The 72,089-nt window shown below is 40.4% G+C and overlaps 1 protein-coding gene across 1 annotated transcript; it reads left to right on the forward strand.

Moving 5' to 3' along the window:
- Positions 1–2,224: 2,224 nt before the first annotated feature.
- On the forward strand, positions 2,225–53,228 carry BASP1 (brain abundant membrane attached signal protein 1). The gene is made up of 2 exons (XM_063082951.1): positions 2,225–2,282; positions 52,542–53,228. The coding sequence occupies exon 2, from the start codon at positions 52,551–52,553 to the stop codon at positions 53,226–53,228; it is 678 nt and encodes a 225-aa protein (XP_062939021.1). The 5' UTR covers positions 2,225–2,282; positions 52,542–52,550.
- Positions 53,229–72,089: the final 18,861 nt, after the last annotated feature.

A 72,089-nucleotide genomic window follows, 5' to 3' on the forward strand; every position in this document is an offset into this window, starting at 1 on the left:
AGGCCAACAATGATACTAAACATCCTGCAATGCACAGGACAGTCCCCCCACAGCAAAGAATTATCCCGCTCTGAATAGAAGGTTGAATACTCATACGTGGTATTGGAGTGAGGGAAATAAATGTTCAAATGAATGAAATGCTTTGGAGGAAACATTATTTGTAATTTACTTCCCTGTTCTTGTACTATACTTCTTATTTCATTTAAATGCCAAAAAGAGAAAAAGAAACGAAGAAAACAAAAAATCCCCACTTTTTTCTTAGTACTCCTTTGGTTAAAATGTGAACATTTCCAGCTTGCATGTGTTGATCTAATTTGGTGTGGCTTGGTATCAACTGTAAATACATGTTCAGCAGGATAGTTAAGTGTTTCCACTGCAAAATCGCTAGTGTACTATTGGGTTGTCATTGTCACCCCGTTTAATTGAAATATGGTTAAGTTCTGATAAATTTATTTCCTTGTTAAGAGAAAATGCACTTACCTTCCGCCCGTTGAATACGATGCACTTGCCTTAGGCGTCTGCCCCCCTAGATATGCTTACATTTTGTCACTCCGATTCTGGAGGGCAACCCAGCCCCTGAATCCACAGCCAGGTCATGAGGGTCATTGTACTCATCCCGGAGAGGAACCTGCAACTCCATTTTTTCTTTGCTGGGATATAGGCAAGCATGAAAGCAATCCAAACACAGCCAGAGGGCGCCAAAATGCCGCAAATAAAAGTTCCAAAGGCTCCGGTGGGTTTTGCGGGAAGGTAAAATTGGCTTTTGTCTAATAAAAGAGCTATCGTTGTAAACGATGCCACGTTATGTCATTTTTTGCATTTCCCTCTTGCCAACAGGTAAGCAAAGGTGAACATATCTCCCAACCCTGGTGGCTATTTTGTGTCCCGATTTTACACAGAGTGGCCGCCCCCCAGAGCACCCGGACACGCCGCGGCTAACCACAGCTTTGACTCGGGGCTTGCGAGCAGCACCGCGCGGGCTGCCCCGGCTAGCTCTGTCCTCTGAGGACCGGTGGCTTCTGTTAAGGGACAGACGTCAAAACATCGACGGCCCCTTTCCTCGGGCTCTCCTCTTCCCACTGTCCTCTCCCGAGTCCCGAGAGCATCCTAGGAGGGGCGACGCCGCCCGCCCAGCCAGCTGGACTTGGGCGGTCGCGCTTCCCCGGAGCTGCAGCCTCGCGGGTGCCGGAGCCGCAGAGGCGCCGCCCGGACGTGCCCGCCGCTGGGGGCCACCCTCCCCGCCGACATCGGTGCTGATGGGCTGACGGGAGCCGGCGGGTCATCTCCAACCTCACCGCCTGCTGGGGTTGGCGGGATCTCAGCCGGACGTCGGGAGCTGCGGGGATTGGGGTGCTGAGAAGGGCAGCTGGTGCCAGGGGGGTGTCATGCATCCCCTCGAGGCAGCCCCTGAAGTCTGAGCAAGAGTCCGAGCACTTCCCATCCTAACGTTCCAAATAAATGACAGAGAGACACAGAGAGAGCGCGCGCGCCCACGAACAGCCCCGGCGCGGCGGGGCGGGATCCCCGAAAGGAGGGGAGTGAAGAGGAGGGGTGGGGGGTGGGAAACCTAGATAGACGGCAGTTGACGAGAGGCGGGCGGGGCACAGGGTTGGGGGGGAGGGGAAGGGAGGGACAGCGTGGAGGGAAGAGGAGGGATGGGGGTGACTTGCAGGAGGAAAAGGGAGGTGGGGGCCACGTGGATGGCGGGGAGTAGGGGGAGGCGGGCGGGGCCCGGGGCGCAGGGGTGAGTTGGGGAGCGAGGGGCTGCTCCGGAGGTGAGGGGGGGCGGGGCCCGGGGCGCAGAGGAGGGGAGGGGAGCGAGGGGCAGCTCCGGAGGGGAGGGGAGGGGAGGGGAGGGGAGGGGAGGGGAGGGGAGGGGAGGGGAGGGGGCAGGCCCGGGGCGCAGGGGTGAGTTGGGGAGCGAGGGGCTGCTCCGGAGGTGAGGGGAGGGGGCGGGGCCCGGGGTGCAGGGGAGGGGAGGGAGCGGGCGAGCGCGCGGGAGGAGCGAGGCTGGGCGGGCGGACGCGCCGGGGGAGGGCGCTGGGCAGGAAGGGGAGGGGGAGCCAGAGCGAGAAATGCAGAGGCTGCAGCGGCGGCGGCAGTAGCGGCAGCGGCGACGGCGGCGGCGGCAGCGCTCCAACTCGCTCTTCGCTCCGGGCTCCGCCGTCGAGCCGGGAGAGAGCCTCCGCCAGCGGCCAGGCACCCGGCCGGACGACGCCAGCGACCCCGGTCCCCCCGGCTGCATCGCGCTCACCCAAGGGCGGCACAGGCACCCAGAGCCGGTAAGGAGGTGCGCCCGGGCGGCCCCGCCGCCACCGCGGACCTGGGGCCTCAGGCCCCCCACCGCATCCCGCCCCACCCTGAAGCCCCTTCATTCTCCGCGCAGCAGGCAGCCGGGGGTGCGGGGCTGGGGTGGGTGGCGGCGGGCGTGGGGTCCCTCTTTGAAGGCTCTTTCGCACTTCGGGAATCCCGGGTGATAGGGGGCCCCGAGGTGGGCGGCTTGGGCCACTGGCGTGGTGGAGAGAATGTGGGGGGGGTGGGGCGAAGCTGATCCACGGAGTTGGGGGGAGGGGGCGAGCAGGGAGGGCAGCTGCTGATGCAGGGGGAAATTACCGCATGCAAAACCCTTTAAGCGCGCCGAGTCCCGAAGAGACGGTTTTGTGGCCTGAAGGGCGCGTTTCTGTCATCCGAGCCCTTCCACAGCCGGGAAGAAAGCGCTCGGTGCGGGGGGCGCAGCAGCCGGAGATGGGGGTGGGGGTGGGGTGGGGCGGGAGTACGGGGAGAAAGAAGACCCGGCATCTGGATAGATCAGGAGGCGGCGGTTTGGGGTTTTGGCAAATGGGTTTCCTCGACCCTGGCGACTCTTGAATCTTGGTTTGGGGTGGCCCAGGAGTACGAGGTGCACTCGACAGCGTGCACCCAGAAGCGCATTCCGAGCACATCCAAGCCCCAGCCTCGTACGTGTAAGCACCGCGTTCCCACTGACCTGGGAGCTACCTGGGAGCTTTTCTTTTTCCCGAATCTCTGATTCGGAGAATGCGCCGGGCGTCTCCACCCACTGCCCCGACCCGGGGGTGTGTGAGCTTGAACCTGCCGGCGCGCTGCCCTCCCTGGGGCTCAGCTACGCCGTCAGCGAGGGTTTGGGGTTCAGCAGTTTCTGCCTGAAGCGCTAGTGGTGCAGTCCGACGCCCGGCTCCAGCTCCCCCTCTTCTGCCCGTCCCCCGCCCCCAGAAGAATAAAAATTGCGGAATCCCTGGATCCGATCACACCACACACAATGCGCGGCTGCAAACCGCATTCTTTTCATGAATATTCATCGAACTCTTGGTGGCTGGGCTCCTTATCTGCGTCCCCAGAGACATTTCCGCCTTGACACGGACTCCGTGGACAGCCTTTGCCCGTGCAATTTTCACTGCTGAAATTAACACAGCGCACATGGGTGCGTTTTCAGTACCTCGTACAAGGTTGACACACCTCTCTGTCCCCGAGGCCACTAGCACGGTGTGGACCAACCCCTGGGGGATGACAGCCTGGCCAACAGGCCCCCAGTACTGCAGGCGGAATGAATGAATCGGGACTGTAATTACCTATTCCTTTGTCTTGGCCTCGCGCATGCGCCGGCGAGCAGGGTGTGGAGGGCCGCGCAGCCCTGTCTGATCTCTAGAACGTCCACCCACCGGGTCCCCTCCGCGGCTGGGAACAAAGGCGTTTGCCCTAAATGTTGCGTGAAGCTCTTGGACACAAATGATAGTTTTCTCCCCGTGTGCATGTTTCTTCTTTTCAGGGCTTTCTCTCATCTTTTTGCTTTCCTACTGATTTCAGTTGGCTAAAAATAAGATTCGCCTTTATAATAAGGGCAAATTGTGGATTAAATATTTTTTAAAACCGCACGCTGCCTTCTCCCTTTCTAGGACCGTCCATTATTTTCCTTTAACATATCTCTCTGCAGTGATGGTGGCGTTCTTAATTTGCACCAATTAACCGTTTGTTTGACAGATCTTTGTTGCTGGTCTTTTGATTAAGGGACATTGGTTTCAAAACTGACAGTGGGTGTTGCCCCTAGTGACACTACTTGGGAAAAATGAAGACATCTCGGCGTTTCTACGAACAAGATGGCCTACAGAAACCAGTGCGAGAAAATGGTTACCTTGTCAGTGTCCTAACCCTTTTTGTTTTCTCTTGGTTCCTACCTCATTGTTTCATGAAGAATTCCAAAAGGCGGATCCCATAGAGATGGAAATCTCCTGATGGGGAGAGAGAAGGCAGGTGGGGCTGCTGGGGTGAAGATGGTTGATTAAGTTCATAATGCTTCCTTTTTACTTTTTTTGCAATATCCAATAGAAGCCATGATATACCTTTGATGGCTGATTTTCTTTCAAGTGATGTATTTTCCAGGTTATGGCTCATTAGATTTCTTTTTGGGCTAGTTCGTTTTTACCATTCAAAATGGGACTTATTGTGTGTATCAAATAGGAGCAAAATATTATATTTCTGCAGTGGTAGGTTTTGTTTAAAAGGATTTTATGGCTAAGTATTCTTAGTACATCCTGGTGGAATAACAGTGGCAGCACATGGGACTCATCTCTTTTGTCCTTTTTAGTAAGAACTTGATGTTAACCACGTTTAATATATCAGAGCCTATACTTGCTAGTGTGGCTGCCTGGCTGTCTTCTAGGTGGCGTGGATTACACACCCTCCCTACTGTACTGTGAGAGGTTTATTGTGGTTTGGAGGGTAATATATGCAGCTTTTTCCTCTTTTCCTTTAGGTTGTGTTTTTTGGGGGAGGGCTGTGTTGGAATATAGACCAAATTCAATAGCACATATATGCCCATATACCCCAAATTCATTGTCTTAAGTTTTTGAGCAAGATAATTTTTAAATTTAATTTAAAAAATTATCAGTTATTTCTTTTTGCAAAGCCTTGGCAGGTGGAGAAAGGCAGCTAGGTGAGCCTTTTGATAAAATGCACCAACAGTGATTATATGACAGTTGTGTTTCTGTTCTTTAACTGGTGCTCAGGCTGTCGTTGTGGCTTGTAGAAGACAACCTTTGCTCCTCCCACATCATCCTAACTTAAAAGTCCAATGGAAGAGCCTTAAGCATTCAGGCTCCCTGTCCTTGGAGGCCTCTTCATAATCCTCCTGCGTTTACCAGAACACACCGTATTATGGTCTAAGATGTGATATGTTCTCTCTCGTTAATTTTTGTTGTTGTTTTTAAATTTCACGTTAAGAACAATTTTAAGCCATTTTCTTTCCATAGTCAAAATAAGTGGAGTATGATACCATAGGAAAACTTAGGTTTGGGGAAGATTTGGTCACTGTAAAATGGATGTCTGTGTTATTTTGCTAGTTCTGTTAAAAAAAATTGCAAAATTCAAAATCATTTTTAAAGGTAATTAGGGTGCCATGTATATACACACACACATATGTGCACATAAATATGTATATGTACATATGTGTATATATACACATTATAAAACCTTAATTGACACAAAACTAATCTAGTTGGTATAGAATATTATTTTATACTGCTTTCATAATGGTCTTTGGAAAATAATCAATTTCAGTCTTATAAATATGTGTTTAAAAGGGAAAGCCTAGGTAGGCCTTTATCTTTCTTAGGTAGTTTTTAACCCTAAAATAAATGGGTTGCATCGAGCATCTGAAGCTACGATGTTCATTTACAAGCTTAAAAACTTACATTAAGCACTACTGAACTTTAAAAACCTTCAAGAAGCAATGCTTACTAAGATTTATAAAGATTTATAAAATAGTTCTGTCTTATAGTTGTGATCTTGTAAAATTTTGTTTTCAAAAATGTCCAAAAAAGACCTGTGAACTATTATTTGTCAAAACAATTGTCTTTTGTGTCTGATTCTGTTAAAAGCAATGCTTTGCTTTGCTTAGGCCTTTATCTTATGTAGTTTTTACCTACTCTTTTCACACCTTTACCTTCTTAATGGTTGTCTTAGCTGGTAAACTGGAAACCAGATAACTGCTGAGAAAAACCCTGAGTTTATAGACAAATGGAATGTTCTTGGAAAACAGTGCTGACACCTTGTCATTTTATCGTTTTCTCAATCAACTAGTCCTTTCCCTTTATTCTGACTCTTAAAAAACCTTCATGTGTTTGTGGGACGTTTCCCAGGGCATAGTGGAAAGAAGCTTTAAGTTTTAAGAACCTCTAGGCACTGGCTAGTCCACTTTGGGCAAATTACTTCAAACCTCACCAAATTTCGCTTTATCTGTTGTAAAATTGGGATACTAATTTCTAGTTTCAGGTTATAAAAAGACCACACATAATGTCTAAAGATGAGTAAGTACAATGGTAGGCTCTTAAGGGCTCCTCAGCCTCTGAGGGTGTGTTTTCAACACATGCAGTGTAATTGACATCACTGATTTCTGTGTATTGAGCTGTACGAGGGTACTTCAAAAAATCTGTGGAAAAATAGAATTGAAAGATAATATCAATCTTTCCATGAACTTTTTGAAGTACCTTTACGTTTTTGTTTCAGGCTGATTAATGAAGACCTAAGGACTTCAGGGGTATTCAGTCAGAAATAGGATGTCTCAATCTCAAAAGTGCCCAAATATCATAAATCCTACCTTTGTCCTTGTGTGTAGGCATATTTCAAATTATGGGAGGTATTCTATGGGAATTTGCCCAAAAGTGGATTGTAGATGGCCACCCTCCTTGAATTTCCCAGGGCTGCTTATGTAACTCAAGAGGTGGCATTTAAGTTCTTTTGAGAAAATATAGGGGTAGTCTTAAAACCACAGCATTTCCCAGCCTGCCAGAGAGGCTTTTGTTAAATGCTGTTCCCTCCCTGCTGTTGAGACAGACATCTAGGTAAGCATCACATGAGAAAAATTGTCTGGTGAACCTTCACAAGAAGACAATCTATCCAGTCAGATTCTCACCAGGATACAGTTAAATTGTAATTTTCAAGAGGCACAGCCTAAGAAGCAGTGTGATTAAAACAGCATTCTCTTTATCCCTCCAGAAGTCAGAAATGGCCTGAAAGGGGAGGCAGAGGGAGTCAAATAGCATTTTTTCCTTCTTCTGCACCCTAAGGATTTATTTATTTGTTTGTTTGTTTATTTATTTAGGTTTTTTCCTACCCCTTCCATCCTAAGGATTTAAATAGCTTGAAAATCAGACTTTCCACAGCCGGTAGGTTCTTGAACAAAAACAAGGAAAGCAGAGATTTTTTTTGACTAGCCAAGGCCATCAGTACAGAGAAGTTGCTATTAAGCTGGCTTCGAAGTCTAGGAATACATTCCTGAAAGCTTTAGAGATTTAGAAATAGAAACCATCTGCAACCACAACAGGGGGCCCAGGGCATAAGGAAACACTTCAAGATGATATAGGAAAATGGTGTTCAGTGGGGAAGGCAGGCATTCACAGTGCTTTCTCCTTGTCAGTTAAACATTTTGTAAACTTGTTTAATCTATCTATCTATCTATCTATCTATCTGTCTGTCTGTCTGTCTGTCTGTCTGTCTGTCTGTCTGTCTATCTATCTATCTATCTATCTATCTGTTTATCTATCTACATATTTTTCCTTTTTGGATAAAGAAGAAAGGATTGGGCTTCATTGGTTTGTTTTCTGAAGTTCTCTTTGAAATATGTTTCAGCAATTGTTTGTGCATTGTGTAGGGAGTATGATATTTAGAAAGCACGATCTGGAGGGTTAAGTGTGGTGGGATTGGACTCTGGAGCCAGATTCACCAGGTGAGAATCCTGTCTTAGCCATTTACTGGTTGTGTGAACTTTGCAAAATTGCTTAGCTTCTCTGTGCCTCAAATCCCCATCTATAAAATAATAATATAAGGTTATTGTAAGGATTAAGTGAAAGTGCCAAGCATTTAGGACAAAACCTCATACATGTTTAGAGCATCTTTTTAGTCCACACTCACCATAAAGGGGTGAGAATACCAGTTTTTGTTACTTCATCCTCTTTGTATATAGCTATTCATATGCTTGTTTCAAAGAAATCATTATTGCAAGAGAGGCCAGTGGTGGTGCCTCGGACAGTAGTTGGTAGAACACAGAAGTCTGTGATTTAGAAAAACTTTTCAAGTGTAGCTGAATATGTTGACAGGACAGTTGTAGTAGTTTCAGAAGTCCACAGTGGGTAGAAGGTTAATACAACCGAAGCCTCCACACTGAATTGATATTTTTTTAATATGGGAAAAAAAAAATAGTGAAAGTCCTTGGAAACTTCAGAGACCTTCAGAGAAAGGGTCACTGTTTTGATACGCTGAGACTTGGACTCAACTTGATTAGCTGTGTGACCTTGGGTATAGATATAATTTATTCCAATTCCTGAAAATACTCAGCTTTGTTGTGTCCTGAATCAAGAAGATGCATTCACTGGCATTTGAAAGAAGTGTCTTAGTCATTGGTACTAAGATTGATAAACCTACTTAGATATTTAAAATTCTATATTAGGTGTTATCTACTGACATTCCAATTTAATCCTCACAGACCCCCGCCCCACACAGGGTGTACCCTTTCCATGTCCCCATATCCCTACCATCTCCATAACCAGGGGGTAAAACTGAAGCTTGTATTATGCAGGAATGTAAAGGTGTTGTCACCTGTTGACAAATCTTTGGAAGCAGTTATCCCCCTGGTCACACCTCAGTCATCCAGTCAAACAAAAAGAAGTTCTCTGGAATTTCAGGTATCTGGAGTGGATCAATCCTGGAATTGGTCTTAACATTTCAGGCATTTAATTCAGGGATATACATGAGATTTTTTTTTTGTCCTTTTGGATACTTGTTTTTGCTGTTAAGCAAAGGCAAAGTCATTCTCAATTTGGGCAAATTATTTTTTTAATAGTTTCTTTAAATATACTTTTGAATCTTATGAATTCTGGAGGAAAGTTATATTTTATTTGTTGGTCAGGTGTTCACTGTAAGGAAAAAGGTTTTAGATATGGTGGTTGTATGTTTTAAAAAGGTTTCTTGATCAAAAGTTGTTTTTTTTTTTTTAATTTGGGGAAATTAAGGGAGGAGAATGGTACTTGTCATATGCTTTCATTGAATCTTATCACCTCAAACCAACTGTAAGTTGCATTTTCCTTGTGAATATGAGGGTTCTTCAAAAAGTTTATGGAAAATGGAAGTAAAAGATAATACAAATCTTTCCATGAACTTTTTGAAGGCCCCTCATAAATGGAAAATAGAGGTTTAAATAATGTACCTAAGATCCCAGAGCTAATGGAAAGGGGTAGGATTTGAATCCATGTCCGATGGCTTTCAACCCTATTCCATTCACCAACACTATGCTGTACACCCCACAAGCCTTGGCCATTTTATCTTCTAATATGGGCCCTTGAAGATAAAATAGGTGACCTTTTAACATATTAACATCGTCAATGTTCATTTAGAGAGAGGGGTTCTAAATTCTTCAGTGAAAAATTATTTATCACAGAAGAGATCCAGTGTTCAATTCAAATATTTAATCAGTAAGTGAATTAAGTTACCTGTGGATCAGAGGAGCTTTTTGTCATAGTGGACATGGGCTAATATCCTTAGGTCATACTTTCTCAAGTGTGATGATGGTGATGGTTGCTACTATTAAGGACGATAAATGAATGTGGATTTGGTTGGCCTCCTCATGGGCCTCCGTATACTTCACAGGTGGAGGTAATAGCTCAAATGCCTTCCCTATATATAATTCTGCTTTTGAGATACTATAATCAGTGCTAGTAGACCCTCTTCCAGCTGTGTAGTCAGCGTTGCCTGATTAGAAATAAACCAAAGTACTAAATTTTTTAACACGTCTTCATTCAGCCTCCATTCGGGGTATATTTATAGATAGTGGCTGCTTTTAACCACTATCCTAACCTCAGTTCTTTGTAAATACTTGTGTCATTGGAGCAGAAGGTTTGAAGGCTCATGACTGAAACACTTATTTTGGAACTCAAAAAGGATCTTAGAAAAGTTAGTGGCTTGCTCAAGGTCCCGTGAGCTGGTTGTGGCTGAGTGGGAAGCCCGGGTTATTTCCCAATCAAGTCTCACTCCTGCCGCCCCTCCCTTCTGAGAGAGGTGGGGGTGGGCAGACAGAAGCACGCATGTCTAATTGAGTCAGACCCTTACTCATTATATGCAACTTTTAAGAAATTCCTACCTTTTGTTTACCGTGTCCGTATTTTGAAAATGCAGCTCTGATCCTGTATCTCACCATCTCCTTCAGAGGGAATCTTTTCTGCCTTTTAATGCACCACACATGCCCTCGTGGGGGACTCTGCAGTTACCACCTGTTACTACTTTTATCTGTCTGTCACCTTTTCCCCACAAAACTTAGCTCTCTGCTAATTACACTATATGCATGCGGTTTCCTTCATATGCCAAAGAATATATGGCATGCATTCAAATAACTTTTCTCATAAAAATAAATTTTAGTGCCGTATCTTTGTTTCCCCCCTAAAATGAACAGTGGTGCGAGGTTGGGCAGCTGTGATGAGGGAGTACATGTTTTAAAGACCTATCTGGGGCTATCTGTGAGTGGAACAGTCTAATACTCTGCTCTAGAAATGCTCAGGAAGCCCCTGGAAGATCCCTGGTGTGCACATTGTTGCAGACAGGTGATGGATGGAGAGCAGTTATCAGTGTTATCTGGCTGATTGGTTTGAGAGCTGCATAAAACTGGAGGTTTAATCTTTTTTCTTTAGAATTACTGTTTATAGTATTTAGGCTGATTTAGAGGATTTAAAAGAACTGTAAAGTTCTGAAGAAGTCCTTAAAATATGGAACTTAAGTACTTAAGTTGCTAAAACACTTTATAAAGCTTAATGTTGGAGTGCTTGAAACTGATATTAACATTGGAAACTGTACATTTATACTTGGATAAGCTGATAAATTTAGTTTTAAATGAGACAATTTTAATTTTACATTTAAAATGATGTATTTAAGTTTCTAAAGCAGAGCTTTGAATTCATTTTTTTCATATTGCTTTTAATACAGTTATGCAGATTCAGAAATGGGTCTATTTCTAAAGTAAACCCAAATTAAAACTTATTTTTTAAGTTGATGAAGAAATAGATATTAGAGAAAAGCTTTTCCTGGTTGAGCTTTCTAAATTACAAATTTCCTGGATTCCCTGGCAATGTGATTTTGAAAAGACCCACATCATTTTCCCATTGACAGTCCATTCAAGACATCATTAAGAAATAGACTAATACAGTAGCCAAGTTAAATTGTAACAGGATCTAATTGGGGAAGTAGAGTATCAGAAGGGAAAACAACAGTAACCATCTACTAACAGTGAGAACGGCCCTATTTGTTAAAGATGAACAGAACAAAGTTCTCAGAATTGTTGGGTCTTCAAGTCCTATTCTAGGCTTCTCTGAGCTTGCCTTGGAAACTGTAGTGGTGGTAGGAGTATTTGCTGTCTTTGACCTTTACAAATGTTCTCAGTTTGAATAGAGGATGACATTGTCTGTATTTGCCTTAGGCATATTTAGGATGATTGGAGAAAAGGAAAATCTAGAGAAATCAGTGATTTACAGGTGGGGAGGTCTGAGATGACATCCACCCTCCTTGAGTATTTACTAAAGATATTAATATGATTAGATAAAGTGTCCTGGCATCTTCTCAGAAGGACTTATTTTTCTAAGGACAAGGAAAGAATCTTAATTAACAATTGGTGGTGACAATGGCTCCTGGGCATCTCATGATCACTTCACCTCAGGTGAATAGGTTGGATACCACCCTATTGACAGAGGCTTATTGTGGCACTAGAGTTTCCTCCGTAGCCCTTGTGATCTTTTGTTGAGATCTCAAGCTGTGATTTCCCAGGGCTCACCCAGCTGGACTTTAGAAACCCAGTTCCAGAATTTTCAGTGTTTGATTTTCAGACAAATAGTAACAAGTGTTTGTACCATTGATTTCTAGAAGGTTAAGACAAGATTGATAATGGTTTCCCAGGTATATGGTTTTTCTGACGCACAGCTGAATGTTACTATTTTCCCCCATCCAACCCAGTGATTGACTCTGGAAAAGTCTTATCGAAGGTTTGGCTATTCTTTCACAGGTGGAAGAGACAAAAACAGAAAAACAGAACATTAGTAGCTCGCTGCGTTCATTTCTACGTTTCTGTTCTCACTGGTTTTATTTCTGCCATCCAGAGAGCTTGGCTTTGACTTCTGTACTAGAGTCTCCCGGGTGGGTGGGTTTGGGGGACATCACAGGAGAACTCAACTAACCACGCTGATGGTAGTGAATGATTTCACTTAGGTGAGAGGTGTAGTTTTAAATAGAATGAACTCTTAATGGGAAAGGAGTTCTAATGTTTCTAAGATCTTTTGTTTAATTTACTACTAACCTTTAATGTGGAAAATTTAACAGAAAGTGAATTTAACAAAAAAGTGAACAAAAATCAATAAGCTTCACATCTCCTCACCTCACCCCAAGACCATGTTAATTAGCCCTTCTTGATTAAAAAAAAAATCACTTTGTTAGAGGCCAGCCCATGGCCCACTTCGAAGAGTGTGGTGCCGATAACACCAAGGCCACGGGTTTGAATCCCTGTATAGGGATGGCCGGTTAGCTCACTTGGGAGAGCGTGGTGCTGACAACACCAAGTCAAGGATCAAGATCCCTTTACCGGTCATCTTTAAAAAAACAAAACAAAACAAAACACTTTGTTGAACTTTAAACTTTACTCCTGTCAATAGCAACACATTCTTTGACCATATCCTTGTTCTCAGCAAGAAATACTACCACGATAAATGGGGAAGGAAGTGTGGTAGATAGATGGGGCAGTGGCAGATTAGGACAGACGTACTCATGCTACCCCTTTAATGTGCCTTCTTTAGGTCTGCAGCTACTGCTTGCAGGTGTCACTCCTGTATTGATCCTCATTGGCTAGGCATACTGCCACAGGAGGGGCCTCTGACATTTCTATACTGACCAAGCCTTGAGCCTCAGATAAAGGGCTGAGAAGCCCAGAATGGTGTAATACTGCAAAAGTTGTTACTGCTGTTTATATGGGGAAACTGGCTAGTTTCAAATTGGGTGCGATTACTGTTGGAAGAGGGTGAGAACTGGGGGAAGTAGGTCGTTAAAAAAATATACCCTTAGGGTATTAAGATAGTTGTTAATATTAGCAGCACCCAGCAAACCAGCAGGCCCTGACATGTTAGCAATTGTTTGCATAGTTTACCTGGTAGGGAAAATATCCAACACATAGAACAAATGCTGTAGAACATTAATATGTGCCTGGTTAGTGTGAGGTTTAATTGTCTGGGGACTCACTTCCATTTAAATCTGATTCCTATAACACATTTAACTACCTCCCTAGCTAATCACACAGTTCCAATCTTGAGAGAGGAAGAGGCATTGGTGAACAGTAACATTTCTTGTTGGATATGGAAGTTTTTAAAGCCTTTCTGAAAAGGAGGAAATGGCTGTCTTTGAGGGAAGTTTAAGTGTGGTAATTTTGCCGCCTTGTCCCTGGATGGGGAGAGGGGAAAGTCCCTCCTTTCTGCTCCTGGCAGTGTCTGGATTCCCCTTATGTGGGCAGGACTTCTGGTAAGTACAATACAGAAAGCAGTTACACTGTTCTAGGTCAGTGGTCAATGACCCCTTGCTTCCCGAGCCCCACCATTCCCTCCCCGTAGAGTTTGCAGGGGAGAAAAGGAGCACAGAGCATTGGAGGAGGAGGGGATGGGGAGGAAAGAAGAGGCATGTGCATTGCTAGAGGTGGCGGAGGCACCGATGCCTCATTCCTGTCCTGGTCCGCTTGGGCTGCCATAATCCAACACCACAGACTGGGTGGCTTAAACGACAGAGATATATTTTCTCGTTGTTCTGAAGGCTGGAAGTTCACGATCAAGGTGTCAGCAAGGACTGGTTTCTTCTGAGGCTTCTCTGTCTTGCAGAAGAGTGCCACCTTCTAGCTGTGTCCTCCTGTGGTCTCTCCTCTGTGCAACGCATCCCTGGCGTCTCTCTCTATCCTAATCTCTTCCTGTTGCAAGGACACCACTCAGATTGGATTAGGGCCCACCCTAAGAGCCTTATTTTAATTTAATTACCTCTTTATAGGCCCTACATCCAATGTTTTCACATATAAATTTTGGGGAGACACAATTCAGCCCATGACAATCCCTGTTTCCTGTTAGGAAAGAGGATCTCCAGTGATGAATGTTTGAAGCTCCTGCGCAAAATGCTGCTTCTCTAGTCCTTGCCCTCAGGAAAGAGTTGGGGTCACTAGTCCTTGCCCTCAGGAAAGAGTTGGGGTGCGGGGGGGGGAGAAAGGACGACCTTTGAGCCCCTGATTTAATTAATCCTCACGAATCAATGTGAGGCAAGCACAAGGGTCCCCATTTGGTACACGAGAAGTGTAGAAGTTAATTACCCCAAGATTCACATCACTAGCAAAAGTAGAGCCTGGTATGGGGTTCAAAGTCAGGTTTCTGTGTGTGCATTGTTCTGAGGATAGCAGAGGGTGTGTGCAGGTCCCACTCTCCCTCTCTTGTACTCATGATGGGCATGGGTACGTGGAAGAAGCCTCAGAATCCTTCTTAACACAGTGCTCTGGGCAGCCACCACCCATCAGCTGCTATTAACATATGGTGAAACCTATTTTTCATTCTGGCACTATATTATAATGCTTTCCCTCTGCCTGAAGACTTTTCCTGTTGAGTATCCGTATACACAGTTATTATGAGAGAGTGAATAAGGAGAGGGAGATTTGCTTAGCACATGTAGTGTAAAGAAGTAGCCAGTCTCAAGTTTTCTAAATTAGAGTGGAATTATTCTGGGAAACCCATTTTAAAATCTCTTCCAACAGTGGCAATGGTTGAGAGCATTTCTTGTTCTGGATGGAAGAGTTGGTCAGATGTGTGAGCCAGTTCAAAATCTTGTTCTAGCATCTGGGCTTATTGGTAGGGGTTCATCAGACTCTTATGACTGGGACAGGTTTTATTGGTAGAGATTTGGGGTTGAAGACATTGTAAGACAGGCTCTGCAACCACAATGAGCGTGGGAAGAATGGTTGGGTTTTGACAGAAGCTTATGACATAGTGGGACTATAAGCAGGGAAAAGTAAGACTGTCAGGAATCACATGAAATCCTTGATGACTTCAAAAATCAAGGCTAATGAATTTTTGGGCCTTTCCAAGCAATAAAACGAGTAGTGATACTGAAAGGGATTCTTTTGAGGGGCTTTCTCAACAAATGTGGATGTGGGTGTGTCTATACCTAATGCTTTTGAAAGGTTCTTTTCAAAAAGCAGTTTACACCTTTTGGGGGTGTCCTCTCAGCTAGCTCAGTCATTACTTCTCTGATTTGAATTTTGGGTCATGTCATGTTGTGTTAATTATGGCCGTACAAATATTACCTCAATAATTCACAGTGAAATGGATGTAATGATATAATTTTACTACACCAGATAAACAAGCCACTGGCTTTAAATAATTGAAAGGTGATGCTGTTTAATACCTTTTATAGAAATGTTCACTGGTGAGTTCCGCATAAAACATGTGATATATGAGCTATTATAGAATTTTAAAATTCTAACTGTGTAATGTATTCAATGCCTATGTTCAACCCCATGTTGGAGGTCTTCTTTTAGGGCTCCCTTTCTTGGTCAGTAGTTCCTTCTTTCTTCCATTCATGCCAGAAAACTGGGCATGTCCCCTGCAATTTTCTCTCCCAGACCTTCCTCTGGTGTCCCCCATATAAGTCCATGAAGCCGAAGAGGCAACCCTGCAGGTCTCCCAGTGCTCCAAGCTCATTCCTACTGTTTCTATTGCCTGGAATATTCTTTTTGTTGCTGTTGAAGTTACTTCTAGTTCAAATGCCACTTTGGCAAAGATGCCTGAATGCCTCCTAGCAATGGGCATTTTTCTCCCAGCACTTACCCAAACTGATGTGATTATTTCATGTCTCTGCTCCTTTAGATTTAAACACCCAGGAGGCAGGGTCATGTCGGTTTTGTTGACCACACAGTGCCCTGTACAAATGTCTGATACATCCCAAGCGCTTCATGTTTGTTCAGAGTCAAAAGTTGTCTACAGTACGTTATATTCACAGAGGGCACATGTCTTTTGAAAGTCGCCTCTGGCAGCTGAGATGACTTCTATACTGAATTTTGACATACTGAGTGGACACTGAATTTCAGCTTATCAGTTTTGTTTGCTGTGGAGATCAATAGCTGATGAACTGCAATTAGTGTAATTATTCTGTTTCCATGCAGTAACCTCAGTAGTAGTAATTGTTCTAAAGCCCTGAGACATTACAAGTAATTAGTGCTGATTCCTCATGCATCTGCGTTTCCTCCCTAGGTAGAGTCTCACACATTGTATATTATTTGTGGAAAACAAATGGTACTACATATGGGAACTTTTCAGAAATGCAACGCAGTGACTGAAAGCTGGGGCTGATTGTGGTAACGTTCCTCATCCATTCTTCCAAGTCACCGAATGTCATTGGTCTGCTTTCCAGCAACCATTACTGAGCTCCTTACCCAGTGCATTTTTGTAACAACAGCCTTTGGGAAGTCATGAAAATTAGGCCCCCAGTTGAGCATGTGGTTTGAAATCTTTACATATGAATCAATTATAAACCTAATCACATAAACATGAATTTATCTCTGATTCTGCATAGTGACCACTTACTCTAAATTATGACTTTGGCAAGGTGAGGACTTTGCTTCATTCATCTTTGGATGTCAGTTTTTAGCACTGAAACTGGGGTCCAGTAAAAGGACTGATTGCATGGAAAGGCATGTCTTGTGACCATGTGACATCGTGCTGTACAAATCAGGCATATTTCAGAACGTTATCCTCTGCTTTTCTTTCCCATCCAGGAACCATCTTGTGATGAACCTTTAGCAAACATCACTGTGTGTTTTTTTGGACAGGAGAGGCACAGTTAAGACAAAATATGTGATTTAGTCTCATTCCTGAATGTCATTGGCCTGAGTTTTAACTAAGATTATTTAGAGATAAATATTTTTGTGTCCATTCGGAGATCTCTCGGGTCAGTGTCTAGTTTTCTTAAGCCGATTCTTATTGCTGAAATTCTTACTAAATAAAAAGTGTTTGTCGTTTTTTACAGTGATATGAAACTGATTTCTAAAGTAATTTATAGTTAAGAAATAATAATGCAGGGATTTAGTAAACATGTCTGGTTCTAGCCATACGATTTACTCATTCTAAAACGTTTCTAGATATTGATACTTATTTGCAAAATTTTAATTTTAATAGGCTTCTTTTCCATTTACATGATTTATATCATAAACACTTGCTACTTTCACTACTAAATCAGTGCTTGTCCTAAAATTTTTGCGACTTTGAATGAATTCAGTTCGTGAATTAGCCAGTGTCGTCCCTTCAGCTGAGACTTCTTTTATCTCCTCCTCACCCCCAATACCCCTCCCTCTAATGTACAAAGGGCACCATCAGGAAGAGGCAGCGTACAGCTATGGATCTTCTAGTCCACAGCATTTGGATTTAAATTGGGTAGTAGAACAGAAAGAGCAGTGCTAGCTCTTTGCAATTAATTTTGTATCTTACGTACTGTTTAGAGTCCCTAATTCACCATACTGCCTCTTGATTTCTTACATACCTAACTTCATGTTTTGTTTGGAAGTCTTGGCTCATGTTGTAGATTATGTACTTGGGATATGTAATTAGCTAGAATGCCATGGTAACAATGGTTGAGTAACAATTTATGAACAGATGAGTAACTGGGTGACTGTCTTTTGGGGTGTAATATCTAAGCAGATGATATTTTCATTACTTTTTTTTGATGATATTTTCATTACTTTTTTTTTTTTTTGACTCTCTGATGTGACTTGCTGGTGATGGTGATGGTGTCATTTTGGTTTTGAAGTTGGGGGATACAAACAGAAAAACTACTGTGGCTGCAAAAAAGAAACCCAAGATATGATTGGTGTAGATATTTAGATTTCATGTCTCCCAATTCCAGGAAAAAATTCTGCAAACATTCTGCATGGGCCTCAGTCTTCTGCTATTGGAAGGTACATACTTTACCTTCCTTCAATTGTATGAAAATTGTTCTATTTCTGCTCTATAAATATGTTATTGGGTTGGATGCACATAATGTACGCTTACACATCTGAAGCCATATAAGTACCAAAAAACATTCTATATAGTTAAAAGGGACAAGGATTGCTTTTATGATAAATTCATTCTTTATTGAAAGATCAGTGCAATTGTAAGCATATTTCTGAGGCTAAGCTTTTTAAAAGCTGTTCAAATGGCTCCAAAATGCTCTCTAAAAGTATATTGAAAACTTGTTTTTCCGGCAAATGAACGAGCAACTGACATGAGGTGTTTCGACCCTACTAAATGCAACATGGGAAAATACAAACCACGTTAAAATATTGCAGAATTAAGGTTTGTTTATTGATGGAGCTGGGAGATGCAAGGACCTTTTATCTTCCTTTAAGAGCTTAGTCAGTGAAGGTACACAAGTAGACCAGTAATTACGGTGAGACAAGTGTTGGTCTGCAGATTAAATTAACTACTCAGATCAATCATTACTTCTGCCCTTCCCCCTTTCTACTGTCTGTCTTCTTTCACCTGACTGAGCCTTGTGAGGTACCTCAAGTTCAGTCTGCTATTATGTAAGGACTTTTAAGGAAATGTTACTTTAGAGAATATAGGAGAATTCAGCAACGGTTACATTTAGTTCAAAGGTATTAATCATTAGACAGAAAAGATATTTACATATTTTAAGTTTCCGCCAAAAACCATGTACTTTGGGATTAGAAATTGAAGAAAAGACGTCCAAGAATAGTTAGCCCTTAAAACACAGTAAGAATTAGATCTTGGGCAATGTCCTTACAGTAACTGGAGAAATGTCCCCAGAGGCACTTTACAGTAATTGTGGGACCTCCTGGGGAAATGTCCCCAGCAGGCATCTCCCTCCTGACCATCTAACCAGGGTAAGATAGGCTACTCAGCTTGAGAAACAGGAAGAATTGCTGTTGCTATCATCTTCAAGATTTTGAGAAAAGCTCAAACTAGTTTGCAAGATTCTTCAAATCTTTATTCTGGGGAAGTTATTCCTTGAATCCATGGAATGAATGGTGTTTGTCCTCTGTTTTAGAGGAAGCTGTAATCTCTAGGGAGACAAGCTGGAAGTGCGTGGAGTTGAGTCTGAAATTGCATGTGATGGACAATGAAAGGGTGTCTCTATACAGAGAAAACATTTTATTTTGCTAAAGTCTTTGGAAATGTTAATATCCAGAGTGTCTTCGTGGGCTGGGTGGGTTTGCAATGCTAACGTTGATAACAGTTTGCTTTTTCACTCATGTTTTTCATAGGAATTTTATTTCTTTATATATCTAGTCAGTTGTGGATATCACTTTTGCCCTAAAATGCTGGATTTTTTGACTCGTTAATTGCAAATAGCTTATGAATGTAGCTGGGACTCTGGACCATCATCATGTTGGATTTTTTTTTTTTTTTTAATCTCAGCAAATTTAGAACAAACATGGTAACCAATCTCTTATCATTTCTCTAACTTCACCTTCTAGTCTGATTTTTTACTACGTCATCTGTAATGGATGATTGTTTCTTGATCTTTTAGGGAAAGTCCGTGGATGTAGGAACACTGTCTGCCTGATTTTTGTTTTCCTAGAACTTCAGGCAGTACTTGGCACAGAGTAATTAATTGCTCAAGGCATTAGTCTTCCAGACTATTCAACCTTAGGGGAGAAAAGCAAAAATGGTTGTTACATGTATTTAGACCAGTGTTTACATTTGTGGGGATCTCAGGCAAATCATCCAGAGAGCTAGTTTTCTGGCTGATAAATGGGAATTAATGTGCTCACTCTGTTGATGTTGTCTCTTATATAGTTAAATGGCTCCTGCATGTGTCCTGGGAGCATGTCCTAAGAGTTTAGTTTTTATGTCATTGCTGAAAAAAAAAAACAAAGCCAGAAATATTAGGAATTAATGATTTATAGCAATACTCTGATATCTGAAAGCTGAGTCATTCAAATATGGCAAATAATGCATTCTTTTAATTAGACCCATATCTTTATAATTTTTTTAATAGGCAGTCTTGGTGTAAATAAATCACAATTCTGCATATCAAAAAAGCTGCTGTGCTACTGTGTAATTCCCCTGGAATCTTCAAAAGCTGGGTTTTTTCTGTAGACTTTGAAAGCTTACTAATGGAATCTTCCAGTCCACCCCTGCAGTAAACAACCAGGAATTCTTCCTGGAGTGTTGTAAGGAAAACTGATAAGGCCATCAGGTTAGGGGCCTAAAGAACTCTCCTTGAGCTCATCTGGAATGCTTTTCTGAATTTAAATATAGACTTAAACTAAGGGTCTGTGCTTAACATTAGCAACTTGGATATTTTTCATTTTGAAGAAGGAAGACTTCCTAAATCTGTATGGTTGGACTTGCAGACATTGCAGGTGAGGCCTCTGAAATTAGGTACTCACACGGATTCTATAAATTGGCCTTTGTGAGGTGGGTGTCCTTTGACATTGCTTTCTGAAGTCAAAGTACTCATAGTTCTCAGTGTCACCAAACCAGTAAGAAACAACGTGTGTGTTAAGAGGCTGTTTAATTACATACATGCTTATTGGGGGATTCTTATCTTGCTGTTGTCAGTCACTGTCTCTCCTTTGGATGGATCTAAACAGCTTGACACTCCTATTGACACTTTTTGGTTTGACTTGAAGTATTTCTGTGAATGATACTCATTCTATTGCCTAGGTGAGGTGCCTCTATTTTATTTTTTTCTCTATTTAAACTGCTCTCCTTTTTCAGTACAGCACTGGACATTCTCCTGAAATTTTTTCCCTATTAGTTTGATTCTCCCCACATCTCAGTCTTCTGTAGGGAAGGTGGTCACTATTTTCAATCTGTGTAGCTGGCTATCTGAGTTCTCATTGAAACCAAAACAAAACTTCAAAGAAATGGAAGAAGCTTGAGCCTCTCTCCTCTGCATTGAAACTAACACCTAATGATGTTTGTCTTAGAAATAATTTGATGTTTATTTGATGAAACATGTAGTTAAGTGTTAATGGAGACTAATGTCAAGCTTCAGAACAGTATGGAGGAACCTTTAATGTTCTGTTGAGCATTTGGTACAAGTGCTCTGTGGAACCCATAAAAGCTAGGATAAAAATACTTGCGTGGCCTCCAAATAGTCTCAGCTGAAGGTACTAAAGAGTAGCCCCAGCTGGTTCAGATCCGACCTTGACCCACTATATTTTTTTATCTCCACTGTCTCTTTCTCCTAGTTTGTCTTTTCCAGCACCCATGAACTGTTCATAATTTCTGATAAATATCTGATGTGTGGCATAAATTGTATGACTATTTATTTTTATATTTATTTATTTATTGGCGGCTGGCCGGTACAGGGATCCGAACCCTTGATCTCGGTGTTAATGTGTGACTGTTTATACATGACTCATTATGAATTATATTTCAATATTGATACAACTTCATGAGTTTTCAAAGAATATGTGGAAATTCCTTTTCTGAGTGTCAGCTATTCATCACCTATTTTCTATTCACCAATGGTTATTTTTGGTAAACTTTTGATATGTTTCCACTCCAATGAAGACTGCCCGGCTCTCTTATAAACAGGTAGGAAAGGAGGATCGGTTTAGTGCTCACTCCTTTTAGCCATATAAGAAGTCAGTTTAGCTTGGTTCTTCCAATAGATGGTATATATAAATGAGCAGGGGAGTAAAGCCACATACCTCCTTGGTATGAGTTTGGTGAGTCACCAAACTCAGGGTCCAAATAACATAGGTCAGTGGTAGTACATGTAACAGAAGGCCGTGTATTTGTTGACCCTGGGGTCTAAGTGTCATTGTCCCAAGGATGTGGACATTCTTGGTTAGATAGCCTAGGCCATCAGTCTTTCTTCCAGAACTTTGCAAAGTAGAGCTGATCCTAGTTAGGACCCAGTTAGGAATTCGGATATGTGTGGCATGTTTGCATCTGATAATGTCCTTTAGTAAAACTCTCCTAGTCTGGATTCCCCCCAAAATCTGTGAATTTGTACTAATTCAAAGCCCTCCTTACTGGTACCCGCCATAGTGGAGCCTTTGGAAATGTCATCCCCGTGATGGTTTTGGAAATGTCAAACCCAGTTGGTGGTTTTGCTTTTTCTCTTCATTTGTCTGTAGTTCTGTAGTCTGAACTGTTTATAGAGATGTAATTAAAAAATGACCCTGTGTTATGGTGTGGAATGTAAGTGTCCCTCAAATTCATATGTTGGAACACAATACTGAATGTTGTTAAGAGATGGGCTTTCGAGCCCTGTAGTGGCCAGCCAAAAAAAAAGGGAGGTGGGCCTTTTGGGAAGTGGTTAAGTCATGAGTGCTCTGCTCTCATGAATGGGGTTAGTTCCCATATTAAAGAGGTTGAAAGGAATGTCTTAGTCCCCTTTAGACCTTGATCTTGGACCTGCCAGACTCCAGAACTATGAGAAATAAATTTCTATTATTTCTAAATTACCCAGTCTAAGGTATTTTGCCATAGCAGCAGGAATGAACTAAGACATCCTACTAAAAAAAAAAAAGTCTGGATTGTTGTGCTTTTAATTCTAAGTTGATAACATAAAACCGTCATTACAGAGAAGATGAAACTGGACAAAGATTTATTTTATAATCTCTTTTGACTGTAATATTGCAAAAGAAAACCTATTAGTCTATTGAACAGAGGCTCACATAGTGCTTACCATGTGCCAAGCAGGCAGTGTTCAAGCTTTACAAAGACTGGCATTTTAAAACACACCACATGGGGCTGGCTGGTTCACTCAGTTGTTAACAGCACGGTGCTGATAACAGCAAGGTCCAAGGTTTGATTCCTGTGCTGGCCAGCCTCTGGGAAACAAACAGAAAAAACACTTTAAAATACACCAAATGGATGAGGTAGGTACCATTGTCATCCCATTGTACAAATGGGGAAACTGGGGCACAGAGAAATAAATAACAGGTCACACAGTCTGTGTGACTCAGGCCATCTTGGTCCATCATGTTCTATGCTTTTAATTTGCTGAAAGCATTCCAATCAATAAAAAATATAATTTGTTGCTTCCAGTCTGAGTAACTTTTCTTTGACTTCTTTAAATAAGTGCTTTACATTAGCTGCATTTGTTGGAAATGAAGGAGGCCCTGAAGCGTTCATAGTTCTTTGCAGGAACTGGAGTGGAGTCAACAGGCACCACCACGGCTGTCCCACGATATCCTCTCCTCCAGTCCCCTTGACTGCCCTGGGCGGGGGTCAGTCTATGGGACAGTTCACAAAGGCAAAACACAGAGACTCCAAAGGAGAGCTGCAGGATTTGAGGACAAGGGAGCCAGTGCACAAACTTGGAGTTTTCTGAGACTCAAAATTAAGCTTTTTTAAAAAAAAGATTAAATCAGGGGCTCTTAACTGAGATATTGCCACACTGTGTCTCTGCAAAATGCAAAGGGTATCCCATTTTAAGGGTAAGTGGATATCCCTAAAACACCCCTCATTCACTCCCATCCTGTATGTTTTCTTGATTGATGGAGAAAGGAGTAAAATCATGCTGTATTGTTCTGCTGTGCCTTAGCCTAAGGTGGATGCACGGTTAATGGATTTAGCGATCAATGTCAACTACAGTGAGTGTGTAGTCCCTTTTTCTTTTAAATATTATTAATGACTGAGTTATTAATAAAAGGCAAGGAATGGTAGAAGTTTTTGTGTGTGTGAGTAGTAGTGAGAATGAGCCTGTGGTTTTCTCTCTCTCTTTCTCTTTAATATACTTTATTTTTTAGAACAGTTTTAAGCTCACTACAAAATTGAGCACAAAGTACAGAATTCCCATATGCCCCCTGCGCCCCCACAAATGCATAGCCTCCCCCATTATCAACATCCCCCACCAGAGTGGTACATTTGTTACAGCTGATGAACCTGCATGGGCACATCGTGATCAGCCAAAGTCCATAGTTTACATTAGGGTTCACTCTTGGTTACATTCTCTGGGTTTGCACAAAGTAATAATAACGTGTATCTACCTTAGCGTCATAGCTTTGTCTCTTAATAAATGCCCAAGTCAGGATTTCTCATTTAATTTAAGGGAGGTTAAATGATTGTCAAGTATATTTGTTGTACCATTATACGTATTAATAATCTGTTTAAAGAATGTATAATGCTGTGCATTATAACTTTCAACAACAAAAAATGGCTATTGTTACTGGTAATAGTACATACTCAGTTTGCTTTGTCAAGTGGAAGTCAAAAAATCAAGTCAGTTAAAAAAAAACGCATTTTTTCTTTTCTGAAGGATTTTTTTGTGTGGGGAGACATATCTTTAAGTGAACATGTGCTTGTAAAACGATGTTTTTATAAGCCCTCCCATCCCATAAGTCTTTGCCTCTCCTAGAATGTGGGTATGAGAGCAGATCATGTGTATAAAGGGAGAGAACATTCTGGAACACCTGTAGTATACTGTCTCCAGCAGGTCCACGTGGTGGGTGATGAAAGCACATGATGATAACCCCACTTAGACTTAAATCCTTGTTTCATCCTTTATTTATATATATTCCTTGGCCTCGGCTAGTTCCTCTAACCCTCCTCAGTTACCTTGTATTGACCTTGACACTAGAGATGTCTACCTCATGCTATTGTAAGGAATTGTCAGGAACGTAGTAACCCCTCAGTAAGGGGTCGTTGAACCTGCCATCCCCTCCTTGCTCTAATCTAGATATTTGTTTCCTTTATGGCATTTACAACACATCGTTATTACTGTGTTTGTGGGTTTCTCTTATTTGTGGACTATGTCTTCTCATATCCTATTGTTGGTGAACCTGTCTTATTTATGTGTGACTCTAACCATTTCCCTTACTAGTCTGTAATATGAAGTCTATGCTACCAGGACCCAGGCTGTCTCATGCATGGCTGTATCTCCAACACCCTGCACCGTGGTCCTCAGTGAATATCTGTCCACTGCCAGCAGAGAACAAAGCACTGTAGCTCTTGCCAAACGTTCATCAGGGTCAATTTTTCAAGTGCAATATGTTCTGGGTACTATGTGAAATTGGGCAAAGTTAATTCTTTGCATATATATCCTCACATTGTAAACTATAAAACAGGGTTGAATTTTTCTAATTAATATTTTAGTTTCTCAAATATTGGGAGATAACTTTAAATTCAGTGAGAATTTATACATTAAAATATAAGTATTTCCAATATACACACTCTTGAGTAGAAGATATGCATTATACATTTCCCTAAGACTGGAGGACAGAATAATTAAGTGAAAGGTTTGTCCAACATTGTGTGTGTGTGTGTGTTTTTTAAGCAAGAAATTTAGCCCGTGCTGCTATGACAGTATTTATGATTATGACTGATCAATCTACTTTAACTTCGGACTGGATTTTGTGTAGTGTCACTTTTTTGTTTGATTTGTGTGTACAGAAAAAAATTGTATTGAACCTGAAACATGAATAAAACATAACAGCGTTGTCCAGTATCAGGAAAATACATATTTTAATCTAAATGGGACTTGATAGAAGTGTAGGCATTGAATATGTATATTTTAAAAAGGTACTTAAAAGTTTATGTTGCACTAGGGCTTTTTTAATTTTCTGTAGTGGCTGTCAAATAAATTATATTAAGAATTATTTTTGCTCTCTCCCATTTTGAAGATGGAGTTTATGTTATTATTGCAGTATTTTTTTTTACTAGAGCTAATCTGTTTGAGTCATTACTATATACTAGTGGTTAACAGACATTTTATAAATGCTAAATCTAAGCGCCAAATATATGATATATTTGTATTCAGGAGACCAAACCTATAAATACCACTTTGTTTCCGTGATTAATTCCATTTTAAAATAAACATTCTCACCATGGCAATTTATTGTATGAGATTCTAAGGTTAATGATAATTTTTTATAATTTTATACGCCTTTAAAAATTATTAGGCTCAGCATAGAAAATTACTTTTTTTTCCTCTAGGCAGAGTCTCCTTGTTCTTTACTGTTTGTCTCACTTTAAAAAAAAAAAAATACAGAGAGAAATTGCTGGAGTGGAAGAAGAAAAAAACAGAGAAATATAAGGGAGAGAAGAAGAAAACAAGAGAGATGGGAGAAGAAATTGAGGTCAGAGTGAATAAATACATGGTCAGGATAACTCAGGTGTTAAACAGATGCACCAGGATTCAAAACCATGTCTGTGTAATGCCTGAGCTTGTTAACACCCAAGCTTTTATGGAGGCAAAATGTAAAACAGGAGACAGTAATGAATTACTAATAAGTTGAATAATGTCAATGCAATGTATGGACAGAGATAAATATCAAGAAGTCTATTTTCTAGGGTTACTGGAGAAGCCTTCATGGTGTAGGTAGAGCCCCATCCTACTCCATGGTGTTGTGGGGATGGGTTTGGCCTCTTAGGAGGACAGCTGTGGCAAGAACAGAACACTCCCTGTAAAGTTCTAACCGGAACAGAATGCTCCCTGTAAAGTACCTTTGGAAAGGTAGAGATTCTAGATCCCAGGAGCCGTGACAGTCATGAAAACCAGGTTGAAAACTGAACCCGCATGATGGCATTGGGAAGCCAGGAGGTATTTCATCAAAGCATGAATACCAACTGAGAGAGCAGAGCCTAGGTGCCCAGAACTTTCCAGTGCATATCACTTTTGCGTGGAAGGGGAAGAAAGAAACTCAGGGACCAGCAACCAACCAGTGTGCAAGCTGGTAAACTTGAGAAGGGGAGTTTTAGATTTAAAATGGGACCCTAGTTGTTATTTCAGTTATTGCTATCTAATTCAAACGTTTAAAATGCAACTTATTTTTAGAAAAATAGTGCTATACTTTTGGTCAGCTCACATCTTTGTGACTCAATACAAGCTTATTTATAAGGGTATTTGTAACTTGGAGAAATCTGGAGGGGCCTCTTTTGTCCATTTTCCCAACTTGCTTTACAAATGCTTTTGTAAAATGTCTTTCAGGGGCCGATCCCATGGCGCACTCGGGAGAGTGCGGTGCTCCCGCCGCGGGTTCGGATCCTATATAGGGATGGCCGGTGCGGGCACTGGCTGAGCGAGGTGCGGCCAGTCACAAAAAAAAAAAAAAAAAAAAAAAAAATGTCTTTCAGAAGGTTGCATTTTTGCTCTCCCTTAGCCTCTGTGGATCTGGATTCTTTGACCATTAAGAATCCGTCTGTCTTCTGTCAGTTATCTTGTACGACTGTGTAAAAGTCGTTTGGATTTCTGAATGTTGGATTCTCACTTAGATTAAAGTTCTGAACATACAAAGTACTGGCCACTGGATCTCAGGGCTTTTTGACCCAGGTTCCCAAAAAGTGAGAAAGTGCTGCAAAAGTTCTATACAGGATATGGATACCAACTTCATACGTGTCCACACTGTTATTGTGATGTTTTCATTTGGTTTGGAGGATTGAAAACCATAAATGTTATCAGACCTTCGTTCAGCTATGGAAGAAATCGATTGAATACCAAACTGCCCAATGGACATATTTTCGGTATACTTGCTGGCTTTGAGACTGATCCAAAGTTGTAACTCTCAACACAAATGCTGGTTCTTTAAAAGGTGCCAGTGGTTGGAAATTAACATTGATGTGGCCTATAAAGTTCCTGGGCTGCACTTAAACCTGCCTTTTGTGGCATGACCTCTCAGTTGGACTTAAGAAATTGTACTTCTTTCAGTATGAGACAGTGGCAGGAATGAAATATGCCATTATCAGTGCTCTGGCATTTTATATGTAAATTCTTGTCCCACATCTAACTTAAAAAATCAGTCGACATCATGTTACGACAATCAGGGAATAAATGTATTGTAGAGGATTTGGAAAATATTTAGCATATTTGTGGTCTCTTTAGCAGTGCCCCCCTCTTTCCTGGAACAGGCATTGGTGATCAGAGAAATTGTGAATCTCTTTGTATTCCAGACCACCATGAAGTTGTCATAGGCCTGGGCTGGCCAATAGCCTCAGGGTTATCAGGCTTCCTCTGTCTTATTCTCAGTTGCTTATGATTATTTCAATTTAAACATTTGAATATTCCAGATCTGGGATAGTAGACAGATGATTTCCTGCTAGTCAGTATTCTAGTAAATATATTTTAGGTGGCTGCCTGTAGTCATATTGTCAGAATTCACACTCCAGCTATAAATGCAAAAATCTCTTTGTCACCCTTAAACTTAGCCCAGTGGTTGTAAACTGTTGCCATTCAAGGACTTAGTTCACGTCCAGTGTCCATTATCTGTAGCAGATTCTGTCATGAGCTCAATCTGTTCATTTGATTTGAAAACAATTATGTCATACTTTAAAATATAGATTTTCTTTTTGTTTTTTTGTATCATATGCTATTTCAGTGTGTGCTGGATGAGACTATTGTGATTAATTTTTTCCCTCAAATGTTGGTATATATGTGGCATTAATTCTAGAGTGGTCTATGCCATGTTAATTCAAATGGAGTGGCCACTGCAGCTGAACCATTGAAAAATGTTTCAACTCAAATTGGACATTACTCAGGGGTATAATGGTATTAATAATCATCACCATAAGACAGTTCATTGCATAAACTTGAGGATTAATTAAACCAAGTTGATACACCACAGTGTTTTTTCAGACTCGGGGATGAGAGGCAATGTCTTCTGCTGTAGACTGTGAATGACTTCCAGCCTGCAATGTAGCACCGTGTCCTAAAACAAGCATGTTTTATGGGTGCCCACATTAAACATGATGGCACAGAATGACTCAACACTGTAATCTCTTGAAAAAAATACGTCACATTGCAATTATGCTTTTTTATAGCCTGTAAAGCATTTTTATATGCTAGTGCACCTGTTTTAGGGCCCCTTGACTTCCTTTTCCCTTCATACACCATCGTTTCCTGGGCTGCAGCATCTCTTAATTATGGAGGCCTTGCTCCACGTCATAGTACACATTAACACACACTTGCATCTCAAAATAAATTTGCATAATTATAATTTGCATAATTATAAATGTGTTGAGTTGTAGAAGCTAATTGGCATAACTATTACTGTAGACAAACATTTTTTAAAATCTGGAGGTCTTCTTTTTTGTATTGTGGAGGCACTATTTTATTTTTGGGGATCTCTAACTTGCACTTTCCAGGACCCTTGTCAGCTGAGACACCTTTACCTTGTGCCTGCATGACCCGATGCAGGGACCACGCCTGGCCTTGCGTTGATTCGCCTTTTGGCGGGTCTGACTTATGTGGGGTGCTGTAAATGTCAGTCTTCCTGCAGCCTGCTTGCTTTTACCCAGAAGAAGATTCAAAGGTGAGAAGCCATCTGCTCTTCTCTTGTGCATGCCTATAGCACTGAATCAGGGTTTTTATCTCCTTGGATTGTAGTGTTCAGGGCCTTCTGCATGGCGGTTCCCTCCTGAGCTTTGGGGCCAGCAAAAAGTCTAGATGGATGTGATTAACTGATAAGGAATTTGAAAAGCCAAATGCAGTTACCACTTCCACAAGACCTTTTGAGTCATATTCAGTCAATGCTAAGGCAGTTTCCCAGCATACATTTTTTTTAACCCTAATTAAAAACATTTGCTACACACAACCCCTTCACCTTTTTTAAACTTCAATTTAGACTCTGTTATGTTTTCTATAAATGGTTTTCCCCCCTATACTAACATTTCTATATCTTTGCTTGCTTTGCACTTTCCTACTTTGTTAATTTTTCTTCAACTGTCACCTTGATCGAAATCTTTTCTTGCTCATCCCCAAGGCTTCTCATTCTAATGTTTTCAGGATTCCCTTTTATTTTTACTTATTGCAGAGACTCACTCTTGCTGGTGCTGTTTTGTCCACCTATACTAAAATACATGTTCTGTTTTAACTTGATGTGTGTTCCACTTGACTATAAAAAGTCACTTTGTTCTTTATAAAAACTTTGCACTTTATTTTTTGATAGGACTCCTCCAAAAACTTTGCATTTTAAAGGTTCTTTAACTATTTTCTGAAATTGTCTGCATTGACTTTACAGTGACTATTAAAAATCAACCTAATTTTTTTTGTTACTATTTATTTTTTACAGCATCAGTACATATTTTATGTGGAGAATTCGTTGGTATTTTCATGTGATATACTCTGAACACTAACAATTGAGAGATATTGTGGGGTGATATCATGATTTATTATTGCCAAATGTAGAGAGATATTTTAACCTGAATTTTTGGTGTCTGAAGATTGATTTTGAGAAATCTACTCTGTTAGAATTAGGTTTGACTGTATAGAACAGAAAATCAAAAATTATAATGGCTTAAGGGACAGAGAAGTTTAATTCTCTCTTATATACAATTCCAGAGATGTGCTCCATGGCTGATTGGCAGTTCAGTGGTGTGATCAAGGTTCTAGACTCTCAGCCCTTCCATCCTCTGATTTCTGTCCTTGTGGTCCAAAATAGCTGCTGGAGCTCCAGCCGTCTTTGCCTAGCAGCAAGAAGCAGGGAAGAACAAAAGCTTTCTTGGAAGTACATACAAGACACAGATTAGCTCATATTTTGTTCTCCAGCACTTAGCAGTGGAGTTATAAACACATTTCAAGTGGAACAAGGATATAAGCAGTTGTATGTGAGAGTAGCAGTGTGGTGGTGCAGGTTGGTTCAGAAAGACCCCTGCATATCTGGCTGGGCAATGGGATGGATGGTGGTTCAAGTCTCTTGGATGGGAACATGGGAAAAGGAGTGGGTGCAGGTAGGTGAGAAAGATAGTGATAAGCTCACTTAAGGAAATCTTGAGTTTGAAGTGCCGGAGGGACCTCCATGTTGGGTTAGTGGTATTCCATTGTGTGCATGAATCTGAAGCTCAGGAAAGAACAGTCAGTCGGCTGGAGAACATCAGCGAAAGAATCCTCAGCATCCAAGAAGATTGTTGAAACTGTGCAAGTGGATGGGTCTCTCAGAAAGAGCAAGAAGCCTGAATTGAGCATCCCCACGAATCTTTGGAGGAAGTCATGGGCAGAGGAGCTTAGGTGGGGCCTGAAGATGAGAGAGACAGGTCTGAGGAGAATTACAGGGAAGCTCTGTCTGGACGGTAAGCTAATGATAAGAAATGGCGGTGTTTTCTTTAGCTTCACTTTTACCACTGAGTTATTGTTGATATTCTGGGAATATCACAAAGATAAGTATTTTAACTTCAGGAAAGGCCGGGCATGATATTATCAGAAGGGTGCCACAAGACCACATCACTTGCTCAAGAGGAGCATTGAAGTCTTTATAGTCTTATTTAATTTTCATAAATCCTCTCTCACAAAAAGGTGTTATGCCCATTTTGTGCTTGGGAAAAAAACAGACCCACAGAAGTGACTCACTGTGCCATGCAGCTGAGAAGGATGGGACTCTTGCTGGGAACCTAAGCAGGGTTTTTGGTGCTGGTCTTTGTGATTTTGTGCTGTAGCACCATGCCTCCTGGGGAGGTTGTTAAATGACTTGTCCAGAGTTTTTGATCTTATAAGTTTTGTGTTTCTACTATGACCTAAGAAGTCTCTTTGCTCTCAGGCAGTCAGATAAAGGTTTTGAGAGAGAGAGAAAAGACTTATCTTGTTTCTCACTCTTAAAACATCCCTAAACATTCCTATGTGACATTCTTTTTCACTGATGATATTGTTGCAAACCAAAAAAGTACCTGATTAGTCTTCAAAGCATCCTTTAGACTTGAATCACACCCTCATCTGATCATAAGAACTGAGTCACTGGTTTAAGTGTGTTCATCTGAGTCTCTAGACAGGGGTCAGCAAGCTTTTACTTAAAGGACCAGAGAGTAAATATTTTAGATTTTGCCAGCAGCACAGTTTGTGTTGCAACTACTCAACCCTGCTCTTGCAGTGTGAAAGCACTTATAGACAGTATTCAGTGAATGGCCATAATCGTGTTCCAATAAAATTTTTTTTTTTTTTAAACAAGCAGGCAGCCCAATTTACCAACCCCTTCTCTAGAAGAAAAGGCCATATTAAATTTCCCACTTTGTTCTTTATTTTCTCCTGATAGTCTTGATGGAATTCTGTGTAAACAAGCCCCTTCCCAATCTCTCAAAATAATCCATATCTCTCAGAACTACCCTCTAAATCATGTGGAGACCCTTGAATACCAAACTGAGAAGTCTAAGTTGCTTTGATCACCATCTGTGGGCACCCCAACACCTGTGGGATTACAAACTGAAGTCTGGTCAAGGGAAAGTTCAAATACTTTCATTATTAGTGTATTTACATGCATTTTATTCACCAGTCATGAAAAGACCACTAACACGTTTGGGAGTTCTATAGAACAGAAAAATTCTTCAACACTAATTACTTTATCTGGTGTTTTTTATTTGTGTTATGCAGAAGATGTACATAGCTATCTTTAAAAAGCTTTATAAATAGAATTTGCATGTTGATAGTTTTATGATGTGTTCAATTTGTAAATCTTCATTCGTACTGTACTTGAGAGTTTTTGTAATTTGAACTAGACTGGGTCTTTAAGGGAAAAAACTTTTTTTCCCTCGAAAGAGAAGAAACTAGGAGGACTTTAGCATCTTACATGCAAATGAGTGTGATTATGACAAATTGGCATAATTAATTTGTGAAAGAATCATAAGCAGGTTCTCTTATTTTAAGCAGTTAGTTCTCATTTACTTGTAATTGCAAAAGCAAATTTTTGCTAAAATAATTGTAATTCCTCCTTTGTGTTCATTTAAAAGTGCCCTTTCCTTCCCAGGCAGGCTGCTTGCATTGCAGAGATAGAAGAGCGGGCATTTAGCAAATGTGCCTTCACGCTGCTGTTGAGTACTGTTTATCTCTTTGACCTTGGCCTTCCTCTTGGCTGTGGGGAATATTTCCCCTGGTGCAAAAGGTCTCATGTCAGAATGACTGGGGGAACTGGGAAGGCTTTAGTTGGAAAGCCTATGAATCTATTATAATCACCTGTGACAGTGCAGGTTTCACTAATTCTAAGTAAAGGGGGCCAGTTTTGCAGGATTTAGAGGATGGTTCAAATTTTAGCATAGTTTTTTCAGAAGTGCAGTTCTGCTACTTTCAAAGCTACATTTCAGTGGAGTAAGTCTGCGAATAAGTAAAGCAAGGTAAGTCAGTAAAAAGAAAAAATTCAGTGTGCAATGAATCTTCAGTATGTAATGAAGTATCCAATTAAATTTTTGAATAACCACGTTTATTTCTCAGGTTTTAATTTGGCAGGAATTGCAGATCTCATCCTTGAGTCACTACAAACTGTGAACCACGTAATCTAGAATATTGAAATTTTACTATATCTGATGCTTGAGACATTTTATGTTTAAGTGAGAATAAGAAGCCCGATATAAAAATGGAGAGAGTAAATCTTAAAGCACTATCTGTCTTGGATATCCTCATTTCAGAAGATACCATGTTGGGCAGCCTCTTTCATTTGACCCCAAAGGCAGTAACAGTGCTCTGATACTGATCTTTATCTTGGCAGATGTTCTCTTTCTTGTGGGTGGGTGGTCTTGGGTCATTTCAGTTTATCCTCTGCTACTTCTTAGTCTTACAAGTGACTGAAGGTATAACTTTGATTTTTTTTTTCCTTCATGTTACATGATAATTTATTCTAACCAGCAGTGTTTTATTCATGTCATGTATCTTTTTGGACCCCTTGATCTTAACATGTAAACAGTGTTGGACCTGCACATTTTTCCATATTGGTATTTATTGTATTAGTGTTTACTGACACATGAAACTTTGGAGATGAAGTATCTTCATCCCTTTATTTTATAGAAGAAATCTTGTAGGTGCAGAGGTGTGAGGGAACGTAACGTGTAGGATCCCAAGGGCGAGGGGATGCCATTCTATCAAAGATTCTTTTTCTCGTTGGTTCAATTTAATCTAAAGATCCTTCTGTCTCATGGTAATGGCATAGTAAAATAATCTACCCATTTAATACAGTAAGTTCGCTAGGATTTTCCCCATTAAAACAGGCACAGGAGTCATAACTTACTATTATTTTCCAAGCTTTTTATTCTATACTTTGCTTCCCATCTGAGAGTCATGTGGAATCTGTGGTACCTGTGTCAAGCTGAAGCTGCTGTGTGTTTCGAAATCTCTTGCCCCACATGGGATGCCTAGTGTCAATCAGGAACTGTTGTAATTTGTACCCCACCACTCTTGACGGTGTTACAGGGTAGGAAGTTGGGGGGGGTGCAAGGTTGGTTGTGGGCTTGAATGTTGGAAAACTTAATCTTCACTGAGGCCGAGTTTTGTAAGCTTGTATAAATCAGATAAATTTTTTCATGTGAAATACCTCTCTAACACTTCTACCTTCTGTTTTAATTTGGTAATGTGGTTGCCTTTGAGTTTCGAGTTAAGACAGTGTGCCTCTCCTCAAACACACCTTTTGCAACTTCAGGATTGCTTAAGACTCACGCTGTCACTGTTATATTCCATTTAGCAATGTCCCACAAACCAGAGTATAGTTTTATAGACAGGGAACTAAAACTCCAGACACCCACATATAGGAGACATGGGTTGAGTACACAGGGTGGAACACTTGGTCTACTAATCAGAAGAAGTTTATGCCCGATTAAGTGAATCTGGAGGTGTTCCTTTATATAGGTATCTGAGGTTTCACATGTTCCTCATTTATCTGGTGTCACTGTGACTTCCCACTCTTGCCTTCCAGCACCCTGCTTTTCAGCAGCTTCTACCTTGGTCTATATCTCAGACAGTGCACAAAAACTTTGAAGGACATCCCAAGGAGAGCCCAGAAAGCCTCTTTAGAAGAAAAGATTTGGGACCTATGTATTTTCTACTTACTTTTGCAAAATAAATTGACTTTCTGTTGTCATTGACTTGTTAAAATTGTTTAAGCCACACTGTCAGAATTCAGACCAAAGGCTAGCATTTGTTCTGTTACCTCTGACCTTTTTAAGAGGCATAGTTTTCCTACAAACTAGGCTGGAAAGACCTATGAAAAGTCAGGGTCAACCTTGTTCCCGCTGGGTGTCCTGTATCCAGCACCGCGCCTGCACGTTTGTGTCATTTCTGAAATAAATGAGCAAGGGGATTTGGGTGCTCAGTATGATCTAATTAAACATATACATTATAACACTATTGCACCTTTGTGTAAAGACTAAACACTATAGACTTAAGGGCTACAATTCTAGTCACTTACGTTACAAATGAAATAACCAATGCTAGGGAGTTAAAAGTGGCGTGTTGAATGTAAGCAGCTAGTTAGTGGCTGTGGTGAGACTCAAGCCCAATTGGAACAGATACTGTTTTAAGATTCAGGTTCAGTAAAGCATGTACTCTAAGGAGAGTGACTTGGATGTTATTGTGCGGCATGAACACCCCAAGAGAGACTCTATGAGGCATTAAATTGGTGCTTGATTATAAGTTCCTCATTGGGGATGGTATTTAGCACTTGGTTGGCAGGCTGAGTACCAATGATGTGATAATGGTGTGGCTGGGAATATATGCCACATTCCCTGGTGGCTCCCCAATCCCAAGAAAACCGCTCCTGAGTTCTTGACTTGCTTTCTCTTAGCCTATAGGTAAAAATAGTGGTGGCTGACTTCTGGCCTGAATTTGATGCTAAGATTGAGGATGGATATCTGGTAACTCTTTTCCTTCAATTTGTGTTTGGATATATGATTTTATACCTGTGGATGGAAAATAAAATATTTTTAGGGAAAAGGTTTACTGATATTTCAATTTAAAAATTGTTATTGAACCACAAACTGGTGAACTGGGCAGGACACAGCATGGTGCGTGAGTCTTTGCCACAACCTTGGTCCCAACCTACAGCAAGTAAGGTGGAAACATAAATTGGAAAAGACTCATATTCTCCTGAGTTTGCTTTAAATGGAGTCTCCCTGGGAACTTAAAACGCATTTTAAGGTGTGTTTTTCCTTTTGATTGTTCCCTGGAAGTGTTATTCATATTCCATGTATACTGGACTCACCTAGTCCCTTGGTATTCCTGGTTGGCTTTCATCTTTTACCAATGTGTGATGTCTGTTTTTATCACTGTTAAGATTTAGAAACATTTACTTGCTCCTAAAATCTACAGATCATATAATGGATATTGCAGGTTCTAACCTAGGATTTCAATGTTAAAGAAAGTGATTATTTTTATTATAATTTAATCAATTTGTTTGCCAGTTTTGAATACAGTAATCTATCCCACCTCTATTTTATTTAATCTTGAAATTCAGGGTCACTCTATTACACATGAACAGAGCTGAGACTTGCTTTTAGGTAAGGAAAGGTAAGCAAAAACTTACTGGATACCTACTGTGTGTCCTTTACTGCAAATATTCCACTTATTGCTCTTAACAACTTCCTACCACTCTTTCTTCTGTAGGCTGGGCTGAGTTTGCTGAGGCTAACTAACTTCCTTCCCCGCCACAGGTCACATGGCTGGATGTGGCCTGCGACCCCATCACCCCTGTGCTTTTTTTCAGGCTATATTGGATCAGGATTCAAAATTTGCTGGCAAGCCGTCAAAGTTCCATTTGAACTAAGAGAAAAACCTGTTTTCTGAAACGTGAACTCTAATTACATAAAATGGATGCTTTTGAAAACACTATTGACTCGCAGGGCAGCCTGTAAACCTTGAACAACAATCGAAGCCTCACATTATGTAAGAAGGGAGCTTTCAGAGCCAAGTAGCGTGTTTCCTCCACCAGTGACAGAAGTTGCTGGGGCAACAAGGGACTGTCCACGGCCTGGTATAGGCTTGGGGGAAGTCTCTGCGACTGAGAAAACTGCTCTTGGGTCCGGATCCTTGCTCTTCCATACAGGCTGCTTGTGTCTTGCCCACTCTGTGGCTAAATTATGGCACCAACGAGAAGGGGTGGTAGGAGAGGTGGGGAGGGGTGGCGGGGGGACTGGCTGCTGGGGGTTGCTGATAGGGAGCATAATTCCTGATCATTCTAATTTATTTGTGGCTCTGATAGCGAAGAGAACTTAAAGGTGTTATGTGCTAACAGTTGATAAGATTTCACTGGGGTGGACACACCACCCTGTTCTGTGCACCTTCTGCTTTAGGTTAGACCCAGTTAGTTTTTCTGTTGTGCTTATTTTTAGCTTTGTAACCACCAGTAATCATGCTGGTCTTGGGATTTTCATGTTTCATGTTTTACAGATGATGCAAAAGCATCAGCTGATTCAACGTCAGCTGCAAACTCTATGCATCTGTGTTTTAAGGTGTGGCTCCTGAACCACCTGTTTTGGCTTTACCTGGTCAACTTGGTTAAAAATAGATTCTTAGGACCCACTCTAGGCCTGCTAATTAATCTCTGGAGAGATGCCCCCCCCTTCTGTATTTTTTAACACGTTCCTCCGATGATTTCTATATACACAAATTTCACTACTGCTATTTGACACATATGGAAATAAGAGAGGTTGAAGTGACTTTGCTGCCAGTCACATCATGAGTAAGGGGAAGTTGGTATTGAATTCTAGTTGCTTCAATCAGAATTCATTCCCATGCATTCATTCGTTGAACAGATATGTGTTGAGTTTTTACTATATGCCGAGTCTGGGGATGAAAGGCGTAGTCTTTCTTCTCTAGGAGCTCCGTGGGTGGGGAAAAATAACCTCAGTTATGTCTTCAAATCTCAGAGAACTCTGGGACTCACTCATTGCTCAGTACCTCGTTAGGTAGCTTAGAGGCTTGAATTTGAAGAAGAGAAAGGTGCACAGGGGAACGTTGAGCATGGACAGTTTGGGGTGGAGTGTTTGAAAAATTTGGGGAGATACATTTGAATTTGTAAGGAGGGGCCTGGATGACAAATGACAATAAGTGTTACATTGTGTTGTTTAAAATCAACATTGCAATAGAGTCCTGAAGATGAGCACAGCATGCTCTCTTCACCTACAGACTTAACACAGTCTTTGTTTAATACATCGAGGGCATGCATAAAGATTTTCAGAATGGTTTTTACTGAAAATGATTAAAATATGAAATAGCTTTAAGACTGGAAATAATACATTTGCTGTTGGTGGAGGAGAAGAAAAAATATCCATTAAAATCTCAATATCTCACAATTTTAGGTGGTCGTAAAAAGTGTGAACCAGCCCTTTTTCTTTGGAGATAGAAATTACTGGAAATAAACTGCAGTGATTCCTGGCATAGGGCGGCCTCCCCTTTTCTCTTCAATCACCGGGCTGTCTTTTTTGGGTGGCTACACTGAGGGAATCTGCCATGGCTCTAAGCCCATCATGGTCTGTCTAGTCCATTAATGAGCAACAAAAATATCTCAACTATAAGTTTTTTCCCTGTGCTTTATTTCAAAATCCGTTGTGAGAATTCAAAATGAGTTGCGGTGATAAGACGTATTAGTTCCCTGGGTCCATGGGGGAGAGAAATGGTTCAGTGATCTCAGCAGCTTGCATTTCCTGACTGGTTGTGGTTCACTTACTCACTTTATTGACTGAAAGAGTGGTGATTCATGTGCAGTTGTACGTTAGGGTAGTGCAACCTGGGCTTTTGAAAAGACCACCCGTTAAGTGCAAATAAATAATTATGTGGACATACAGCAGACTCTAAAAGCATATTAGACTGTTGATGAGAATGAATAATACATGTTTTTGATGGTGTTTGCTGCATGTGGCAGGATACATTAAAGAGGCAGGGTAAGGGGGACCTCTGATGTCTACATTCAGTCAACACTTACTTTTAAAGAGGAGCTTAACTATCATCTGCCACTTTTATAGCAGCATAAGCAGCATCAATTCAGGGTCTTATGGTTAAAACTTGTAGAATCAATTAGGAGATACACTTTGAAAAATTGATCTCTACAATGTGCATGTTGTAACTTAAAAGAAAAAAAAATCTTGACAATATTATTGCAGTGATTTCTGCATTCTAGTGATGTGATGTGATGGGTCCTAGTGGCAAAGAGTTTGCTATCATGGATGATGCCTGGAAATTGGCCATGTCTCATTTAGTGAAGTAGAAATTTCAGTTATAATTAACATATTTATTTTTTCTACTGTTAAGTGAAAGATGCATTTATATAACTAATAGTCATGGTTGTATTGGCTCTTCCATCTTACAAGTTCATAATTTGAAAATTGCATGTTTCAGTGTGTAAAATGTCTGTAATATTTATCAACTATCCCTGAAATATTTATCAGGTACCCATTGTGCATTATCAACCATAAAACAAAACCTTTGTTCTGGAGTCATCCAGAACAAATATCGAAGAAAAACTTCAGGTCAATAATCAAGTGAGGCCGGATCTATTTTACTGCTACAACTTTCAACACAATACAACAGAACTGAAAAGGGTTAAGTAATGTTGATACAAATAAATGACCAAAGATGATGGTTTATCTGAGGACCAAAACCAGATTGCAGAAAGAAAGAATAAGGAGTTTTTATAATTAAGGTTCTTTTTTATGTTTATGTCGAGAATAGATATGTGGACTGTGTATTCCCGTTTCTTTGAAGTTCACAGAACCTTTATAATTCAGCAAGCCTATTTGCTTTAGTTTTGCACATCAAATTATTTTACAGTAACACCTCTCCAGGTTTAGTGGTGACTATGTCAGTACTTTAGTGTCTTGGTGAAATGTTTGACCTTTTCTTCCCAGTACTTGAGAAATGCTAAGTGTTGCAATATGAAAGACCCAGGGAAGATAAATGACTGGACAAATAAAAACCCAAAATACCAAAAGATAAATGACTATTTCAAAGACACATGACCTAACACTTACTATATAGAGATCTTGTTGAGTCATTGGTATGGAATAATTCAGATTAGACCATATTCATTTAAAAGAGAGCAGTGTTGAGTCAGGGAACAACCACTGGATTTGGGATTTATCTCATTCCTTTCTGTCCCCCCTCCATCTGAACAGCAAATGCCCCTCTTCAGCAAGCTTATTAATCTTGACCTACCTTTCTGAGTCTTCCAGAACCTTGCTTGCCCTATCAATATTTCTCCCTCGCCTTCCACTTTAGTTTCTCTCTTTATTCTTACTTTCATCCCAGCTTTACATATATTAGTTCTTCCAAATCCTTATAAACAAATAAAACTCAATCTTGCCAAAATTGCAGATGCCTTCCTTGACTTTTACCTTCCCTTTAACAGCTCTCTTTGGTGTTGACTATTGTGGAGATCTCTTCTCATGCTCTTTGAGCCCTGCCAAAGAGGCACGTGTCTTGGGTCCCTTATCTAAAGCACTCTAGGGTCAGTAGTTGACAGCTCATCCCCGGATCAAATTGCACAATTTCTGCTCTTATCTTTCTCAACCTTTCTGCAGCAGCATGACTCTTCAAAGCTGCTTTCTAAAATTCTCTCTTCTTTTGATTTCTGAGATATAAGTTTTTTCTTTCTGCTTCAAGAGCTATTTTTTTTGTTTGTTTTATGCCATCTAAATACAGATACTTTCCCTATTGAGCAATCTGTATAATTTTTTTTTGGGGGGGGGGGTTGGTGTGCTGGCCAGTAAGGGGATCCGAACCCTTGAACTTGGTGTTACAATGTGGTGCTCTAACCAACTGAGCTAACCGTCCAGCTATAAATTTATATTTCATCTTTCTTCACTTCGGATAAGTGAGAGTCCTGCCTTCCTCTTCAGTGTGGATAAGATTTTCTGATAATCTTGACTGGGCATTTTCTGTTTGTTCTCTCTGACATAAACACCCCTCGCTTCCCCTTTCTCAGCTGTAGAAAACTTTATCATCCTTCAAGACAATTTGTTGTGATGGTTCACAGACCTCCCTCAAGAGCCAGAGTGCCTGAATTCGCATCACATTCCACAAACTACTAGCTGTTTGATCTTCAGTAAGTTCTTTACCTCTCCTCTGTGTCTTAGTTTCTTCACAGTAAAGTGGGGATAGTAATGCAGTAATGGGAAAGTTAATGAGTTGATAGATGTAAAAATCAAATATCAAAACAGTCATAGGCAGGGGTAAGTACTATATATGTACCTACTTTTGGTGTTTCTACTGCCTCAAGGTCTATCTCCTCTCTAAACTTTTCCTCATCTCCTGACCTCAGCTAACTGTCATCTCTTCTGGTGAAATGCAATCGTTTGTTTTGCTCTCTTATAACACTTAACTTACTCTCATTTATATTTTAATTGTCTGTATGTCTCATCCCTCCTGCTAGACTAGAGTAGGCTTTTCGTTCTCTTACATTACACTTTGTATACACTTCAAAATCTTTTCCTGCTAAGATCAGGTATATTTTTCAATCAAGTATATCCTTTCAAGATCAAGTATGTGTAATTCTGAACATCTGAAGTTCTAGAGGCTACTCTGCATGTTGGACTTGAGTTGAGAGATACCCAAACACACTTTGCAGATGCTTCTGTAGGGCTAGTCTGGGCTTCATGAAGAAGAATAATGGAACATTCACTTGTGATTAATCTTCTTTTGTATTAGAGGGCTTTGTGACTTTGCAGATCCAACTCTTCTTAATCACCTTTGGGAAAATTGGGTTGTATAAATGTGAGTGTGTGCATCTGTGCATGTGCATGTACTTATTTCCCCAAAATTTGTTGCATATTTTCACAGTACATTTTTACAATGTTGAACATTTTTATTGCGGCAAGAGAGTAAATTGTCTCAAATGTTTTCTCTCAAGTTTTTATTCATGACATTTAAAAGATTTGCCTTAGAAACTTAGACATGGATTGGCAACTCTTACTGTAGTCCCCCCCTGCCCAGAGGACATTCACATCCCCTAAATGTTGGTGATGTTATTAGAATTGCTGAATAGAAGCTTAACTGAATCAGACACTGACAACAATAATTCCAGCAATGGGAATTATCACCAGGCATTAAAGAAACCTGACAGCAAATCATTGTCACAGAGTGTATAGCGGTAGGAATACCAAAAATAATGCATAGGCTACATTTGTTATTTCATTTTCTCCTTTTAGAATAAAAGTTTTGGCCATTTGAAAGAAAGGGGCTAGTGATTTGCTGAAAATGGAAAAATTATTGGGCATAACCACATTTTAAGTTTCTTTCCTCTGTTCTTATAGAAAACACTTTTTGTGTGTGTTGTGCTCCTTCATTCTTTGTAAATTCTCTCCTTAAGGTACAAATTTTCCTCCTTTCCCTTAAACCCAACATTTACTTCAGATAGGTTGGACTAGTAACTTGGATTCTTTCAGCCTGAGTTTTACACCCAGCGTGTCTGGTGATGAATTTGTCTGCAGATGTGATTCATGAGTCAGTTGTAACTATATGTTACTCTGAAAAATTAATAGTGGATTGTGTCGTATAACCTTTGCAGCTCTGAATTAGAGTGACAATTTCTTGTCCAAGGATACACTGTTAAGATGCTGTGGCCACATACTGAACTTTGTCAAGAAACGTTGATTCATTCCCAGCATGCTTTTAAGGCAGATATATTTTCTTCTGATTATAAGATGGAAACAGAATCAAAAGGAGATGACTTCTCGTCTTGAATGCATGATAAAGCTGTAATCGAACCAGAAATAACACTGCAGACTCTGACACATACTGTTGCATATTTATGTTGGGTTTTGCTGTAGACTTGGAGTTGTCCTCCTCATTGTGATCTGTTTGATATCATCCTTAAGAACTCTACCACTTCTCATTTTCTGCTGGTTCTAGACAAAATGGCTAATTAATCCAAATTTGCATTTTTAAAATAGAAACTTGGCAGTGGATGAGACCTTTGTATTGACTCAAATTGTCCTATATAGGAAGTGCCTAGATATTTTTAGTGCAGAGGAAGAAGACATAGACAGGAATAGCATGTGAAGGAGTGAATGTGCTAACTTTCAGATCATATGGGGGAAATTTGATATGAATTTCTTGTTTTATACACTAGTTTATATATGCCAGTGATTCTTAACTAAGTCACAGAACTGTGTTCATTGACAGAACAACATAAGTAAAACATGGCAATGAGTCAAATTGGTGATGTCATGGAGTCTAGTGATTGTGGGAGGTACACAATACACATAATCCCCACTGTTTTGGGGGATATAGTTGATGCCTGGAAACTGTGGTGTGGTGCAAATTTATATTTTCTGAAGAGAGGCCATGCATTTTTTACCTAAGGACAAATTTCAGCCAAAGACTTGGGCAACACTAAGTAATGGATGTAATCAACACAGTGCTACTGAAATGAAGGCTCAACAGTTATAAATGGTGGTCATTTGCATATTGAAGCATCAAAAATTCAGTGCGTGGCTTGGGATAAACATTCACATTTAATTACCAGTAATTTTGCTTGTCAACAAGATGCAGAAGGGCTCTTGAAAGCTATGTGGGTGACCCAGGTCTCTCGACGGGAAGCCTGATGGTGTGTCACTACTTAGACCTGCCACAGAGGACTGAAATCTTCTTAAAGCTGATGATGGCAGTGCTGTTCTTCGTAATCCTTCTTTTGATTCAGCATTTCTCTCCTTCTTCCTCATGTACATCCAACCAGATTATTTAGTAAGTGTTTTATTTAAAGACTAAGGAAACAGTAAAGATAATTCCCAGAAACCTCACATTTCATTGGAAAACTGTAAGAACAACTTCCACGGTGGCTCACATGTTGATGAGACACAATCCTGATACATAGGCTTGTGTCATCCTGTGTCTTAAAATGCTGCGGTTGTCTTGACTGAAACCAGAGGAGTGTATCGGCCGTAGGACCGAGCTGTGTATTTTCACTTGGTACAAGCAATGGGATTTGAGAACCTCAGTCACTGCATGGGGCAGAAATAGAAATATCTTCTATAAGGGACGAAAAGAGTGTGTTCTTATACTTCAGAGGACTAGGTCCCCTCAGTGTCTTCACTCAGCACAGCAATTGTTGTTGGCCAGATTGGGCTCCTCTAGTGGCACTAGAGAAGCAGGGAAACCATCCGAGGGCCTCCGACTCATAAAGCCACTGCTTTCTCTTTGGCACAGAATGGAGCTAAGGTTTAAATCCTGTGTTGCTGGATTCTTTCACCTGTGAGCCTCTGAAGATGTTCTGCTAGAGAAGTGTAAGGGATGAGTCTTTGGCCTTACTGTGCTTAAAGTCATCGTGACCTTGTGTTGATATTTCCAAGGCAAAGCTGTGGGCATTAAAAGCTATAACTGGCCTGGAACACTTTCCTAACTTAACTTTGAACAAAATCTTCTAAAATGTTACATTCTGACAGCTCTGTGAAAATGTGAGATGTCCTAGTTTTGAATGTAGAAATGAATTAATTATCCCTTTATTTGGGAAAAGAACAATTGATGAGAGATTTCTTAGATAAAACTATTTAATCAGATTCTGAACATATAGGAAAATCCATGAAAAGGTATGGGCCTTTCTAAGCAAATTAAAAAATTTTTCCCTTAAAAAAAATGCATATTTTTTGGTTCAATTCAGAAGAAAACAAAAAATGGCTCCTCCCACCATTAGTGGTATAATCGATTGGTGCTAAAAGTGTTTATGTGTTAAGCCCTTAAGGCTTGTCAAAGGAAGGAAAAGGGGATGACTGAACAGCTAAAATCTTCAACTTTGGCAAAATTTAGACCATTTTTGTGGCACTGGACAACCTTAAATTTAATCCACTTTCTTTATAAAATTCAAGATACTTTTTTTTCCCCCCCTGAGAAGGTCAACCTAGGTATAAATGAAATTGCCCTCTATGTTTTAATTATCTCTTGCAAACTTTTAGAGACAAAGGAGTCTGGTTAGGAACTTGAGAATTTTAGCACTCACTAAGGAAGAAGGGAAGGAATCTAGCCTACTGCTTAGATGCTGTTACTCCTTGGTAGCAAGTGGTGAAAGCAGGTTTCTGGCAGACAAAGTAGACTGAGTCAGAAGACCACACAGGGCTAAGCTTTCAGTATTAGTGTCCTGTGAAGCATCACAATCTTGCTTTAGAAAAAAGAGAAATCCTACATTTGCATTGAGCATGTGTTCCCGAAAAATTTGCAAACACTGTCTACAGTATCAACTAATTCTGGAATAGGTAATGGAGACCATGGTGGCAGGAAAATAATTTCCACATTTGTATGAATTTACTTATGTTTTGTTTTGTAAGTGAATTTTATGTACAAGAAACAGATGACTTAGATTTCTCAGTACTGAATTTATATATTTAAATGGTCCTCACATGGTACAGAGTGGGAAAAGGAAGTTATTTTAATTTAGCTTTCCAAGCTTGTTAATTGTTTTATGTCGCTGTCTTTCTGTTTAAGTTAGAAGTCACTTTCTTTTTATTTCTTTTAAACAATATAGGTGGCTATATTTTTCTAGAAATTTGGCCTAAAACTCCTCCTACTTAGTTTTTCTCAGCATTTCTACATCACTAAATTGAGTGTCATGTTAGTTTGCGAGAAGCCCTTGTTAGATTGACTTACACTGTATTTGAAATAATAATTTTAAAATATCCTTAGGCTGATATTGCTTAGACTTGCATGAAAGAGAAAGGTGGCTTGGTTATTTTTAGATAGCACTCTTGCTCAAAGACAGTGGACATAGGGCAGATCCTGCCAAGCAGGACCACCAATGGTTGGTAGATGACCCATCAAAAGTAGGTAAAAAGGAAACAGTTGAATGTCTTTTGCAAAAAACCACAGCACTATGATACAGTTCCAATTAGTGAACCCAAGGAAACCTAATGTTTCTGACAGTTATCACTATCTGAGATGCTTTTAGTGTGCAATTCTATCCTGACTCATTACTTATACAGCTAACACATTATTTTGAAAATATTTCCTAAATATAATTTAAAACATTAAAAATATTGCATTCTTTGAATATTTGGGTGTTATTTTACTGATTCTTAATTTGTTATATTATTTTTGAAAATTACTTTTTTTTTTTTTTTTTAAAAGATGACCGGTAAGGGGATCTTAACCCTTGACTTGGTGTTGTGAGCACCACGCTCAGCCAGTGAGTGAACCGGCCATCCGTATATGGGATCCGAACCCGGGGCCTTGGTGTTCTCAGCACCACACTCTCCCGAGTGAGCCACGGGCCGGCCCTGAAAATTACTTTTTACTTCTGATTTTTAGCAAGCTTCACATATGTTGAAATCATGTACAAAGACATCTGGTCAGTAATAAATCAGCTGGCTGTCAATGTCTTCAGGGTGTAAAATGGTATAAGTTTTTATGATAGTAATTAGCAGGAGTATAGAACTTAAATAATGCCACATTTTTTCTTATGCATAGCATTTTCTTTAGTGCCATAACATTCATAAAATTCTTTTTCCTCCCAGAAAGAGAATTAACTTAAATATCTTCATTTTACTGATTAGGAAATTTGAGATCCAGAGCAGGATGTTACTTGGCTCAGAGTCTCGTAGCGAATTATTGATAGCAGGGACTAGCACCCAGCAGCACCCTTGCCATTTTTAGCAGACTTCGTGGTGAGTGATTCATTTGATTTTTTTCCTGAGTGGCATTTTGTCATCTGTCCTTCCACCTTTATTTTCTTAAACTGAAAAGTTACATTTTAATGAAGTGGGCTGTGCTGATAGATTGGTTTATTTTAAGGTAAGAAAAAAATAAGAAAGTTCTGGATGAGTTAATCATGTCAACAGCCAAATCATGTTACAGTTTGTGGAAATTGTGGTTGTTTAATGAAATGCTGTGATAATTAAGCTTGTAAGAAGTGATTTTGGCCTGGTGTGTCCTAGGGATTGTGTGTACAGAATAAACACAACTTGGATGATTTGAATGGATAAGGAACATTTTCTCTGTTCCCTAACAGGCTTCCTGGAGCTAAGGGAAAAACTTTATGGAGATCACCTCTGTTTAGTAAAGAGTTTCTTGATTACAACATAACATTTCAAATTATTTCTTGCCTTTAATCTCCCAAAGAAATTTTTATATAAAATTTAAACTCTCCATTGGAAGAACCAGTTTGTTTATTCTTTTTTAGGTTTTCTATAGTGACAATAATACATAGTACTTTTTTTTTTTTTTCCCAATAAAGTTGAACATTAGCTTATAAACAGGATTTTCCTCTGCAAGAAAAGAAATACTCATCAGCTCCAAGACTCAACAGAATCCTTATATTTGCTTTGGAGGAAAAATTAAAACTTAGTTTTTAGGCCATTTATTACGTTATGTAGTTGTTTCTGAGGACACACAAAAAGTCATCACCTTACCTACCCTACCTAGCTAGGAAATTGCATGAGGAAGTTAGAGAAACATGCCTTTAGAAGTTTCTTGAGAGTTTATAGATGCGTACTCTCATTTATTCAGATAAGTAATTTGCTGCCAATAAGCAAGGAAAAGTTTGCGTCGGTAATGAGTGTGTAGTCTGAGCTAACTAACTACTGTTTTATGAAGGCAGTCTCAGGAGGCCATGGGTGTTCATTACATGGGTGCACATGCCTTCTGAGTCCAGACAGGTACAGGCAAAGAACCAGGCTGATGAGATCAGAAACCGCCAGTGATCCTTCCTCTAGCCTTTCCAGGCCTACCTCTTATTTTCCCGCATCCCATCCCAGTTTTCTTTGATCTGCTAACAGTGCTGGAATGACACTTTCCTCTCTTCACCAAAAAGTAGAACTTGGATACATTTCTTCCGGAATATTTGTTTATAGTCAAGCAGGATTAGTGAAATAGAGACTTGGTTTTATAAGGTAGAGGGAATAGCATTAGTCACAAGACAGTTGTGGGAGATTTTAAATACCATACGTTAGTACCTTAAAAATATTAAGCTATTTGATATTTGAAAGAAAACTCATGAGAAAAGTGGCAAAAAATTTTTTAAAAAACATTTGACAATGTTACCTTCTTTATAAACATCTTAGGTTTAGCTTAGTAAGCGAGATAAGGTGCAGATCAAGTTTTTTTATTACCTTTCATATATAAAATTTGAGGCAGTAAATGAGCTTTAACTAAAGAATTTGGATTCTTTTTCCATCTTGGTGACTGAGATGGATTTTTTTTTCTTGTTTCCTTGGACCCAAGTGATGCAGAGATGGTGAAAGTACACTAAAAGATGAAATGATATTTCTTCTATGATCACTCTGGTACTAGTTCAAATTGGGAGGGAATGGATTTGATGACTAATCTCTCATTTTTATCTCCGTCTAGAAACTGATTTCTTGGTATAATGGGCTATTAGTGTATTTTTAAAAGATTCATACCTCCTGAGAATCTTAAGTACATAAAATATTCAGATCAAAGAAGTTGACTAATTTTAATATTTGATACAATTTTTTAAAGTTTTTATTTTTAAAGCATTTTTTAAATTACAGTGCTTCTAATGCCTGATTCTAGAACTTGTGAGTTTACAAGCACAGAGTTATCTAAGGACTGTAACATTAAATGAAGGAAGGAACTAACATATTGCAGGCACGTAAATTGTCAAAGGTTGTACTCATGCCTCGCATTAAATTCCCATGAAACTGACATTCTCTCTTTTACAGGAAATGGAGGGACAAGGAGGTTTTAAGTAACTTGCCCCAACGATCAGGGTGGGTGTGCTGTGTAGGTGGGATTCACAGCATCTTATGAACCTACCATGACCCAATGTCCATAGTCTCCTTGAAATAATTCTTTCAGTTACTAGATTAAACGCAGTAAAATTCCTTTTTCTGGTGCTGTTTATTGCTAGTTATTTTCTATGCTAGTTTCAAGCCATAAGTCTATCGTTTTGGCCTTTGTGACGGAATTTTCTTGCAGTTTTAAAGGACAGCTCCCAAGTTTGCTTTCCTTTGAGAAGTCATAAATAAGAGATCACTCTAGGTGTTTGGTTATTATATAAACACACAGAGTTTAGGTCAGTGTTTTCAGCATTGATGTGAGTTTTCTTGCTGTGCCACTCAATGGCTAGTGAATATCCTAAATAAGGACAATGCAAAGGCAGTCTTAACCCTTTTAATGCCGCTTCCATTTAGGTTTAGATGACTTCTGGGGTGGATTACATGTTGACGTGTGTGTGTGTGTGTGTGTGTGTGTGTGTGTGTGTGTGTGTGTGTGTAAAGTTTGAACTTTCTACAACAAGTGGTTTCTTTCAAAATTAGAAATAATAGAAATGAGAGAAATCTTTCAACGATATGCCCATTGCTCTCTTATTTCTTAAGGATCTTGATACAAAGCTGCTCTGGCAAATAGGAAGATGAAAAGTTTAGGGGTAGAGACTACCTGAGATACTGAATTTCTTCCTTACCCTGTCAACATCATGAGTTCTGAGCCACCCCAGGCTGCACCAACCTTGTAACCCCGGGTGGGAACACTCCTGGGCTGAGAGCTCTGCCCTTGCCAGCTTCTTCGTGGAGTTTCTTCTGACTTCCTAGATGGTGCCTTCTTGCCCTACTGAATTTTGTTGGATGTGGCCTTTGTTTATAGTACAGCTTCATGAATTCAGCTAGTTAAAATTTCCTTACAGGTAAAAAGAGAATCTTAATGGTATACCACTGCATGGTGCTATTGAGAAGATTAAATAATTTATGTAATATATATAGGATTAGGGTTGTACCTGACACCTAGGAAAAAGTTAACAGATTTTAAATTATAATTTTAATTTACCTCTGGATGTAGGCAAGGTCTTCACTCATGCTGTCTTGGGAAAAAAACAGACAGCCTTGCTTTTCCAGGGTTCTAGTGGATTTTTATAAGCCTCCCTCTGATACCTCACTATAACTAACACAGGTAAGTAAGCAAAAAGCAGGGGTGTTTGTTAACTTTGAAACACAAATAGAATTGAGACACATTTTCTTACTTACAACTTGATTATGTGTGTTTACTTCCTAACCAGAAACAATCTCAGCTGGGCTTAAAACAAAGAATAGAATGTGGCCTTAACTGTGTTTCAGAAAACCCATTTTAGTAACTTAGATTTTAGGTTTGTAAGCCAACATGACTTTAAGACTTTGGGGATTGCTATATAGAATTTCATGCTGTGGGTGTCAGAAAGCAGCACCTCCTATGTTATATTCATAAGTCCCACTACATGTATACTTTGTTTTATAGTCTGTAATTTCTAAGTTAGTGTATGAGTTTCTAATATTAAATTGGGAGAAGATCATAAAGGCAGACCTTTAGGTTTCCTATTTCTTATTTAGCTCAACCAAAATGTATCTTGAAATATCAGAGCTGAAATTGATGTAGACCATGCATGCATACTGGCAAATTAAGAATTCAATGAGAGGTATAACATACAATTTAAAATATCGGTCTGGTTTATTTCTTTATGTTTTCACTATTTCTTTGTGATTGCTTATAGAACTATATTTAATTCTGTTTTTGCCATATGTGTTTGGTTACACTTCTGGAGGAGAGAGAATAAAAAGTTAAGTCAAATAGATCCGGTGAGTGTCTGAAGTGGGTTATGACCAAAAACCACTGTTTTTTAAAAAGACACGTAAGAGAAATTTTTTCTTGGATAACATAATAAAGAACTTCCTTGAGAACAGGAACAGTATTTCAGTCATTTTTCAGTTTATTGCTTTCTCTCTCCCAACTATTAAAGTCATTCCAGACAGGAAATTATCATATAGAGTGGTGAGGCAAATTTTGTCTGAAGAATAGTACGCCCCTACCCAACACCGACTTTTAAATAAGATAAATGTGGGCTATTCCACTATCATGAATCATGATTTCAAGGAATGTGATGAATAAGTGGCAATTTTTCTGTTCTAAATGGATGATATTTTAAAAAAAGAAAAAAGATGGCTTTATAGTTCTGCCAGGAGTAGGCCCTGACCTGGGACAGAACCAGGTGGTCTCACCTGTGCTTTCTAACCTCCCCAGGCCTAAGGGCTGTCCCTTTGCTGCACTTTTCTTATTTGTGGGGACTTGAGGGAAGAGTGGAGCGTGTTTTCTGCCATGCCTCCTTAAGGAAAAGGAACTGATTTTCCTCCAAAGAGCAACATTTCAGTGGGTTCTCACTGATGTATGTGATACCATAAACATGCACTTGAAAGAAAAGCAGTGCCTCTTTAGCTCTGGCAATGGTTCTGGATTAAGTTTATTAATTTATTATTTATTTGGATTAATGTTTTGGTACCAGAGGAGAAAAATTCAGGATTCAAATATAATCAGAGCTTCTTATACCAGAATGAAAGTAGCAGCCTCAAGGTAGTTGGAAATTTAACTTTGAGTGAAAAGGGCCATTGAACTTAAGTAAATGAGGGTACTTTTCATGGAAAGATTTGTATTAATCTTCTTTTTTTTTTTTTTTTTTTTTTTTTGGTGGCTAGCCAGATTGAACCCTGGACCTTGGTGTTATCAGCACCACTATCTTTTGATCCTATTTTTCCACAATTTTTTTGAAGTACCCTCACATAGTCTGAATTCTAATCAGGAAATTGACAATGAAGAACAATTTTATATCACAATGGCACTTTTTTTTAAAGGTAAAAATACCTTGAAAAGCTATGAATACAAGTTGGACATGACTAACACACTAAATACAGCTGTTACTTTGCCTGCTTAATAACAAGATAGACTGAATTACTTAGGTCTTTGAAGATGGGTTTGCTTATATGAACAGATATATGAATTACAAAGTTTGAAAAGTGTTTGTAGTTTGAGATTATTTTCTAGACATTTGTGATTTGTATTTTACTGCTATGCAATTTCTCCAGAAAGTACTTTAAAAATATGAAGCCTTTTACTAGCTTTACCTTTGATGTAAAATGGCTGCCTCTGTCATTTTGTACACAAGTGCTCAGCGCCTGGTGTTTGGAATCAGACATTGGAAGGCAGATAAGAAACAGACACTGAGGGCCAGCCCGTGGCTCACTTGGGAGAGTGCGGTGCTAGTAGCACTAAGGCCATTGGTTCGGATCCTGTGTAGGGATGGCCGGTTGCTCACTGGCTGAGCGTGGTGCTGACAACACCAAGCCAAGGGCTGTGATCCCCTTACCGGTCACAAAAAGACAAAAAAAAAAAAAAAGAAAAAGAAAAAGAAAGTAAAAAAGAAACAGATACTGACCCAGCTCTCTCTACCAGTGACAAGCTTCCTGTCCAATCATTGATTCTTTGTTCTTAGCCTATTATCCCTTCAACTTGGCTGCTATTAGAAGCTCTACAGCTGAGCTTTTTACTTTATTATTATTATTATTATCATTTTATTTTTTTAAAAGATGACCGGTAAGGGGATCTTAACCCTTGACTTGGTGTTGTCAGCACCACGCTCAACCAAGTGAGCCACGGGCCGGCCCTTTTTTTTTTTATTATTATTATTCATTGTTCTATTTCTATTAAAAATTTTAAAAATTGGAACATTTGTACATATTTATGGGGCTCAGAGTTACATTTCAATACACGTATGCAGTGTGTGCAGATCGATTCAGGATAATTAGCCTATCCATCATTGCAGAACTTAATCACTCCTTGGTGATGTGCACATTTGCTCTCTCTTCTGGTCGTCTCGTCACTTGCAGTAAACGCTTCTTGATCACAGATTTCTGGGCTGACTGTTCTGTCTCTCCCTGCTTTGTGTCCATCAACCGGCTTCCCACCATCCCCCTCTCTTCCTCCTTTTTCCCTCCTCTAGTAACCACAGTTGATTTGTGATCGTGGTAAAGTACAGATAACACAGCACTGGCCGCCTGGCCCTTCTGGTGTGAATTCAGCGGGGGTGTGACCTCTCCACCGTATGACCCGAGGCCTCCCAGACCCGCCCAGTAACTCCTGTGCTTTGTCCCCTTTGTGTTTCCTTCCAGGACTCCACGATGGGAGGCAAGCTCAGCAAGAAGAAGAAGGGCTACAGTGTGAACGACGAGAAAGCCAAGGACAAGGACAAGAAGGCTGAAGGCGCGGGGACCGAAGAGGAGGGGACCCCGAAGGAGAGCGAGCCCCAGGCGGCTGCGGAGCCCGCAGAGCCCAAGGAGGACAAGGCCGAGAAGGACGCCCAGGACGCCGAGCCCAAGGCCGACGACAAGGGCAAGAAGGACGCGGCTGCGGCCCAGGAGGGGGCGCCCAAGGCCGAGCCCGAGAAGACGGAGGGGGCCGCCGAGGCCAAAGTCAAGGCCGAGCCCGCCCAGGCCCCGGAGCAGGAGGCGGCGGCCGGCGACACCCCCAAAGCTACCGAGGAGGCCGCAGCCGCCGCCCCGGCCGAGAGCACGACCCCCGCTCCGGGGGGCGACCAGAGCCAGGAGGAAGGGGACCCCAAAAAGACTGAGGCTCCCGCAGCTCCTGCCGCCCCGGAGACGAAAAGCGACGGGGCCCCAGCTTCAGACTCAAAACCAAGCAGCACTGAGGCTGCCCCCTCTTGCAAGGAGCCCCCCGCAGCCACGGAAGCGCCCAGTTGTACCCCCAAGGCCCAGGCCCCCGCAGCCCCTGCAGAAGAGCTCAAGGCCCCCGAGGCCCCCGCGGCGAGTTCCGATCAAACCGTGGCCGTGAAAGAGTGACAAGGACAGCCAGGGGAGACACGACACTGCTTAAGCCACCTCTCTCTCTCTCTTTCTCCCCTTCTCTCTCTCTCTCTCCCTCTCCCTCTTTCTCTCCCTCCCCCTCTCTCTCTCTGTCCTATACTAACTTGTTTCAAATTGGAAGTAACGACATGTATTGCCCAAGGAATAAAAAAAGGATGTTGTCCCATCAAGGGAGGGAGGGGTTGGGGAGAATCCAAATAGTATTTTTGTGGGGAAATATCTAATATACCTTCAGTCAACTTTACCAATAAGTCCTGGATTTTCAAGGTCATGTCTGAAAGTTCCTGAACTGCTGTTACATGCCCCCCACTGCCAAGATCCCAGGATCTTTTCTTCTGCAGTGGGGCTTGGGAGTGATGCGTTTGATTTCTGCCCCCAGGGCCTGTGCCAAGGCAATCAGATCTTTATGAAAGCAGTATTTTCTGTGTTTTCTTTTTCATTTACAGCCTTTCTTATTTTGATATTTTTTTAATGTCGTGGATGAATGCCAACTTTCAGACAGCCCACTTAGCTGGTCCACATGTATCTCGATGCCGATCCTCCATTCTTCCTCTCCAGATATTTTTGGGAGTTACAAACATTCTCTCATCCTACTTAGCCTACCTAGATTTCTCATGACGAGTTAATGCATGTCCGTGGTTGGGTGCACCTGTAGTTCTGTTTATTGGTCAGTGGAAATGAAAAAAAAAAGTCTGCGTTCATTGCAGTTCCAGTTTCTCTTCCATTCTGTGTCACAGACACCAACACACCACTCATTGGAAAATGGAAAAAATAAAATAAAAAAACAACAAAAAAAATGTACAATGGATGCATTGAAATTATATGTAATTGTATAAATGGTGCAACAGTAATAAAGTTAAACAATTAAAAAGAAGTAATAAAGACTCTTGGTTTTCTTTTACCTCCTCCTGACCCCCTCAGTAACTACGTCATTAGAGAACAGAGCATCGTATCATGCATTTTCCCTAATGCATTTGGATACAAAAATAAAGCAGGATCCTCAAATTTTTGTGAGCATTATCTGTTTAAAAAAATAGCTGGATCAGTGTCAGTAAATTATCTCAAGGCTAAACTGAAAACTTACTGTGTCCATGGCTATGCACCCTATAAAAATGTGGGTGTAATTAATCTCCTTAAAAAGAACAAAGATTTTGAATAAAGCACATTAAAAGACAATACACAGATTTGATCATGAAGGCTGAGAAGAAAAGATGATAAGATCTCATAGAAACATGTATGGAAGTTGTGAAACCACTAATGATCACTTTATTCTATCTCCCTTCCCCCTTTCACTCTTTATCATATTCATGATAGAGCCAGGAAAGGGGACCCGAGAGTTGTGAGGCAGGCAAAGAGACAGCAGCCACGTGAAAGCAGGCATGGAACTGGCCTCTGTCGTGACCAGATTTTTTTCTGTCCTGGATTTGCCATTAATGACTGATGGCTCATAAGTCACTTTCAACCTTTTCAGACCTCTCTTGTTTTGCCTACAAGAGGGCATAGACTTGATGATCTCAAAGGCAGGGTCTCTTTGACTTCCGAGCTGTTTAGCAGTTTGTGTATATGCCTGGTGACAATTTTATATTACAATTAGTAGGAATGCAACAGGTGTGATGTCCTGTCCATCCCTTGATTGCTCCAAAACTTGAATACTGACCATCAGTGTGCTGAGGTTCCATCTGTGCTGCAGCTGCAGAAGGGGTTGGAGGATTAGTGTAAGCAGGGGTTGTTCTGGAATGGTCAGGCACACACATCAATTCTTGAATGTGTAAGGAAAGAAGCATTTGTCTCTTGGGTCTCTTGGTTGTAGTTTGGGTATTTTCTAATTGGATATTGGAAATCAAATCTCAAATATAAAACATAAAAGAACCTTACTCTAGCCACTACAAAGATTATTCATTAAATGTCAGGTTTTTGGGCGAAGTGGATGGTAATTACCCAGAGTAATAAATAACAATTATATACTGTAGAAAGCTCTAACAAGAAATTTCCAGTGGAATTTATGAAGGCCGGTGTAATGGAATTAATTCCTAAAGGGCACGAACTCAGTGGGTGCGGGTGAACCAGGTTCCAGTCTGATGGGTTACATTACACATGGTTAAATAAAAAGGGAAAAAATTCCTCTCCAAGTATGTCCTGAGTAGTCTGTACCACACACACCAAAGATGTTGCCCATGGATAATAGCTGGTTAAGAAAGGGTGAAACAGTATTAGGCAAATATTGCACCTGTTGGGTTCAATTCATGTTTGTGATCACTTTTTGGCACTTTGGGTTCTTGTTTCTATAGTGAAATAAATTTGAACTCTAAATGCTTGAAAGCACAGCATGCAAGAAATATGTAAACACATTAACCACTAAGCAACTGTTTCAGGTAAGAAAAATAGGGGAATATCCAGATTGTTACCAATGTGTTCTAGCTTGTATAAAATAGTTTGGGGGCAGGGTGGTGGTCGTGGGGAGATGACAGATTCAATGAACCATGGAGGACATTTGTATAGCTACTAATATTAAATGCCACCCATTTCTTGCAGAAGAAAGTGCTTGGTGGAAGTAATATGTTATATATTCACTGTCTTCCTTCCCCTTCTCTTAATTTAAAAATTCACTGGGCTTTTTGGTGATTAGAATAATCAAATCAGCCTCCTAGATTAGCATTTGTTAACTGTAAATTTCCATTTAGAGATAAATGAAACTAAAGGAAAGTTTTTCTCAGTTTATTTATATTTAGAGTTGTTGGGTAAGATATTGGAGAAGTAAACTCTGAGCTGTATTGTTTCTCTTTACTAACTTTATTAGGTGTTCAAGCAATTAGAGAGTATTAGAAATGTGGTCATCAAAATATGTAAATTGACATTTAGTTTTACCATCTTTAAGAAAAATGATCCTTAAAGAAAACATGTAGGTTGAAATCATACATTGGGTGGAAAATGTAGTATGTGTGGGAGTAACCGGCTCAGCCAGGAAGGGAACAATTTTGGGCACCTAACCTAGATTGGTCCCTCCTCAGGAATGACTTAGAACGAAGGGAAGGCATTGCACATGTTGTGCTGAACAGGCAAGTCAGAAATATTTGGAACTTACTACATATTCGCTGAACTAACTCAGGTATGTACAACTCTATGAAGAATGAAGGGTTCCAGGGCATGATGACATCATTGGGTGACTGTGCATACTGCAAGGAAGAAACTAAGGAGTCAGAATGAACATGTCCAAAGTTTCCAGTTTTGCCCCCCCCCCCACTTTGAAAGTCTTGTGGGGTAGCTGATGCTGCCTCTGCATATTAGGAATGGACCCAGGTTCCCAAGAGATGGGGTATACCAGTCATCCCAGGGTGGCCCTATGTGGCCTCAACCCCACGATAAGACCATATTCAGTCTGTTCCTGGCCATTGAGGCAGAGACCACATGGGCAGAAATGTTATTAGCCATTCCTGGAAAATTTTCTTTCTCACAGTGGGATTGAGACCCAGGTTTAGTGGACAGTAAGGACTTGATTATCAACTATCTGGTGCTGACAAGACCTAGACATTCTTTAGCTGCCTAAGTTTGATAAATTATTAGGTGCCAGCAGAGCAAAGAGTACTGCATTTGTACACAAAGTTTGTTTTCATAAAGCATTCTTTATTCATTAAATGAAACATCATGGTATACTGAAACAGTATCTTCGCTGAAACACACAACATACCAACTAAAGTCCACTGTCAGAGCTGGCTCTTGGCACACTGATCTTTTGTTGTTCCTTTACAAGGCTTTGACATACAGTAAACTTCAGTCGAGTTTCATTTATGGGGGAAAAAAAAGTGTATAAAATTAATAAAATTTACTATTCTGATGTTATCCAACTTCTTGTTTCAGGATTAATGACATTAATCTCCATTCTTCTGATTTCTATTCTTTTTAAGGGTAGCTGCAGATATTGTGAGCTTTAGTTTGACTAATTTGTGCAATAGTGAAAACTGGGTGCTCTGGAGGTAGTCTTAATATATGCAATAGTAACACCACCAAGAGTGGAATTCATCAGATGACCTTTACAGGCATCCTTATAAAAGGAGGCACACTTTACTTGATTTGTAACTGACAGTGTTTTGGTTTGCCAAGCAGTTAATATTTTAAATATTCAGCTCAGAGATTGCTGTTTGGCCAGGGTGTCACAATTTTTTTTTTTTTTTTAAAGTAAAAAGGGCCATGTAGGGAGTTATTTCATGAAGTTATATGTCTTTGATTTTAAAAAGAAAGCTATCCCTTGTCGTGAGCCTATGTATTTCTGCTTTTTTAGTGACAAATTTTATTAGTGTATGGAATCTCAAAGTCCAGGAAAACATTGATTTAGTTCGTTTCTCCAAGTTTTTCTGTTTTCATTTCATTAAGAGCAATTTTCATTTTGAAGCCGTATGCTTCCATTCACATGTATATTTACGTATATTAAGTAATTCTTAGAGGGAATGTCTTTTTGAAAAAGAATTACGATTTTCCAAAAAAAATTTTTTAGTGCAAATGCACCCATTGGAATAGAAAAATCGAATGAAAATATCATCTCTTTATCTCTCTGCCTCATGTACGCTTATGTGACCTTCATATTTTCCTAAGGTCCAAATGTCACATTTATTCCTCATTTTGTTTTGTTTGAAAGTGGTTTTGTATTTCCCCTGAGTTTTTCTCTGGGTCCAGGAAAATTCACCTTTGTTATTCAATTATAAGTTTACTGGCCTTATATAATGTAGCCATTTCTTTTGTTTTAATTCCTTCAGGTCAATGTGTTAAAATGTCAAATGATGAAAGGATGGTTAACAGGCACTGATTTAGAATCATTTAGAAAACACTCATGTTTGCTCTTTTTGTATATGTCTTTTGCTTATATAGTCCAGGATTTAAGCAACTAAGAGTGAAAGGGTCTCAATGAAAATGATGTTTTGGGGAATTCTCAGTTTTACACATATTTTACTAATTCTCAAGCAGAGTTGCAGGTAATAAAAACAAAACATTGTTAGTCTGCAGGCTTCCCGGAAGCCCTGGGTGTGAAAACTTCTACTAAATCTTACAAAGAAATCTATTTTCTAAAACTTATGTAAATATTCTGATAAATTTTAAAAAAATTGAAGACTGAGTTCTAAACACTATAAAGAAAGGCTCATTATTGGCACCCTTACTGTCTTTTGGCTTTTCAAGCTATGAATTTATTCAAGTAGAAAATGTGTTTGAATAGGCACCAAAGGCTCTTGGCTTGTAATTGAATGAATTCATCCTTAATGTCGATTGGATTGTATTGAAGAGTCACACAACCAGAAAGGCACATCATGTTATATTACTCAAAGAAAAAAATTTACCTGTTTTACCTTGAGAAAAATATGTTCACTTGTAACACACTTTAGTTCACAGAGAAGTGGGGAAGAAAAACGAGGTGGAAAAAAAAAAAAAGTCCCTCAGCCCTTTCTCTAAAAAGAATGCAATCCTCTTAATGGAAGGAAAAGACTACATTTTGGCACTTTACTGAAACAGCCCAGTTTTGAATTTTGCTATGAAAGTAGGGATGGCACTTCTAATTACAAAGCCTTTTACACTGGCTTGGGAAATTGGATTTGACAGGTGAACCCCATTAAAAGAGCTATCAGGTTCTATAGCAGCAGTGAACAATTTCTATCCTACTCTGCCTCAGCACAGACATCTAAGAATAGACCTAACCCTCAGCCGGAGCCACCCACTGCAGGAACCCAAGTCTGACTAGTATGCAAATTCCCCAGAGGGTGTATTTTTTTTTTTTTTTTTTAACTGAGTAATAGTGGGCTGGCCAGTTACTCAGTTGGTTAGAGTGTGGTGTTAGGACACGAAGGTCAAGGGTTTGGATCCTCATACTGGCCAGCTGCCAAAAAAAAAAAAAAAAAATAGAGACTCTATTTTGCTTGCTAACTACTCAGCTGCATTCTCTTTCAGGAGCTGAAGTTGTCTTGACATTCAGAACAAATTCTACCTTTTCAAAATAACACACACACACAAAATAGTAAAAAATAGTAAAAAAATCTAAAAATAACACAATTAGAAGGCAAACTAGAGAACATCAAAAAAGTTGCTAACATATCTGATACTAGTCAGAACTTCTTTATGAGTTTTTTGCCTTTTATTTATTTTCTCCCTTCCCTATTTTGTTTTCTGTACATTTTGTCTTTCCCATCAAGTTCCCTATGTCTACTTTTTATGTTGTTGTTCAGTAAATTAATTTCTGTAGTGATAATGTCACCGTCTTCCTGCCTGCCTGCCTGCCCTCCACTGACTCCGCACTGAGGCAAATGCTTACATTGGGCCAGAACTACAAAAATTATATATACCCTAAATGCACAGTTCTTAAGCAGACTTTAAGTGCAGTGTTCTTTCTGACTTTGCACAATCCCCGTTCTTCATTTTTTCAGGAAGAACAAATACAATTCACTTGGAACTTACCTGTACTTGTCTCTCCCCCCCGCCCCATTTATCAATAAGAATAACAGGGAGATTAATAGGGGATATGGTCAGCATCTAAAGTAATTTTCAGTAGTCCTTGATGTAGAGTGCTTATTAAAAGAGAATCTGGATGGTTCTAACACAAGAAGTTCTATTTCAGAAGCAGGGGCAGCAGTTCTTAGATGCCATACAACCTGGCTACACAAGAATTTTTTTGGATATCAAAATGAAGAGGTTCCAGCCCCCAAGGTATGAACCTGATTCAGTAGTTCTTATGGAAGGTGGAGGGGTGGGGCCAGGGTTTCTCTCTTTGGGAATCCACTGGGATAGTGTATATTTCACAAGATTTGTAATCAGAGACAGGTTAGAATTTGGGTTTGGGTTAACAGAGTGAAGAGACAACCTACAGAATGGGAGAAAGTATTTGCAAACTATACATCTGACAAAGGGTTAATATCAAGAATGTATAAGGAACTAAACAGCAAAAAAACCAAATAATACCAAGTGAGAAATGGGCAAAGGATGTTAATAGATACTTCTCAAAAGAAGATATACAAATGGCCAACAGGCATATAAAAAAATGCTCAACATCACTACTCATTAGAGAAATGCAAATCAAAACAATGAGATACCACCTCAATCTAGTTAGAATGGCTATTATCAAAAAGAAAAAAAGTGTTGGCAAGGATGTGGAGAAAAGGGCACCTTTGCACACTGTTGGTGGGAGTGTGGAAAGCCATTATGGAAAACAGTATGGAGTTTCTTCAAAAACTGAAAATGGAATTACCATTTGATCCAGCAATCCCGCTACTGAGTATATACCCAAAGGAAATGAAGTCAGTATGTCAAAGAGATACCTGCACTCCCGTGTTTATTGCAGCACAATTTACAATAGCCATGATATGGAATCAACCTAAGTGTCCAACAATGGATGAATGGCTTAAAAAAGTGGTATATACACATGATGGAATACTATTCCACTATAAAAAAGTATGAAATCCTCTCATTTGCAGCAACATGGATGGACATTGAGGACATCATGTTAAGTGAAATAAGCCAGGCTCTGAAAGATAAATACCACATGACCTCATTCATTTGTGGAATTAAAAAAAAAAAGTTGATATTACAGAGACAGAGTAGAACAGTGATTACCAGAGACGGGAGGGGAGGGAGGGAAAACAGAGAGGTTGACCAATGGGTACAAAATTACAATTAGATAGGAGGAATAAGTTCTGATGTTCTGTTGCACAGTGGGGTGACTACAGTTTCCAGTCAAGCTTTGTATATTATGTAATAGCTAGAGGAGAGACTTTTGAGTGTTTCTGCCACAAGAAATGATGAAAGGCATGAGGTGATTGATATATTAATTACCCTAGCCCGATTATTATACAACCTATATGTATCAAAACATCATGTTGTACACGTAAGTATGTATAATTGCAATGTATGAATTAAAATAAATAAAGAATCGGAGTTTGGTGGCTTATTCTCTGATTTTAAGTGCATTATGTACTTAACATCTCTGAGGCTCACTTACCTCATTAGAAAAAAAGGAAATAAGAACAACGAAAAAGTGGATGTATTTTCAAGAAGATCTGGAAGTAACTGGCTCAACAAACTGCAGCTATTTCACTGGAGGCTTCAATCCCCCCCAAAAGCTGGAGTCATAGCTCTGGCCTGTGTGTCAATGAACTTCAATTGTAAAGGAACATGTAATGGAAAGACATTTCTTTTCTTTTTTCTTTTTTAAAAGATGACCGGTAAGGGGATCTTAACCCTTGACGTGGTGGTGTCAGCATCACGCTCTCCCAAGTGAGTCCTAGACATTTCTTAATGTTTCCTTGGAAATATGGTGACAAAGACCATGGAACTGAGACCCAAATTATCCTTTGTGGAAAAAGAAAAATACATTCACAGATGTATAGACACCATTTTTTGAGGGGGAGGTCAAAATCCAAGGTGGTTTTCCTGAGAATATTCAAGTTAGATTACAGAGATAACTAAGATGTGGATCAGGGAGGGTAAACAAATTGCGTTTGTGTGTGGGAGGTGAAGTAGCTGGAGTCCCACCTTTATTACTTAGTTAGCTCTGTGACCTGGGGACAGATGTGCTTCTCTGAGCCTCAGTTTGCTTATCGGAGAACTGGAGAACATCCCTGCCTTGGGGGCCCAGGGGAGGACAGAAGGTTGTGTTTAGCGAGCTGCCTAGCACATCAGCATTCCTTAGGTGCATGCCCTACTGTGACAGGCATTTTCTGCTGGACTAAGTGAACAATCAAGACTGAGACAATGCCCTCCTTTCCTCATCCTGATTTTTATGAGCAATTTCTCTTAAAGGAGAAATCCTTTTTTATGGACTAACTCTGGTTTGGTCTTCATTCATTTGGTGTATTTCTCATATATGCCAGCTCCCCTAGTGTGTTCTACGTTGCTTCTCTCACTCATTTATTCATCCATTCACCAATATTTATTAAGCAGCGACTATCCACTGGGCATTATATTTCCACAAATGCTAGGAATATAACGGGCATGAAAAAAGAGCCCCAAACTCTCCCTTCAACTCTGGACTCCCAAATGCAACTTGCCCCTCAACCCCTCCACTTGGATGACTTGCAACATCTCAAAGGCAACACATCCAAAAGTGAGTTTCTGATTTACCCCCAGACCTGCTCCTTCGGACTTCTGTGGCTCACCTAATGGTAACTTCACCCTCCAGAGACTCACAATAAGTCACTGCTTTACCCTGTCTCATCTCCCTTCCTGTACTGGATGGCCCATATGTCAGGAAATCCCATTGTCTCTGTGTATGCACCATAACCAGGACCCAAGCACCCTTGCCACCCTGGCCCCGGCCACCACAAATCTTATCCTGATGACTGTAAGAGGCTTCACACCAAATTCCCCACTCGCATCTTGCCCCTGATCCTCTTCTCATTAGAGCAGCCAGAATGACCTTGTTAATAAAATAGATGTGAGATCCTGTCACTGTTTGGTGCAAAACTTCAGCTGGCTCTCTGTACCACTCAGAGATAGAGCTGAGAGCTTCATAAGACTAGCAGAGAGAACGGTGTCCCCCTAGATCCTACAGGCAGGACTGGCTATGAAATTTGCCTGGCCTTGTTCGAAAACTTTGAAGAATTTCAAGATGGTGAAAGCAGAGCATTAAACTAGGCACAAAGCCCTTCTGAGTGTGTAGTCCTGTGTGGCAGCTCAGGTCACATGCCCTTGAAGCTGGTCCTGCCCGCAGGTTCCCACCAGGCCTCGCTCCTGCCCCTTCCTCCAGGATTTCTGACTCCAGCCGCTCCTCTCACTCTGCGCCCCCAGGCTGGCCTGCTGGCTGTTCCTCCCACGTGAACTCCCCAGGTGCCTTGCTGCCTGCGGGCCTTTATGCTGGCTAGTTCCTCTGCCCGGAGCTTTTCCAGATTCCCTCACGTCTCTCACGACTTTGCTCAAATGTCACATTTTCATGAGGTCACCCTTGACCATCCTGTTCTGAATCGCAGCTCACCGTCCAACCCCTTCTTGCATGCACACACACCTTGTCCTCCTTATCTCCACTCCCTGATCATTTCCTCTACAGTGTTAATCATCAAGGTATGATACCTTGTTCTTAAATAATTTGTGTGTGCTTTATCTCCTTCTACTAGACTGTAATAAGCTCCATAGGACAGAGCTTTTGTGGTTTTTGTTCAATGCTATGCCTCCAGTGCCTAGGACAGAGGAGAAGGTCCATAAATCTTAATTGAAGAAATAAATAAATCAATGGTAGAGGATGCAAAAATTAAAGAAACAATGATTTAATAATATGTGATTACATCTGGGTTATGTACTGTAATGGAAAGAAATCTAGTTTCACGAAAGACCGTAACCCCAACCAGGGACAGATTTGGGAGAGGGAAAAGTGTTCTAGGCAGAGGGAACAGCATGAGAAAGGGGCATGTGTGCTGAGGGATTAATGAATACTTGAGAAGCTGAGAGAAGGCCATAGTAGCTGGAACTCAGAGAGAAAAAGCAAAGTAGGAAAAGATGAGTCTGGACATGTAGTCAAGGTTTGACTGAGCAGGCCAGGCTGAGGACTTTGGTCTTCATTGCAAAGCCCATGCTTAATTCCTCATATTAAGGATAAGTAGAAACCACAGGAAGGCTGCAAACGGGAGTAGGGATGGGGGTTGTACATGGGAAAGAAAGAAGAGATCATTCTAGGTTCAGTGCAGAGAACAGATGGGGGTAAGAGGTGGATTCAGGGAGACCGATGAGAAAGTTCTTTGCCGTCAACAGAGCAGTAAGGGTTGCTTGAATGGCAGAGGTGGCAGACAAGATGGAGAAAGCAGGCTGATGAATTGCTATTTGGGTGGTAAATCCACAGAATTGGTTATTTGAGATTTTTGACAGGCAGATAGGATCCACATCTCAGGTAGAAGGATGACTCAAAGCAGAGAAGAGATAACTCCTCAAATACAACAGAAAGGAAGGACAGGAGATGTGCTGATATGGGCAGCTTCCTGTGTTTGGTTGGGGGAAACTGAGGGAGAATCATGCTGTTCGCTCTAATTTTCTGTGTGAAATATGAGGCAAGATTATTTGCCATCACTGAAGGGGATAGTTGGGGTGCTGAGCAGGTAGCTTGGTAGGAGATTTGAAGATGGAAAAAAAGACCTGAAAGTTGACCCCCAAACTGCAATAAGGTGGTCAGACCCATTGGAGGGCCCGTTGGGGATTGTGGATCATGAATGATGAGTCACATGACTCTGTTGCTCGATCTGCTTGGGTGCAGACCCATGAAAAGAGCAGGGGGCAGGGGGACCCCAGGGTTGGAGTTTCTCTAGGTGCATGTGACAGAAACCCAGAGGGGCTAGGGAGTTTAGGGAATTGGCGAGAGAGTTGATAGCGTGGCCATAGCACGGCAATAGAGAAGGAAGAGAAGAACGGAGAGACCGATGGACCTGGAGGAAGTGAGGTGGTCGATGGACTGAGGGTCCTGGTGAAGTTGAAGCACAATCCTGGCAGGCGCAGCTGAACAAGAGCATTGAGGAAATAGAACAGGGCACTTGGATTGGAAATTCTGGAGGTGGAGAAGTTTTGGATGGTGGCAATTTCTCTGGTGACTAAGGAAGACGGTAGCTGAGGTGGCATGCAGGGCACTAAATAAGAGGAGGTCAAGATGCTGAGAGGCTAGGACATGGGGTAAATTGCCTGGGTGAAAGGCAGTGGCACTGGGAGGCCAGTAGCCAAGACTTGGAGCAAGAGAGGAAGTGACCAGGAGCGACAGTAAGACAAGAGGACAATCTGGCCAAAGGGCAGAAGCCTTGAAGCAGACTTGGTGTTGTTGCTGCTGGTTTTTTTTACAAGAAAATGGGAGAATAAATTTCTGGAAGTGGCGGACACCGGCCTCAATTGAGAGGGCTTCTGGGGAAGTGACGTCCTCAGCGCACTCAGTTAGGGAAGGAGGCGGAAGGGGTGCCCCTGTAAGAAGGCTGAGGGTAAACAAAGTTTGCTTGTGAGGAGGTAACGGCTTTGGAGGGCATGATGGCAGCATACAGGAGGTGGGGGGAGCTCGGCAGAGGCTGGGGCAAGGAAATGCATGCGTTATGACGGTGTTGCATCAAGAGGTTGTTCGTGGGAGCTTATGCTTGGGTGTTGACAGATGGGAATTGGAGAAGAGAGACACGGAGATTAGGCTTCAGCAGCCCCTTGGAGGAGAGTGAGCCCTGGGCCCAAAGGCCAAAGGTCTTGCTTTACAAGACCTGGGAGAAGTCCTTCCAAGCTTCTTGAGTAGGTGGTGAATTCTTCTGCACAGCTCTGGGTGGTGGAATCATTGAAATTGCATTACCACTTATGACCGTTTTTAACTCCCTCAATTAACAAGCCAATCTTGTATTTAGTAGCTTGGTAGCAACACGATTTGTTTTATTATTAGTGAATTTAAAGTATAACAGTCTCTAGTATTTGGAAAACAAGATATGTCAGTGCTTACCCTAAGTCTAATATTGTAAATGAAAAAAAATCTGTGAATTACAGATTGAAAACATACCTTATTCCTTTATGAAGGTGTTGAGTGGAGTTGCTCCACTAAGCTTCCTATCTCTAACCATATTCCAGTGGATCTCCAATCATCTTTGCAAGAGATCAGGCAGTAGTAGAGTAGATGGCCTTAGAGTGATCTTGCTAAAAATAATGTTATTCAATTTAAATTTGGCAAAATAGAAACAATTAAAAAGGCCTGTATATTGCTTACTATTCTTCAGATAAAATAGCGTTTATTGTTGGGTTCTTCATGAGTTCCTGGTAATTGGACATTTGTTTTAGAATCTGAGCTTTTGGCCTTATCCTAAAGGTCCCATGGAGGTTCAATGGTGCTGTGAATTGAACGTCCCCCCAAGCTCATTGAAGGTTAATCCCCACTGTAACTGTTGAGGGTGGGAAATCCTATTATGGTCATTGAAAGGTGGGGCCTTGAAGAGGTGATTAGACTGTGAAGATCATGCCTTACTAAATGGATGAATAAATTGATGGTTTAATGGTAGTCATGGGCGTGGTTCTGAGGGCCTTAAAAGGAGAAGGCATGAGGAGCTCTCTCTCCCTATGCTCCACCAGTCCCACCATGTGACATCCTGCATTGCTGTAAAGCCACCGCCAAAGAAGGCCCTTACCAGATGTCTTCCCTTGCCAGATGTGTTGGACTTCCGAGCCTTTGAAGATGTAAGCAATAAATATTGTTTCTTTATAAATTACCCAATTTCAGGTATTTTGTTATAAGCAACAGAAATGTACTAATATGAATGGGATGCTATAGACTGATTAGACTTGGTGGCATTTCCTTATTTAATTCTTTTAAAAAACAACAACTAATTATCGAATAGCTTTATCTGTCTTAAACAAGGAACTAGGAGTTTACATACCAAATCTATAATCACTTCATCAGAGTTATTAAGTAACTGGAGAAGTTCATTCTGGCAGAGTCCTAATAATAAACTACCAGAAACATTATCTTCTCTCTATATGCATTAAATGGTGATTTGGTAAACTTCTGTGGAAAGAAACATGATTCTTTTCATTAGCCATGGTGTTTTCTCTTCCCTAATGGGAAAAAAATGTGTTGTGTTCATTATTTCTATCAATTATAGCATGCTAATATCCATGTCCCTGTATCTTCATTATCAGCTACAAGCCACTCTTAAATGCAAGAGGAGACCAACATATTGCCATTGAACCAAACAATTTTGTTATGTCGAGCTCAAAGAACTTTTTAAATTTGAATTTGTTTCCATCTTAGACAATGGCTCAGTGTTGTTTCTTGGGAGAGTTTTGAGTTTATGGAAATTAGAAGAGAATCCTGTGTGGTCTTTGAGGACTTAATGAACATCAAGGTCCTAGAGTAATAGTTCTACATGGGATAGATGCCAGAAAACCAACAATGCCCAGAAGTAAGCATGCCAACTGGGAGCTAGAGAATCAAATGCAGAAGAAGCTGGTAACGCACTTGAGCACACACTCAGTAGACAAGGCCAGAAAACAGAGATCTCTGTGATTTGTAAGGCATAACACACAACTATATGTGCATTCAACATGGATGTGCAATGCTTTCAGCTCCTCTCAGTGTAGCTTTTGCCTTTAGACTTCTCTCCAGTCCTCCAGGGTTTTTTCCTGACCATGTGACTTCCCCCTCCCTGCTGCTGCTTGTGCTATTCCTCATTCCAGTTGTGTTTTTCATGAAAGGGTTGCCAAATGTGAGGGAATTTTCACATTTTTGAGATGGTAGGGGTGGAAGTGGAGATAAGGAGTAGTGGCTTAGCATATGCACCTTCACCAATGAGCAACTATATTTAAAGATAACTAATCGTAACTATGAAGGAGAGTTTTCTGCATAAGAAATTAATGGAATTTTCAAAAGCTCCTCATTATTGAGTACACTGAAAAGGGAAATGAACTACCATATAGCTTGGAGTATTTCTCAAACTTAATATGCATATGAATCACCTGGAGCTCGTTAAATTGCAGGTTCCTTTTCAGTAACTGTGGACTGGAGCGGGAGACTCTGCATTTGTGAAAAGCTCCTGAGATATCCATGTTCTGGTCCTTGCTCCACAATTTAGCAAATTCCTCGGGGACTTCAAATAATAATCATTATTCCATACAATTAGTGGTTATCTATTTCTGCAAATGTATGTCATAAACGCATATCTAATTTCTTCCAGCCTGGTCATTAAAAATTATTCATAGGCTTTGTGCTTTGCTGTTCATATTTGAATGATTGCTAGGCTTAAGTGGTGAAATGTTGAACAGATATTGCTTGGCCTCCAAAAACTGACAGCTACATGGCAGCTTTTATACTTGTAGAAAAAGTATATTGGTTTCTTTTTTTCCCCCAAAAGGATAGTTGATCTTTCCCCCATCACCTCCACATTCACATAGGACTGAAATAGGCTTAAATTAAGGCTGCACAACTTTGTCTTGCATATAGGGGAGAATTTACAGAATGCTGGGGTGTGCATGAGTCTTCATTCCTGAGTGATTCTCTCACAGAGAATAGATTGTAATGCAATCCCTGCCCTTGAAGAAGAACCACTGATTCAGATTTAGAGGGTTGGATCACTGGCCCTCACAAGGATCGTTCTGTGCAAGAACGGGAAGACCACACTGCCACTGTCCATGGCATGAACAGCCCCTGACAGCTTCTCATCCTGCGGATCCCACTCTACCTGACTTGGAAGACTTCACTCCCATGTGAAGGTTCATCTTGCCCCCGGGATAGAGGGTCACTTATGTTCTCAGAAAGAAGCTCCACCTAGACCTTCTTAGTCCTCTTCTGGATGAGGAGTCCTAGTGCTGAGCCCATTGCCAGTGGCAGGACCTTAGCCAGCAGCCAACATGGGTTTCCCAAAATCTCTTCAGAGGCTGCCTGCAGAATCACTGAATGTCACCTGTTCCTGGATACCCTGCCCCCTATACCTGTAACGATGATCCTGTTATTGGTATTCCATCCCACACACCCTAACACTAGGACCACTTGCCTGGACTGGTTAAAACTTGCCAAATTCTCTCAATATTGGATTTTGCTGCCAGACTCAGCTCTACCCCTTAGTGGCAGGAGGCGGGGCACTCTGAGGCTCCCCACTTTAAGGGGCAGGCCTATTTCTGGGCCTACGATCTCCAGTCTAATCTTTCCACGACAATGAATCTGACTCTGTCTGACAACAGCCTGAGATAAGATATGGGCACCAGGGAGGTGGGTGTTCGCCCTGCTTCTGAGTGTTGGATGATGCTGATAGAAGAATCCTGTCCTGTCATTTTGAGACAAGGACATTAGAAAAAGTTTTGAGGTAGAGTCCTTTGCCTAATCTCTGGACAGGATCTCAGGCTCATAAGCCACATATTTCCCATTATTGTGAAGAATGAAGCTTGTCTTCTTCTATCTCTTGAAATGATTATAGAGCACAGATGTTTGATCATCTACTATGTTAATGTCCAGTTGGGAAAAGGCATTTGTTTTTGTAAAATAGAGGTTTAATCATGGTACTATCATTGGGCATTGACAGCTTATCCTAAAAAAATTAAAAAATAGGCATTTTAGATACTTTTCAGTTAAAAAAAAAAAAAAGTATGGCCATGCCAATAACTCTTAGGTAGGAATACTTTCTTCACGAATGGAGCTGAGGAGATGATTAAAACAGCATCTTTGATATGACATTGCTATACAATATCCCATCATCCCAGTGCTCTTTGCTGTGGAATAACTGAGTGGGAGAAATCAATCTGAAGACACATTTATATTAAACTGTGAACATGTGGCTGTTCCAGCAAGTTTTCTGGTGGTGCAATTTAAGCCAATGTGATCATCAGATGAGAGAGATATTTTTGGGAAGTGGACATCCTCAAATCCCACAGCATGGGTGGACTGTCTTTTTTGCCTGATGGTAAGACCTGTCCTAAATACTTATTTTATGTGCTTGTATTGCAGAAGAGGGAAACTGTCCTGAATATAAAATATGAAGTCTTGGAGAAAAGGCCAGAGTGTTTTTAAGAAAATTACTTGTAATGATTATTTCTATGTTTCAACTTGACTGGGCTAAGAGATGCCCAGATAGCTGGTAAAACATTATTTCTGGTGTGTCTGTGAGGGTATTTCTGGGAGAAATTGGCATTTGAGTTAGTAGACTGAGTAAAACAGGTGGCTCTCCCCAATGTGCACGGGCACCATCTAATCTGTTGAGGGCCTGGATAGAACAAAAAGGCAGAGGAAGGGTGAATTTGTTTCTGTTTGAGCTGGGTCTATCTTCTGCACTTAGACATTGGCACTTCTGGTTCTCAGGTTTTGGGACTGGGACTGAATTGTATCACTTACTTTCCTGGTTCTCCAGCTTGCAGATGGCAGGTCATGGGACTTTTTGACTTCCATAATTGTATGAGCCAGTTCCTATAGCAAATCTTTATATATGTTTATATCTATATCAGTACCTATATCTGTTTAGATATGCATATTGTATATATGTGTACATATGTATATACATATATATGTTAATAATATGTATTTATATATATATATTTATATATAAAGTAGGGCATGTGGTACTGTATTAGGGCTCTCCAGAGAAACAGAATATATATATATATATATATATATATATGCTGTTGTTTCTGTTTCTCTAGAGAACTCTAAAGCAGTACCACATGCCCTATTTCAACATTTCAAAGTCCTTACAAAAAGCCCCATCATCAGATAAAAAGTAATGATGTGTTTCTCTTGCTCATTGCTATCAGGTAAGCAGATGTCATGGTGGCTGACAACAAATTCAGAGAGTTCACTCACTGGATTTGGAGTCTAGCTCTGTCTCTAACCACTGATCATCCTGGCTGAGTTACTTACCCTCAGCCTCATCTCTAAAATGGGGATGATAACAGTATCTACCCAGGGGGTCCTTGTGAGGACGAATGGGGCTAAGAGTGCCAGGTTGGTAGGTGCTACTCACAATTTTGCTACTTTTTTACTATATGGAAATCTCAATCTCAAATGGATATTTGGCAGCATCCAGATGTTTTTCTGTTGCTGTGGATTTTCTGTTGCTTGACTTTCTGTGGATTTATGGCTAGTGTGTTTAAATCTGGCTTAAAACCTTGTTCTTGACTGAATAGCCATTTTATTTGAAAGTAATTTTTTTCTCTTGCCTGAGTTGCTGCAAAGGGGAAAGCAATTGCCGAACGTGAACATACTTGGTGCATGCCCAGTGTGCCGCTGTTAAATGAATGCAGTGGTGGGCAACTTTCCGACCTAATCATCTCCTGGATTTTTCCATACCGAGGCCTAACCTATTTCTGCATTCATATCTGTGCTCAAGATGGATAGATTTTCCAAAAGCCTAACTTCCAGAATAAAAAAGATGCTATCAAGTTACTGCCTTGAGACATTTTACTTTTGGTCTTCATAAATTATATTCACTGTTTTCACTGGCAAAAAAATCATAATTTAAAACAAAAGACTACTTTTTGTGCTGTAAATATGACTGGAGTTCCATTCCCTGCTTGTCCAGTTAATCAGCCCTCTAAAAGGGCAACATACCTAGAGAATTACTAATATGGCTTGGGAGGGGCTATTGTTTATAGATAATGGGTTCAAATAAGAGCATGGTTGATATGTCCATATTTTATAAAGATAGAAAGAGGAAAGAGAAATTGGACTGATGGCAGATTCAGACATGCACCTAAGATTATTTTAATTGTGGAAAGACAAGTGACAATTAGTGGAGAGCATGTCTGTATATGAACGTTTGCATGTGCATGTATGTGCATATAGGTAGGTAGAAGACAAACACTAAACAAGTGGACAATTAACGTGAAACGTCAGCCCTCATGTCAGAGGGGTGACTGGTGGAGGGACATTGCTGTTGTTTCTCTCTTCCCTGCATTCCTGAGTTGGCAGAGTCGAAGAAGTATTGCTGTGTTAATGGTCATTTGTGAAAAAATCAGTTTACATTTTTTCCATAGAACCAGAGTAGAACTAAGAATGAAAATAAGATTGTACCTTCCAAGTAGCTTTTATTATAAATTTGTCTAGCCGTTAAGGAAAACATATTTGTTATCTTGGGTCACTCATAAGTCCTTCATTAGTAGATATTTGGAGTTAAAATTGTAAATAGTTATGCACTGAAACACTTTGGTGGCAGAAGTCATGTACATTTTCAACAGTAAAAATTAGCCTTTTGTTTTAAAGAAATAAAATAAACATAAATAATTTTTATAGTTACCACTGAAATACGGTAAGTCTACTTTGTGAAGACCAAACAGCACACTTCCTGGGTGCGTTAGTACTGTCACATGCCTCTTATCTGGGGACAGGGGGTGGGGGTAGGGATCAGGCTTATGCAAAGTCATGAGATGTGAACCCAGATATAAACCAAAGAAAACCATGAG

Source organism: Cynocephalus volans, chromosome 2 (assembly GCF_027409185.1).
Source record: "Cynocephalus volans isolate mCynVol1 chromosome 2, mCynVol1.pri, whole genome shotgun sequence".
Taxonomy (NCBI): Eukaryota; Metazoa; Chordata; class Mammalia; order Dermoptera; family Cynocephalidae; genus Cynocephalus; species Cynocephalus volans.

What these genes read in the sequence shown, in the direction of transcription:
- BASP1 (XM_063082951.1), top strand. Translation starts at nt 52,551, where the DNA reads ATGGGAGGCAAGCTCAGCAAGAAGAAGAAGGGCTACAGTGTGAACGAC.